We start from the raw sequence: 72,089 nt of genomic DNA on the forward strand, positions 1-72,089 counted from the left end.
TGGGCGCAGAGGGTCTGTCTCTCTCTCAGCAGCTCTGGATTTATCTGGGACTAAACCACTTCTTCGATACTCTTTAAGGCATTCCACACTGCTCTCTTCCTCCTGCGCAGTTCTGGCATCAAGTCATTCCTCATGTTGATTTCTGGACCCAGGTACACATAGCTGCTGCATTTGGAGATGTTCGTTCCATTGAGACCAAATGGAGCTTCAGGGACTAGTTCATTTTTCATGAACATCTTCTTGTTGATATTCAGCTGCAAACCAACCTTTCCACACTCGTGGTCGAAGTTGGTCAGCATTTGTGCCGCTTGGTGTTATGAGAACGATGTCATCAGCGAAGTGGAGGTGGTATAATTGCCGACCATCTATCTTCACTCCCATTCCTTCCCATTCCAGTTGTCGCATGATGTTCTCAAGGGCGACACTGAAGAGTTTCGGTGAAATGGTACCACCCTGCTGCACCCCTCTCTTTACATCAATGATCACTTCCTTGTAGAATGGTGAGATCCCGGTGGTGAATCCACAATGCAGCTCGCGGATGATTTGGATATACTAAGTTTGAATGTCCTGTTTGACCAGGGCTTCCATGACCGCCTCAGTCTCAACAGAATCGAAGGCCTTCCTTAAGTTCATGAATGTTAGGCAGAGCAGCATCAGAATGAAGAGATATGTAGCCCCACTGCTCCAAGTACATAACTCTTTTTGTACTGCTCCAAGTACATAACTCTAGGGAAGCTGGGCAACCATTTATAAAAAAAAAAAAAATTGAAGAACTCTTGCGAAACTTCAATGATTTTGGTGTTTGTGTGGATATGATCTATCATGCTGAATTCCCTTCGGAACCGGGCTTGCTCGCATGGTTGTCCTTCGTCTAGTGTTCTGCCTATTCTATTCAGGATGACACGAGTGAACAACTTATAGATGACAGATAGCAGGCAGATTGGGTGATAGTTGCCAATGTCGTGGATGTCTCCCTTCTTGTACAACAGAATGGTCCTACTGGTTTTCCACTGAGACAGAACCTTGCATTCAGACAGGTAGCGTGTGAAGAGTCGAGCCAGTGTATTGATGAGTACTGGCGACAGATTCTTCATGTGTTCAGGTCTGACCTTGTCAAGACCAGGTGCTGTACGGGTCTTTACCAACGAAATTGCGTGTTGGATTTCAGAAGGGAGAATGTTGGGAACGACATAACCATCCTGCAGAATTTGGTATGAGGGGAGGGGGACATGGCTGTCAAAGAGATCTGAGTAGAAGTCGTGAATAATCCTCTCCATTGTCTTTCTGGAAGATGTGATAGATCCATAGGGACGTCAAAGGGCAGTCATCTTGGTCTTGTAGTTGGCGAAGGACAGCTAAGCATTGCGAATACTTTTCCCGGCTTCTGCTGCACTTGCCAACACTGTTGCTCTTCTTTCTTTGAGGTCTTCCTTTATCGCATCTCTGCACAGCTTTGTGAGCTCGGACGTTAGCTTGTGGTTGCCTGAGTCTTGCGCCAAACCACGCTGACGAATGAGCTCGAGAGTTTCTGAAGACAAGTGTCTGTTTGTGGCTTTCTCACTCTCGGCATTCTTCACACAGACATGGAGGTGCTGAACCAGTCAATCATATTCCTCGTTGATGTTGAGGTATATGAGGTATAGAGCTACTTCAATTTTTTTTTTTTATAAATGGTTGCCCAGCTTCCCTAGTACCATTTGTTTAGGCTTTCCATACTCCACTTCCTTGTCCGAATTCTCTCTCTCTTTTTTTTAAAAAAAAATTTTATTGAATTACTGTGAGATAGTTACAAGTTTTCATGTTTGGGTTACAATAACACAATGATCAAACACCCATCCCTCCACCAGTGCACATTCCCCACCGCCAATATCCCCAGTATACTCCCCCTTTCCCACCCTCCCCCTGCCTCCATGGCAGACAATATTACCCATACTCTCTCTCTACTTTTGGGCATTATGGCTTGCAACACAGACATTGAGAGATCATCATATTTGGTCCATTATCTACTTTCGGCACACATCTCCCATCCTGACTGATCCCTGCAGCCATCATTTTCTTAGTGTCTCCTTCTCTATTCCATTTGCCATCTCACCTCCGTTCATGAAGCAGGCTTCCAACTATGGGGCAATCCTTCTGGCCCTTGTATCTACTTGGGTGTCAGCCTCATGTGATATTATTCTATAATCTACAAATGAGTGCAGTCCTTCTATGTCTGTCCTTCTCTTTCTGACTTATTTCACTTAGCATGATACTCTCCATGTCTATCCATTTATAAGCAAAAAAGCACAGTAGAAATGACATCTATACCTATATGTTCATTGCAGCACTGTTAACAATAGCCAAAATCTGGAAACAACCCAAGTGCCCTAGAACAGATGATTGGTTAAAGAAATTTTGCTACATCTACCCAATTCTCTTTTAAGACTAATTGTATATCTGGGAATTTGTAAGTAGGGTCTCAATTTGACCCATTAATCTTTCATCCTATCCTTATTCCAGTTGTAGGCAGTTTTATTGCTATAACTATACAATATAGCTTAACGTCAGGGAATATGATACCTATCTCATTTTCATTTTGTGGGATAGCTTTGTCTAGTCAGGGTTTTCTTTTGCTTCCTTGATAATTTTAGTATTAGTACTGTAGCACTGTCATCCCATTGTTCATCAATTTGCTCGAGCTGCTCCATTAATGTCTCCATTATGAGACTTGTTGTCACTGTTTTTGGCATATCATATACGCCACACATAGCTTGCCAGGCTCTGCAGCACGGGTGGGATACTCTCGGTAGCTTGCTGGATTGTCCGAGAGAGACAGAGGAATCAAACCCATGTTGGCCGTGTGCAAGGCATACACCCTACCCGCTGTACTCATAATAATTCTTGAAAAATGTCATGATTTTGATGGGAATTTTATTAAATATATATATAGTGCTTTAGGTAGAATAGTTTGACAATATTTGTTCTTCCAATAATGATCATAGAATAATTTCCATTTCCTGAGTTCCTTTTCTATTTCATTAATAAGTGAGTTATAGTTTTCATAGCATAGGCCTTTCATTCATTCTTGTTCTTTTGTGTTTTGGGACACTTTTAAGTGGAGTAAACATTTTCATCTCCCTCTTTTGTAATTTTTTGTATATAGATAAGCAGTCAATTTTTGTATGCTCCTTTGTAATCGTTATTTTGTGATTGCTTCTAAGTGCAATTGCTTTGTTTTTTCTAAGATGTTTAGTGGATTTTTATGTTCTTCTATGTGTATCAACATGTTAGTGGATTTTCTTTTACTGGATTTTTATGGCCTTTGTGTTGTCTCCAACAATGACATTTTCCATTCTTTTCTTCCATATTGGATCACTTCTATTTATTTTTCTTGTTTAATTGCTCCGGTAAGGACTTTCATGTTGATATTAAGTAGTTGTAGTGAAAGCGGACATCTTTGCCTTCTACATAATCTTCAGTTTTTAACCATTTATTATACTGCTGCATGTGAGTTTGCTGTAAATGGCCATTGCTATTATCTATGCTAGTTATTGTTGGGGGTATTTATAATAAATAAATGTTGATTATATTAAAAAGTAAAAGTTTTTTCATGTCAATCGATAGTGTAATATTTTATTATCCTTTTTGGTAATATAAAGCAAAACTCCTGTAAGAGAGCAACACAGAATCTCTTGTCCCCAAGCCTGGCGGTCTTCACCATGCCCCTCAAAGGGGGGAGAGTTGAGTTTCCCTCCCTGCCCCAAGCAAAGCCCCTGCAGCAGAAGACCTCCGGAACCCAGCCACAGCCATGCTCAAGGCCGCTCTCCACACATTCAGATGAGCCTCACACATGAAGGAACTAGCAGAGGAACCCATGTGTGCAGGACCTGGGGCTGATATCTCCAGGCCTGCTCAGATCGGGACTGAGCCTTCTCCACCCAGACCCCCCACTCCATTTTCAGTACTTGGCAGCTACACCCACAAACTACCCCTGTAGATGTGTAATCCCATCAAAAACAAGATCCAGAGACTAAAACAATATAACAGCTCCCGGATCTCTTATAGCCTAGTTCTCCCTCTCAGAAGAACCTGGCAAGGTACCAAGGGCATCCTGTCTGCACAGCAAAGCTTGTCAAGCTCTCTGTGGCATATTCAATATGCCTAATACAATAATAAGGATGGGTATCATTACCCCTAACCCTGAAAGAGCATCCAATGCGGCACTGCTGGGAAGAACAAGTAAGGAGAGGCTGCTAAAATCTCAGGGCGATGACGAATGGAGAAGTTACTGGCACCTGCTCAGCAAATTGATGATCAACGGGGGATGACAGTAATACAGTGATTTTGTTAATACAGTACATTATAGTTATTTATTTTTATCGGAGAGTCTGGCAAGCTACCTACAGTATCTCGTCCACATGGCAGAACCTAGCAAGCTACCTGTGGCGTATACGGTATGCCAAAAACACGAACAAGTCTCACAATGGAGATGTTATTGGTGCCCGCTTGAGCAAATCAGCAAATCGATGAGCAACGGGGTGACAGTGATACAGTGATGTTTATTGTACTATACTTGCATTTATGAGATGAATTGCACTTTATCATGCTCCTTTTGATGTGCTGCTGTATTCAATTCACAAAGATTTTGTTGAGGAATTTTTTCATCAATGTTCATTGGGGATATCATCTGTGGTTTTCTTTTTCAGCAATACTTCTACTTACTTTTTGTACTAGGATTATGCTGGCTTCATAGAATCTATTGGGAATCATTACTGCTTCTTCAATATTTTGAAGACCTTGGGAAGTAGATAGTATGTTTTCTTTGAAAGTTTAGTAGGATTCAGTAGTGAACCCATCTGGACTCAGGCGTTTGTTCTTGGAATTATTTTCGATTACTATTTCATTTTTCTTGCTTCAGAGTGAGTATATTTGTTATTGAAAATATTCAGTATTCTATTTCCTCCTGATTCAGTCTGGGAAGGTTATGTTTCTAAGAATTCATCCATTTCATCTAGCTTCCCTGCTCAGTAGTGTAGAGTTTTTCATAATAACATCTTATAGTGTTTTATATTTCTGAAATGTCTGCTGTGATTTCTTCCCTTTAAGCATTGGTCTGATTTGTTTTCATATTCTCTCTTTTATCCTCATAAGCTTTGTTGAGTAACTGTCAATCTTGCTTTTCTTTTTAAAGAACTGTCTCTAGGTTTCATTGACCTTTTTATTGCTTTCTTGAATTCTATGTCATTAGTTCCTACTTTAATTTTTAAGATTTCCTTTCTCATACTGACTGTAGAATTCCTTTTAGTTTGTTATTTAAGTTTTCCAACTGTATGATTCGATCATTTATTTTGAAGTTTTACTTTTTTCTTATTGTGAGCCTAATTTTCTATGAAATTCCCTATTAGTATGTAATTGCTATGTCCCATAGGATCTGATGGCTTGTGTCTTCATTCACATTCCCTTTAAGGAATATTTTTTACATTTTTAAAACACTTATTATATTTAATGTCTTGCATGCAGCTGACCCGATTTCAATTCTTCCATCCCTCTCGGAGAGCCTGGCAAGCTACCGAGAGTAATCTGCCCACACAGCGGAACTTGGCATGCTACCTGTGGAGTACTCAAAAACAGTAAAAACAAGTCTCCCAGTGGAGATGTTACTGGTGCCTGCTCAAGCAAATCAATGAACAACAGGTAGACAGTACTAGAGTGCTACAGTATTGGATCAATGACCGTTAGACATAGCAGCATCTTGAATTCTCACAAAACTTCAATGAGCTTGGTCACCGTGTGGATATGGTCGATTGTGCTGAATCCTTTTTGGAATCCAGCTTGCTCACATGGTTGTCCTTCTTTTAATATTCTGCCAATCCTATTTAGTATGACTCAAATGAATAACGTGTAGACAACGACCAATAGACAGATCAGGTGATAGATGCCAATGTCGTGAACATCTCCCTTTTTGTTCAACAGAACAGTCCTGTTGGTTTTCCATAGGGACAGAACTTGCATTCAGCCAGGTAGCTGGTGAAGAGCCGATCCAGTATATTTATGGGTACTGGTGGCAGATTTCTCAGGTGTTTGGGTCTGACCTTGTCTGGAACGGGTGGTGTACGCTTCTTTACTGACAAAGTGGTGTGTCGGCGAAGGATAGGCGGGCATTGCAAATACTTTTCCTAGCTTCTGCCCAATTGGCCAATACTGCTGCTCTTCTCTCTTTGAGGTCTTCCTTTATGGCTTCTCTGCACAGCTTTGCGAGCTCGGACATTAGCTTGGGATGGCCTGAGGTTCGAGCCAAACCACTGCAAACCACGTTGGCGAATGAGCTCTAGAGTTTCTGAAGACAGGCATCTTTTTGTGGCTTTCTCTTTCAGTGTTCCTCTCACAATAATAAAGTTGCTGAATCAGTTGATCATATTACTGGTCGATGTTGTCAATGACGGCATCTTTCCACGTTGCCACAATAGTGCCAAAGAACTCCTAGTTGGTGGTCGTTCTGGGAGTTCTCTTCCTAAACTTTGCAGCCTTTTCTCTCCTCTCCATGAAGTGGAATTTTGGAAGAAGGAAATGGTGGTCTGATTCCATTTGTAATTTTGGGACAACAGCGACATCAGTCAGGCAAAATCTTCTATTGAATATGATATGGTCAATTTCTTTGTGGAACTGTCTACCGGGAGACTCCCATGTCCAACATTTAGATTCTGCCTTCTGGAACTGTGATTTACCATGGATGCTCTTGTTCAACATGATGAACTCAGAAAGTCTCTCACTCTCTTCATTCCATTCTAGGTTGTGGGTCCCACCGTTCTTCCAGCGACCTTGGTCCTATCTTGGCATTAAAATCAACAACAATGACCTTGTAGATGGTGTGGCCTTCTTTATAGAACTTCTCCAGCTCCATGTAGAAATTCTCACTTTCTTCTTCATCATAGCTGGTTGTTGGTGGATAGATGACAAAGAAAGATAGAAACTGCCAGCAATGAGCCACATCTATTCAAACATACGCGTCTGATTTGGGTTGTTAGGCATTTGAATGAATCAATGCTCATGGGCAAGTTCATGCTGACGAGGACACTGACAATACTGACACCACCGACACCTCTGCTTTCAAATTTTCCAAAGAACAGTTCTCCAGTGTTGAAAACGGCGTGCTGTGATTGATACCTTCTCATCTTGGTCAGCCCAATGATGTCATACTTGATCTTCTCTGCTTGCACCATCAGGTCCTCAATGGATGCTTCTGATGCCAATGTATGTGCATTAAAAGTACAGACAGTCATTTTACTCCTTCTTTGTTTTAGCAACCTAATTCTGCCTTGAGATTTTATCAGCCTCTCCTTCCTCATCCTTCTCAATACTGCCATGCTTGGGGATCTTCAAGGGTCAGGGGAATGAGGCACATTTTTGTTACTGTTTCTGGCATATTGAATACCCCACTGGTAGCTTGCCAGGCTCTGCCATGAGGGTGGCACGTTGTAATCATCTGCAAATGACAAACACACTACACACCTTATGCATGTATGTGCTACTAATATACAGAAAGTACCGGCCAGATCAACACAGTCAATGCAAGGAGTCCTGCCCTGCACCTGCCTTCATCTCTGTGGCAAAACCTGTTGGTTCACACTTCATTGGTTGGCACTGTTGCCACACCCTTGCCACAATGAGGCATTCATTGATTTAATGAAGGCCTTTTATTCTGTTGTGACTGAGGTGGTCATTGAAGCCCTCGCCAAACAGGGCATTCAAACTCAGTACATCAAGATCCTCTGTGAGCTGTATTACGGATTCACCACTAGGATCTCACCATTCTACAGGGAAATGATCATCGACATAAAGAGAAGGGTTCAGCAGGCCAATAGCATTTCACCAAAACTCTTCAGAGACACCCTTGAGAACATCATGCTATGACTAGAATGGGAAAGAATGGGAGTAAAGATAGACAGTTGGCAACTACACCACCACCGCTTTGCTGATGACATTGTTCTAATAGTACCAAACATTAGCCAAGTGGCATGAATGTTGGTTGACTTTGACTGTGAGTGTGGAAAGGTCGGACTGCAGCTTAATTTCACAAAGACAATGTCCATGAGAAACAGACTTGATCCTGACATTCCATTTGCTCTCAACGGAACGAACATCTCTGAATGCAGCAGTTATGTGTATCTAGGTCGAGAACTCAACATGAGGAACGACCTGGCACCTGAGCTGCACAGGAAGAAGAGAGCAGCATGGAACGCCTTCAAGAGCATCAAAGAAGTTGTTAAGAGGATGAAGAATCTCTGGCTCTGGGCACATCTTTTCGACTCCACCATTCTTCCTGCACAAACATATGCCTCAGAGACCTGGGCCCTATGAAAACAGGATGAGAACGCTATCCAGGTCTCCCAAAGAGGAATCAAAAGAGCTATGCTTGGAATATTACGCTTCACTCAAGTGACAGAAGGAATCCAGAGTTCCGACATCCATCGACAATCAAGAATCAGAGACTCTGTTTCATTTGTCAAGGTGTTGAAAACCAGATGGACTGGACACGTAATGCGATTTGGAGATGACTGCTGGACTAGAGCTGTTACCAACTGGATTCCATGGGATGTCAAAAGAACACCTAGATGCCCAATTGTGAGATGGTCAGAGTTCTTCGTCAGGACCCTGAATGAACAGTTTGAGGCTCTTCATGTTCCTGGAGTGAGCAGACGCCATTGGCTACACTAGCACATGACAGGGATGAATGGAGACATTACTGGCCCCTGCTCCAGCAAATCCTGAGCAACGGGATGACAAGTAATACAAGTGATTTATTGAATCACAGGTAAGATACAGCTACAAAACTTTCATGATTGAGTTTTATTCATACAGTGATTGATCACCTGTCCTTCCACCACTGTACATTTTCTACCACCAGTGTCCCCAGTTTCCCTCCCACCACCCTCGGTGCAACCCAACCCCTGCCTCTATGGCAGACAATTTTGTTCTTTCTCTCTCTACTTTGGGGCATTATGGTTTTAAATACAGATACTGAGAGGCCATGATGTTTGGTACTTATCTACTTTCAACACACATCTCTCATATCAAGCGATCCCTCCCATCATCATTGACTTTGTTATCCCTTCTCTATCATAGCTGCCTTCTCCCTCAGTTTGTGAGTCAGGCTTCCAACCACGAAGCAATCTTCCTGGCCCTTGTCTCTACTGTTCTTAGCTGTTAGTCTCATACTATGTTATTTTATATTCCACAAATTAGTGCAGTCATTCTATGTCTATCTCATTTCACTTACCATGATACTCTCCATGTTCATCCATTTATAAGCAAATTTCATGACTTTATCTTCAAGAAATCACTTTATATCATCTTTGATTTTTTTCTTTGATCCAGTATATATTTAGCATTTTTCACTATTCACTTGTAAATTGTTAGGGTCTTCCCCCACTGTTATTTTTAATAATGTATTTCTACCTTCACAACATTACTGTCCAAGAAGATACTTGATACAATTTCCATTTTTTAATCTTTATTGATACTTACACTGTGTCCCAGCCTATTGTCTATCTTCGAGAATGGTCCATGAGAACTAATGAAGAATGTGTGTTCAGCAGTTTGAAGATGTAGTGTTCAATATATGGCAATTAACCCAAGTTCTTTCAATTATTTCCTTAAGTCACTTGCTTTCTTACTGATTGTATGTATGCTTATCTATTTAATGAGAGTGGGGTAGTAAAGATTACCACCATGATTGTGTTGCCATAGTAGGTTTGTTAAATGTGTTAGTTTTTGCTTTATAAACTTGTTTACCCTTAATTTTACACATATACATTAAGGAGTGTCAAGTCTTCTTGCTTTATTGAACCCTTAACCAATATGCAGTAATTGTCCCTATTTCATCACTCTCTTTACTTCAAACACCTTTTGGTCTGATACAAGATGGTTGTCCTTCTCCTTCTTCTCTTGTCTACTGTGAGATTTTTATGATTATTTTCTAGACTTTCAGTCTAAGTACTTGTTTATCATGTGGTTTCAAGTGTGTTTTTTATCATTTTTTGTTGGATTTTATTTTCTTATCCATCCAGCCACTGTGCCTTCTAATAGGAGTGTTCAGCATATTAACATCAAGTGGGATTGTTTATGCAAATGAGTTTGAAACCATATTTTTATGAGGCATTATGCCCTTTTAGCATATGCCTCGTACAATTATTTTTTTAAAAAATTAGACCATCTAGGTTTTATAGGACTTGTGTTCAGCTGCTACTTGTCTGAGAACTTTTTTAATTTCTACCTCAAATGTAAATCATTTTACAGGGAAGAGAACTCTTGGTTGAAAGTTCCATTCATGGATGCTGTGAATGTCACCCTAGTGCCTTCTTGCTTGTATAGTTTCACATGTAAATCCTGTGTGAGTCATTCCACTTGGCATGATACTTTCCATGTTGATCCACTTATATGCAAACGTCATGACCTCATTTTTTCTAACAGCTGCATAGTATTCCATTGTATAGATGTACCAGAGTTTCTTCAACCAGTCATCTGTTCTAGGGCACTTGGGTTTTTTCCAGATTCTGGCTATTGTAAACAGTGCTGCGGTGAACATATAAGTGCATATGTCACTACGTGAAATGAGTCAGAAAGAGAGACAGACATAGAAAGATTGCACTCATCTGTGGAATATAGAATAATAGACTATAAGACTAACGCCCAAGAGTAGTAGAAATAAGTACCAGGAGGTTGTCTCCATGGCTTGGAGGCTGGTCTCTCATTCTCGGTAACTCAGGGAAGGGACCACCAAGTAAAATGTGATCGGAGGTCATGTGGGGGAAGGGTGATGCGGGCCGAATACAGACTAGAGACTGAACACAATGGCCACTCAACACCTTTATTGCAAACCACAACACCTAATCAGAGAGAGAGAACAAAAGGGAATACCCTGCCATATTGGCAGGGTGGGGTCGGGGGAGACGGGACTTGGGAGGGGGCGAGGGATGTTAGGTTTATTGGTGGTGGAGAATGGGCACTGGTGAAGGGATGGGTTATCGAACTTTGTATGGGGAAAACATGAGCACAAAGATGTATGGATCTGTTACTGTACCCTCACGATGACTCTCTAATTAAAAATAAACTAATAAAAAAAAACCTGTGTGAGTTTTACATTACGTTCCTAAAATTTCAGATTTTTCTACACTCTGGTTCCCTTTAGTAATCTGTCTCTCTCCTTGGTACTTGCCATTTTGACTACAATGCTAACTCTAATGGCACTTATTTTATTTGGAAATCATTGGGAATCCTGGATCTGCACACAAATTTCCCTTGCAACGCTGGGGAAGTTTGCAGCTAATATCTTTTCAAACAGTCTTTCTACCTGTTCCTTTCTTCCATCTCTTTCTGCTATGCTAATTATTCTGATGTTGTTTCTATTGCCATTGTCCCTTAAATACCTTTAGTTTTTTCAATGAAATATTCCCCCCATTGTTCCTTTGTTTGATATCTTGTGGTTTGTCTTTAAGATCACTGATATTTCGTTGAGCTTCTTTTATAGAGCTGCTATAATCTGCATTTCTGAACTCCCTCATTTCTATTTCTATGAATTCTTCATATTGTTCCCCCAATAATGTTCCTCAAAGCTGTTTGAATCTCTCACTTAATGCATTTTTCATATCATTTATCATGAAAAAGAATGCTGTTTTTGGGTCATCCTTGGGCAGCATTGAGAACTCCGGTAAATTTTGTTGACTTATCTACACTCTCCCCCACTTCTGTGAATGCAGCTGAATTCTTTCTTTTCTTCTTTCCATTTTCCTTGTGATTGCTGAGTACTAGAGTGTCTGCACTCTAATCAGACTTGCTGTAAATGATGTTGGACTTTTTCTTGTGTTGGTACTCTGTGCCACTGACTTTTTCTAATTACTCTTAGAAAGTAAGAGATAGACTCAGGTTTCATTTCTGTGGGTTCTCAGTGGGAATGTGTAACTTGGGTGAGAGGGTCTTTTTCCTAAAGTATATATAGTTTTAATTATTACTTTTCGTAATGTATTTTTGTTTGTTTTGGTTCTGTGGTCACATCTGGCAGTGTTCAGAGCTTACTCCAGGCTCTTTACTCAGGGGTCTCACCTGGCTGGCCTTGTGGGTCTAGATGAGGTCTGAGGATTGAACCCAGGTAGGCCATGAGCAAGGCAAGCACTCTGCTCACTGTTCTATCACAATGAATATATTACTTTGGGTATATAATTTGAAGTAAGTTTACAACTTAATTATTTTGCCAATGGATATTGTTTTCTCAACATCTCTTGGCATCCTTTGTCCAACATCATTTGATCATAGAGGTAGGAGTTTATTTTTGGGATATTTTCTAATTTCATTGGTTTATATTTGTGTGATTTATGTCAGTACCGCATTACATGGATTACTGTAGCACTGTCGTAATTTTTGAAATCATGAATGTTAAAACCTCTGTCTTGATTCCTTTTACTTTCAGATAGTTTTGACTATTTTTGGTTCCCTTGAGATCTCTTACAATATCAGAGTAGATTTTCATATTTAAGCAAAAGTGTTACTGGGATTTTAATAATGATTTTATTGAATATATTAGTAGTAGTATTGACAATTTAAAAATATTACATATTTGGGGGCTGGAGTGATAGCACAGCAGATAGGGCGTTTGCCTTGCATGCGGCCAACCCGGGTTCGATTCCCAGCATCTCATATGGTCCCTTGAGCACCTCCAGGAGTAATTCCTGAGTGCATGAGCCAGGAATGACCCCTGTGCATCGCCGGGTGTGACCCAAGAAGAAAAAAAAAATACATATTTGAATTACTGATCATAAGGTTAATTTCCATTTATTTCCTAAGATGCACAAATGCAAAGATGACTTCTTTGTATGCCAGTGGTATTAATTCCATAATTAATAATGGTATTAATAGACAGTGGTATTAATTCCTTAATGTAGAATTATTGTGAGGTTTTATAAATATTTTTAATTTATAAGTTAATTTTCTTAGGTGGAATCATCCCTGTATAATTTTTCAGAAATAAACTACAGGTTTATTCACCCAAGTATTCCAGCAGCGGACAGGCCATATTCCATCAGGTTTGATATAGGATAAGTCAAAAGAGAAACTAAACTGAGCATATAAAGAAATATTTCAATAGTCTAAAAGCATTTAGTGGAGAAAAACATAACTTTCTGGAGCTGTATCTTATAGGTTATAACTCTGTAACTTTATTTCATATGTGGTCTTAGAGGTTGAGAAGTTATGAAGTACAATTATTATGAGTCATTGGTGAGAAAAATATAAGAATAGATACATTATATATTTTCCATATAAGGATACCAAAGCTAAGCAGGTTTCTTGAGTGAATGCAGTGTGTTATAATTTCCCTGCATCCTCAGAAAATAGCTGAGTTGTTACCAAGTTCGAAAATAGGTTATATAGTTCAATGGAGTGGAATCACATAAACTCTTGAGTGGGTTATTAGCTGAATGGACTAAAGTCACTATATTAAAGGACCATTATAAATGAACATATGTACACAGATGCACACTTTACTTTTTCAACAAAATGTGTATGACTCATGAGTGGATTTTGAATAGGCTATACATGATATATTAAAGCTCTTGAGAGGAATTTATTGTGGCATGTTTGAAAATATTTAGTTCTCTTTCAAGTATATTTTGTCAGTTTCAACTGTATGAAAAATTAAATCTCTCTATTGAAGTTGTTCAGTATTTAGAAGAGTATCTATTCATAATTATGTTCGAATGGTAATTTTTTGTGTATTTTTAGTCAACTTATTCTGAAATAATTATTTTCAGCTTAATCATAAGCCTCATAATTCTGTCTTGAGACTTTATATGGATTAATTTTGATTTTATCAATTGCATATATATTAGAAAACTGACTTCCTTTCAGTGTTAAATTTTACACTTGATCTTAGGCAGAAACTAAAATGTTATCAGTGTAAATTTTCAAGTGTCTGCAATTATAATTTTGGACCAAAGAGATATGCATATAAATATATATATATAAATGTATATTTAAGTATATATATAAAATATTCAATGGTTAGCTGGAGTTCTTAAGACATATTTGTTATATTTAACATTTAAAAGATTGCATTTTTATGCTTATGCTGTAATTATGATCAACTTTATATAACATATCGCAACATATTTAACAAATCACAACAAAATTTGAGTTTATAATGTTTCTTAAAGCATTTAATTTCCATTTTTTGGACAAAAGAGCCTAATATAGTACCACAAGATAAAATATTCTTTGTAACAAAATTGAAACTAGTCTTTTCCCCATATTGGATATGGATCCAAATGTGAGGGCTGAAAACTGAGAAAATGTCATTGAATATGCCTTTCAATTAATTCCTCAGATGTCAGATGATATATATATATTCTTATATCATCAAAAATAATGCAGAATGTTTTATTTATATGATTCTAAATCCACCATTTTGCATAACTATTAATTATTCTCTTCGAATATTAGACTTTTTTGTCTAAGTTATAATAGGAAGAAAAATTAAAATGAATAAAATATATTTAATGCTGCTGTTATATAATAACTATTAAAAACTTAGAGAACATTTACATTCATTCTTTTGTAAGATAATGATTGTATAATGTTGTATATCACACACACACATATATAGAGAGAGACAGAGAGAGAAAGATTTTCTGTAGATAACATCATATAATTCCATATTTGAAGTCACAGAATCATAAAATCTTTACTAGAAGCAACATGATTTTCTATTTCGGAATATCATATAGTTAAAAAATTCTATTCTTGGAAAGACTTGCGTAAATTTTTGAAAAGAACTTTAGTGTAGTGTATCTATTCCTATAAATGAAAATACAGGTAAAGCATATGATCAAAATTATTTTGAAACTCTTGGAATTAACAAATGTTACATATAAATATAAATATAATGCTTTAGAGCACAGCATTGATCTCTCCCAAATAATTGGTGTTTGGCAAAGCTATATTCTCAAACTGTGGAAACTATTTCATTTAATTGATAGCATTATTTTAATGATTTCAAGCTGAGAACATCATAGCTATTGAATACTATGATCTCAGACAGGGCAAAGTAGAACCTGATGGAAATTTTAAAAAAAAACATAATATAAAAAGAGAAAAAAGAGAAAACTTTGGAAATAAATTTCACACATTTTGGGCAATCTAATAAGATTCACATATGAATCTTATGAACATGGCTATAATAGACCTATATATAAATGGTCCAAATAACTTACTTCTGGATATTTTTTATATTCTATACAAATGGAAAGTAATATTTAGGACTGTTGTAAAAACTGCCTAAAGTTTAGAAATTGTCTATCTTCCATATACCATGAAGATAGTAAATAATACAAAGGAGTTAAGGAAATAAAATTTTAAGTACAATTTAACTGTTTAAGAAAATATTCTCACAAATTCTTATTTGATTCTTATACAGAAAAGAAATGACTCCTGAGAAGCCTCTGCTTAAAAATTAAATATCACTGTATCACTGTCATCCAGTTGATCAATGATTTTCTTAAGCGGGCACCAGTAACATCTCCATTCGTCCTAGTCCTGAGATTTTAGCAGCCTCTCTTTACTGGTTCTTCCCAGTAGTGCATTGTAGGCTCTTTCAGGGTAAGGGGAATGAGACCCATCATCGATACTGTATTTGGCATATCGAATACGCCATGGAGAGTTTGCCAGGCTCTGTCGTGTTCTCTTGCCAGAACTCTTGCCAGGTTCTCTCGGAAGGAGAACTAGGCTATAAGAGGTCTCGCCAGCCGCAAATGTGGCTGTGCACTTCCGGGAGCATTGTTTTATAGCCTCTGGATCTTGGATGTTGATGAGATTACATGGTGCCGGGGGCAGTTTGTGGCTGTGCTGCCAAGCTACTGGAAAATGGGGTGTCTGGGTGGAGGAGGCCCAATCCTGATCTGAACAGGCTTGCAGATCTCAGCCCCGGGTCCTGCACACCTGAGTTCCTCTGCCGGTTCCTTCATGGATGAGGCTTGTTCGAATTTTTGAAAGGCGCTGAGTACAGGAGATGGAATAAAGACGATCAGTTCATCAAATGATGCTGGGAAACTCTGATAATGGTAAAAAAAAAAATGAAGCTGGGTCCATATCTCAGAACTTATACAAAAGAGGATCAAAGACCTTGAGATCAGACCTTGGGTTTCTTTTAGTTTTGCACGCAACTGCTATACCCATCGGAATGGGAGAAAGTATTTGCCCTCAATGGTGAGATAAAAGGATTAGTATCCAAGATATATAAAGCATTCTCAAAAATCCAGCAAAATGATATAAAAACCCTAAAAATAATTGGGAAGATTAATGAACAGACACAGATGAAGAAAGTGTGTGGATGAGCATTAGGCACCTAATAAAGTTCACATTGTAGTAATTATTAGGGAAATTGAAATCAAGATGACAATGACACATTAGTGAGAATAGCACTAATCAAAAAATCTTCAGCAATCTTTGTGGGAAACTTGTGAAAAGTGAACTCTACTGCTGCTGGGAACGTTGGCAGAAAGACTCTCTTGGCAGCAAGTCACATATGAGTGAGGCATTGAACATGGCTTGGTATCTGAAAGTTGTGTCATGCATTTATCTGTGGTTCCTAATATTTGTTACAGATAGGCATCTTGAATACAGTAATAGATTTTGTTTTTTATGCTTTGAGAAGAATACTTAAATAATATCACTGCATGCTTAGTATTAGGAATTTGCATTAAGTGGGAATTGGATGAGTTTGATATGTTGTTATGGTTTCTGAAAACAAAAATACCTGAAACATTTAAAGGTTTATTCTGGAGCCATGTCTCCAGACTGTGAACTAAGCTTTTGCCCCACACCGGCTGAGGAGGGGAAATATCCTTCTTCCTTGGTTTTTCTTCCCTCTGTGGGAAGAAGTGGCATGGCGTCCGCCATATTATGGGACTTTTAAACAGGTATGAACTTGGTGGCGTGGGGAAAAAAATGTGTTTTGAACTTGAAACGGTGGAACACTTGGGCAGTCTCAGGCTGGGGCCAATACCGGCTCGCGCAGGTTGAGATTAGACCCGGGTAGCCATGCCTTTGCACAGCTGCTTTGCTGCTGAACGACCAAGATCCAGAGCCAGCTACATTACTTCTGGTCCCAGCAAGTGCTTGCAGCCATGTCTCCAGACTGTGATCTAAGCTTTTGCTCCATGCTGCCCCAGGAAGGGAAATGATGCAATTTCCAGCATATATCTCCCTGGACTTAATTACTAAAATACAGAAATCCTAAACCACCCGGCCACTACTGCTGCAGCACGACTTTATATCTCTTCATTCTCATCAGTGGAAAACTAATTATCAAATGTTTCCTTGTCAGTAGGGCTGTATTTTTTGGGGAAAAATTCCAACAAGAATAGTGATTTCTGTATTGAAACGCCAACAACGATAGTGAGTTTTGTGTTGAAATATGGAATGTAATCAAGGTAAAGAGAAAATGAAGTGAAATTTATCAGTTATGCAGGGGGGGGTTGGGGGGTGGGGGCGGGGGGTGGGAAATATACTGGGATTTTTGGTGGTGGAATATGGGCACTGGTGAAAGGACAGGTGTTTGAGCATTGTATAACTGAGACATAAGCCTGAGAACTTTGTAACTTTCCACATGGTGATTCAATAAAATAAATTAAAAATAAATAAATAAATAAATAAAGGTGTATTCTGGTTCATATGATGTTCTTTTGTCTGATGTCTAATCTTTTCTTTGGTTTTTCCTTTATGACCTCACCTGAGGAAATTTTATTCTTGTTTCTTTGTTTTGGAGTCACACCTGGTTGTGCTCAAGGTATACTCTAGGCTCTAAGCTCAGGGAATATCCTTGGCAGTGCTCAGGGGATCATATAGGGTGACAGGTTCAAACCAAGGTCAAGGAAAGTATGTGCAAGACAAAAATAAAGTATAACTTTAAAAATTTAGTAATACACTACCAAGAATACTGAATCTAGTTAATGTTTCCACTGAAGTTTTTTACTTATACCTAGCTGTGGTGCTGAGGACTTACTCCTGGCTCAGTGCTCAGGAATCACTCTTACACTCAGGGATCACTCCTTGGGGTACCATATGGGATACCCAGGTTTGAACATAGTTGGCTAAGTACAAGGTAAGCACCTATCCTACCCACAGTACTATCTCTCTGTCCCCAATACAATTTCTAAGCCTATAGGCAAAAGTGAGAAAGTAAAAGAAAAGAAAAGGGACAAATCATCGACAATGAATTATTTCAGTGTAGAAAATTCTGATAGACTTATAATAACACATTGTTAAATATTTGTTAAAAAACACATTTTAATCAATAATCCAGAAAGAGTTGAAGAAACAGTAGAGTATGTCACATGAAGAGGGAAAATGTAGTCAATAGAGAAGCCCCGAATCCCATAGTTTGGAGTGAATCAAAAGTAATATATTAAATATTAAAACATTTTAGATAACAAAGTGGGATTATATATCAATAATTTAAGAAAACTGAACAAAGTGTTACCAAATAAAGAATATTAGCACAAAAGACATTATAAATTAAAATATAAACTTTCTTTATTTTGCTTTTTGGGTCACACCCAGCAATGCTCAGGGGTTGCTCCTGGCTCTGCATTTAGGAATCACTCCTGATTGTGCTTGGGGGACCACATAGAATGCTGGGGATCGAACCCAGGTTGGCCGACTGCAAGGCAAATGTACTATCCACTATACCATCACTCCAGCCCCCCAAAATATAAAAACATTCGAATGGGAATAAAACATAATTATTTAAGACTTGAAATGAATCTAAAGTAAATTGAGGGTAAAACCACAGTTTTGTGGAGAATAAGTTTCATGTTATTGAAAAATGGGCCAGCAAAGAAATAAAATAATGTATATATGTGCAATTAATTGAAATAAGATTGTTTACTTAGCCTCCATTCCTCAAACTCTTTGGTTTTGTATAGAAATCAAGGTGATTTATGGATGGTCATATTTTCATCCTGCTACTTTCCTGAATTCAGTAATTATATCTAGTTGGTTTTTTGATGGAAGTCTGGGAATTTCCATATATATATATATATATATATATTACTGTATCATCATCAAATAGTGATTGGTGTAGCATTTTTTCAATTTGTTTTCCTTTCATTCTTATATTTTACTTACCAGATTGCATTGAATAGTATGTTGAAAACTATTTTCAGTAGAAATAGTACAAGTGTGCATCACCTGCAACTTAGCAGTCACACCCATGAGTCACAGCCATCCCTGACTTGCGCCAGATAATCTCATCATCGGCCACCAGACAGTTTACATGTTCTTCTCTACCAGAAGGGAACAACATGATGCTCACCATAACTATGCCGCTGGACCCTATGACAGGCTGTTTCACTCGGGGCACCCCAGAGTGGGCGGGTGAGAACTCTCCCCGCCAAAGGGACCCAGCCCCATCAGCCAAAAACCTACAGAACTCAGCTGCTGACTTGATAACGACCACTCACCACATGCTCGGGCCGAGCCTCACCCATGAGTCAACCTTTTCCTGGACACTTCATAGGACACATCCTACCAAAATTCCAAGGGTATCTCATCACTGTTGATGGGAGTCAAAGTAGGAGGCAACCAACCTTAGAGAAAAATATTATATTAATTCGGTTCTGCTCTGGGGCAGAGATTGGTGTTCAGATTGGAAACACCCGAATTATAGTGGTGGGAAGGTGTAATGGTGGTGAAATTGGTGCTTGAATATTAAATGTAATCAAGTATTGTGAACTACTTTACAAAATGAAAAAAAATTAAAAATGTGTGCATCATGTTAACAGATTATTCAATAAAATCTTTCATTTTTCACCATTGAATATGTTACTAGCTGTGTCTGTTACATATATATACACACACACACATAAGGCTATTTTATGTTGAAGCATGATATTCCTAGTCTGAGTTTATTATTATATTTATCATAGAGTTTTTTTTAATTTTTTTTATTGAATCACCAAGTGGAGGGTTACATAGTTCTCAGGATTATGTCAGTTATACAATACTCAAACACCCTTCCCTTCACCAGTGCCCATCTTTCATCATCAACCCCCCCAGTATATCTGCCGCCCCCTCCCACCTCCCCAGTCCCCACCCTTGTACGTGATAAGTTTCACTTCGTTTACACTTTATCTCGATTATATTCCATGTTTCAACACACAACTCACTACCGTTGCTGGGGTTTCCCCCCAAAAAGAAAAAGACAGTCCTATTGCCAAGGAAGCATTTGATAGTTCTCCATTGCTAAGAATATAGAGATATTAAGTCCCGCTGTTTGTTACATAACTTTTCTTTTTCCCCCTTGCCCCCCGCCACCGAGTTCACGCCTGTTTAGTAATCGCCACCCTGTCTGACAAAGGGAAAAAAAAAAACGAAGAGGATGGTTATTTCCCGTCATCAGCTGGCGTGGGCTCTGGCTTAGTTGATAGTCTAGTAGAATGTCTGCAAGCAGTTTCCGGAACCAAAGGTCTTGCGCTGGTATCGGCTCCGGCTCGAGATTCCACCAGCGTCCCGCTGTTCCATTTACATAATTTTTCCCCTTATATCCCATTCCCACGCCACCAGGTCTGTTTGCTTAATGGACATCACACTATGTTTGACACCACGCCGCGTTTCTTCCCGAGAAAGAAGGATATTTCTTCTCAGCCGGCGTGGGGATATAGCTTAGTTCAGTCTAGAGAGATGGCTACCACTTTGATTGCCTTCAATATTTCAGCAAAAGACTTACTATTCTTGTTAGGATCTCCCACAAAAGTCCGACCCATTAAGAAGGAACCATTACATATTGCTGATACTAAGATGGCATTAGGTCATAGAGACATATGGACATAGAGACATATGGACATATGGTCATATGGTCATAGAGACATATGGACATAGAGACATTAGGACATAGAGAGATTTTGATTCTTGCCAGTCTTTTCCACTATGTAATCTTAAAACCATATGACCATATAATTTTATATTTCCTTTTTATTAATGTGTATATTAAATTACTTTCTCTGTATATGTTGAATCATCCTTAAATCTCTAGAATGAATTACACTTGGTCATGAAGAATTATTATCTTGATATATTACCTTGAATTACAAGAATTATTATCTTGTAGGAGTCTAATGCATTAACAGGACTGGAGTGATAGCATAGCAGTTAGGGCATTTGCCTTGTACGTGGCTGACCTGGTTCGATTCCTCCATCCCTCTCGGAGAGCCCGGCAAGCTACTGAGAGTGTCCCGCCCGCATGGCAGAACCTGGTGAGCTACCCGTGACATATTCAATATGCCAAAAACAGTAACAAGAAGTCTCACAATGGGGACGTTACTGCTGCCCGCTCGAGCAAATAGATGAACAATGGGATGACAGTACAACACAAAGTCCATTATCTTGCAAGATTATTTTGATATATTGCTTGGTAAGATACATTGAGACATATTTTGATGTATCTTAGTACAGTTTTGTTGAGGATTTTTGCATGTCTGCATATGAGATCCAGCTCAGTTGCTTTCTTTTTTATGCTATTCCTGTGTGGCTTGAGTATTAAAGTGATATTTTCCTCATAGAAATGTGTTTGGGAGTGTCCCCCACTTTGAATTTTGAGCAAAATTTGAGCAGGTTCTTGGGCCACACCTGGGGATGCTCAAGGGCTTAATCTTGGCTCTGCACTTAGAAATTATTCCTGGCTGTGCTTTGGGAATCTATAGGGATGCGGAGGATCAATCTTGGGTGGGTTGCTTGCAAGGCAAATTTCCTACTCACTGTGTGTGCTACAGCTTTGGCCTTTTGAACATTTCTTCTTAGGGAAACTTTTTATTACTCTTTTTATTTCTATATCTTGTGATTGGTTTTCTTAAGCTTTTTTTTTCTATTGCTGGTTCAATCTTCACAACTTGTAAGATTCTGAAATACTATTTCATGTTCCTAATTTATTTGTATATAGATATATAGTAGTCTCCAGTAATCCCTTAGAATTATGTATTATCAGTTATAACTTTACCCATATCTTTTCTGAGTATTTTAATCAGTTTTTCTTGGTGAACTCATCTTCGTGAGCTCATCTAGGTTTTGATAATTTTATTTTCTACTAAAAATACTTTACACAATTCACATTCTCATTGATTTTTGTCTCAACTATATTGGATTGAATTTCAGATTTTCTAATATATCTTTAGATTTTCTTAATGTTGAGATTTTTGTTTAGTTTGTCTCCCTTTTTTTAGATTTTTCAGGTATAAGTTTATAGTTTTATTTGAGACTTTCCTTATTTATTGATGTTGGCCTGTATAGCAGTGAACTTTTTACTCTTAGTACTGCTTTTGCTGTATATCATAGAGTTTCATAATGTCTCTTAGCTAGATATTGGTACTATACTAGCTATAGGGCACTGATAACTGAAAGTTCTAGAATCAGCCAGGTGCACACAACTCAGGGTCACTGGTACCAGCTAGCTAGATAGTAAAATCATAAATCTCTATCATTACTCTAGCCAACTCAGACTTGGATCACCACTCTTATTATAACCTCATGTAACACTAGATACAATGTAAAAAATGGAAGAATTTGCCTTTGACAAATAGACTCCAAAATCTAGGAAGATCTTCAAGCACTCCAGAACTTTCTACACTGCCCAAAGAAGACTTCAAAGCAACAATGACTTCAAAATTGTCAATGTTTTAATCATTGACAAATTCAGTGGAAAATATTATCATTAAGCTCAATGATTAATAGAAATAATAGAAAAACACCTAAACAGAAATAAAGGAGCTAACAGATGTAGTTAACTGAAGCAGGAATGGAATGAAAGAATCTGAAACTAGATTCAGTGAAACCAAAGAGAAGTTACATGGCACTATCAATAGAGAAAAGAAAAAGAGTTTTTTTTTTTAATGAAGGGAACTCAAAAGACACATAACATTAAAATTAAAAACCTCTGTCCAATAGGAATACCAGAAGGAGAAGAAAGAGGATAAAATACTAGTGATGAATAGTCATGAACTACCCTAATCTGACACATGAAACATAAATGCAAATTCAGAGAGTCCAAAGAGTTAACAAAATAAAAAACTCCAAAAGTAGACCACCGAAACACTATCTGCAATCAAAATGGCAGAGAAGAGAGAGAGAAAAAAGAGAGAGATTGATTCAAAAAAAGCAGAAAAAGAGTAGCAAATATGAATGTTCAAAAAGCAAAGATGCACCAGAGACACAAATTTCTAAAAGAAAAACCTTATTTTACAAAAAGAAAATAAAATAGTATTCCAAGAGTATTGTATGGAAAAAAAACTTCAACTAAAAGTTCCCTATCCTGGCAGAAAATAGATGAAAATAATGTTTATAGATACAGATAGAAATAAGTGAAGAGACAATGAGTATTAACCATCTTAATTTATGTGTGACATTGAGATGATGAATATCAGGATGATAAAAAGAAATTTTACGTTTTATTTGCTTAATTGTTTTTTTGAACCTAATCAAGTTAAATTCACATGTAAGTTCGTAGAGATATTTTAATATCTTTATATGAAACAAGATTTAAAACTTGATGCTTTTTATTTTTAATCTTTATCACTTTATTTATTCACTTGTAATTTTTAGCTAGTCACCATGATATACAATGTTCTTCACAGTAGAGTTTTGGAAATGCAATGCTCCCTGATACTATTTTAATAATAATATTCTGAGTAGAGTAAACATTTTTTATTTTGCTATGGACTGGACCCATAGTACAGCAGATAGGGCATTTACCTTGCACGTGGCTGACCTGGATTCCATCTCTGGCATACCATATGCTCCCCTGAGCACTGTCAGGAATGATTCTGCATGTAGAAGCAGGAGTTGCTCTGAGAATTGCTGTGTGTGACTCAAAAAGCCAAAAGAAAGAAAGATCCTATGAGAATCAGCTAAAGAGATAAGTGTTCAGAGGGAAAAATAATGTCAAAAAAGGAAATACACATAGACACATATAGACACATACATATATATCCACACATACATATATAAACATATATATATATATATCAGATATACTTTGGGTGGTTGTGTGCTCAACAGTCTCAAGGTTTGCTCTTCAAGCCTGTGTTCTTCCTTGAACATGATTTTTTTATTGAATCAACATCAGAAACAGTTACAATGATTTCATGTTTGAGGTTCAGTCATACCATGATCGAACACCAATCCCTTCTGTCAGAAAAAGAGGGACAGACAGAATGAATGCATTCATTTGAACATAAATCTTCCTTCTCTCTGTCTCTTTGCATGGGATTTCCCATCTGAAGACCGTGTTCTCTCTTGAACATGTACTCCCTCTTTCCTCCTCTCACATCTTTCTAAGCAAGTTTCATTCAATACAAACTATCTTGCTTCACAAAAAAAGTTTGAAGTGGCAGTTATAATATCATCCATTATATTGAGAAGAAATTCAATCACTTAATAGAGGAATTAATTGAATGATTATTAGAATCCCTCTGACTTCAATTGGCTTGGTAACATTTTTTAAAATAATACAAATTTTGTTCAGAAAATCTAATCAAACCACTTTGAAATGCATATTTATAGTCAGTAAAAAAACCTCCCCTCTTGTTCTCATCACTAGTTATATCACCAAAGTAGCAAATTAACCACACACTGGTATAGTCAGACAAAATCAGTTCCCTACAGTTCTTTGATAGAGAAAAATTAGTTTATTAATACTGGAATGTTCACCCTTCATGTCAAGGTTTTGTTCTGTGATACAGTGATTAATTGTCTGGCTGTTTTATGTTGCATTAGTCTGGACATTGCATTTATTAAGACAATAAATTATATTTTAATGATTGTATTTCTTTTCATTGGAATGAAGACATGTTTGTATGCTGATAATAAATGAGGGACAAACAGAATTTTGCTTAACAGATGAACTGGAAACAGAAAGAGTAATTGTGAATTCAATAATTATAAATCATTATTTTGTGCCACTGAGGATTTATTTTCTTTTATAAAAGACAATTTTATTGAATGACTGAATTGCAAAGCTACAAAAGTATTTGTGATTGAGTTTCAGGCTACAATGTTCCAATACCAATCATTTCACCAGTGTCCATCAATGTCTCCAGTTCCTGACCCACCCATTGTAGCAGACACATTTCCACTGTGCAATTGTCCTAGTATTTCTTTCCCTAACTTATCCTTATTCCCACATCCCATCCAGTGTCAGGTTTCCTACTGAATACCAGTTCTACTCTTCCTTTATATTGCCTTTGGGCATTTGATATGCCCCTAGTAGTTTTTAGGTTCAGTTGATTTTTTAAAAATAAAAAAAAATTGTAATTTTGCAACAGATGCTGTCATAATTTAATTAGTAGATAGCTTAATCGTACAGAAACCATAAGATTAATGTCAATTAATGAATAATATTGCTTATGTTGATACCAGCTTCCCCTCTCGGAGAGCCCGGTAAGCTACCGAGAGCATCGAGCCTGCGCGACAGAGCCTGGCAAGCTACCCATGCGTATTGGATATGCCAAAAACAGTAACAATAAGTCTCTTTTTTAAATAATTTATTTATTTTTAATTAGAGAATCACCGTGAGGGTACAGTTACAGATTTATACACTTTTGTGCTTATACTTCCCTCATACAAAGTTCGGGAACCCATCCCTTCACCAGTGCCCATTCTCCACCACCCGTAAACCCAGTGTCCCTCCCACCCTCCCCAATCCCATCTCCCCCCCACCCCACCCTGCCACTGTGGCAAGGCATTCCCTTCTGTTCTCTCTCTCTAATTAGCTGTTGTGGTTTGCAATAAAGGTGTTGAGTGGCCGCTGTGCTCAGTCTCTAGCCCTCATTCAGCCCGCAACTCCCTTCCCCCACATGGCCTTCGACTACAATGTAGTTGGTGATCGCTTCTCTGAGTTGACCTTTCCCCGGAACGTGAGGCCAGCCTCGAAGCCATGGAGTCAACCTCCTGGTACTTATTTCTACAGTTCTTGGGTGTTAGTCTCCCACTCTGATATTCTATATACCATAGATGAGTGCAATCTTTCTATGTCTGTCTCTCTCTTTCTGACTCATTTCACTCAGCATGAAACTTTTCATGCCCATCCACTTAACTACAAAATTCTTGACCTCCTTTTTTCTAACAGCTGCATAGTATTCCATTGTATAGATGTACCAAAGTTTCCTCAACCAGTCATCCGTTCTGGGGCATTCGGGTTTTTTCCAGATTCTGGCTATTGTAAACAGTGCTGCGATGAACATACATGTGCAGATGTTGTTTCGATTGTACTTTTTTGCCTCTCTGGGATATATTCCCAGCAGTGGTATTGCTGGGTCAAATGGGAATTCAATATCTAATTTTTTGAGAATCGTCCAAATTGTTTTCCAGAAGGGCTGAACCAGTCGGCATTCCCACCAGCAGTGAAGAAGGGTCCCTTTCTCCCCACATCCTCTCCAACAGCGGTTGCTTTTGTTCTTTTGGATGTGTGCTACTCTCTGTGGTGTGAGGTGGTATCTCATGGTTGTTTTGATCTGCATCTCTCTGATGATTAGTGATGCAGAGCACTTTTTCATGTGCCTTTTGGCCATTCGTATTTCTTCCTTGGTAAAGTTTCTGTTCATTTCTTCGCCCCATTTTTTGATGGGGTTGGATGTTTTCTTCTTGTAGAGTTCAACCAGTGCTTTATATACCATTGATATCAACCCCTTATCTGATGGGTATTGTGTAAATATCCTTTCCCATTCTGTGGATAGTCTTTGTATTCTGGTCACTGTATCTCTTGCGGTGCAGAAGCTTTTTAGTTTAATGTAGTCCCATTTGTTGATCTCTGTTTTTACTAGATTGCTTAGTTCCGTGTCACCTTTGAAGATACGTTTATCTTCAATATCGTGGAGGGTTTTGCCGACCTTGTCTTCAATGTACCTTATGGTTTGTGGTCTAATGTTGAGGTCTTTAATCCATTTTGATCTGACTTTTGTGCAAAACAATAAGTCTCTTAATGAGAGACGTTACTGGTGTCCGCTCGAACAAATCGATAAGCAACGGGGTGACAGTGATACTAGCTGAATATTGCATTTCACTGATGACTGATAAGTAACATATTACGAAATAGTGTCTTAAAATCTGTGTGTTATAGATATTTAGAAAATCAGTACAAGACACAGGAAAAAGAAGCTGCAGGGATTCCCACCAGATTAATAATAATTCATATCAACTATACTATTAAAAGTTCTTTCGCTACTCACTAAGGTGAGCACAGACCTTTGTAAAGGATATAGGACATTATGTCCTACTGTTGCACACATTATTTTTTTTTGTTCCCCCACCCCGCACACATTATTTTTTTGAGTTTTTTATTAATTAATTTATTTTTAATTAGTGAATCACTGTGAGGGTACAGTTACAGATTTATACATTTTTGTGTTCATGTTTCCCTCATACAAAGTTCGAGAACCCATCCCTTCACCAGTGCCCATTCTCCACCACAAATAAACCCAGCATCCCTCCAACCCTCCCCAATCCCATCTCTCACCCCCCACCCCACCCTGCCACTATGGCAGAGTATTCCCTTTTGTTCCCTCTCTCTAATTAGGTGTTGTGGTTTTCAATAAAGGTGTTGAGTGGCCATTGTGTTCAGTCTCTAGTCTACATTCAGCACGCATCACCCTTCCCCCACATGGCCTCCAACCACATTTTACTTGGTGCTCCCTTCTCTATCTGAGTTGCCCTCTCCCCAGAATGTGAGGCCAGCTTCCAAGCCATGGAGTCAACCTCCTAAGCCAGACTGCTTTTGGTATTTGAATTTTATGGTCTCACTGAAGCTTTTAGGATGGATTCCCATTTCCTTGATACTTCTGAAGATACTGTTCAGTATCTTCAAGTATTCAAAGAATACTTGAAGTATTCTTTGAAGGTTTGCTATAACTCATTAGTGAAGCAGTCTCAACCTAAAATTTTTCTTCTTGGGGATATTTTTTATTACCATTTCTATTTTTCTACTGGTTAGTAGTCTATTCCAGTTGCATAATTACTGCTGATTCAGTATTGGGAGGTTAAATGGTTCTACAAATTCATCTGCTTCTTCTAGATTTTCCAGTTCAGTGTGTACTGTTGGTCGTAGAAATCTCTTACAAATAGGCTGTATTTCTGGGACATTTGTTGTATTTTCTTTCTTTCCATCTCTAATCAATTTCATTAATGATAAAAACAACAAACAATTTGGAAGGGAGTTACTTCTTATATACATGAATCTCACATCCACCAACATTGAAAAACTGAAAGTCTTCCCTCTGAGATCAGGCACAAGCCAAGGCTTTCCACTTTCTCCATTATTATTAAATATTGTTTTTGGAAGTTCTTGCCATAGGAGTGAGGTAATCAAAGAAATCAAAGGCAGTCAACATTGGAAAAGATGTTAACCTAACAGTATTTATAGATGGCATGATAAAAGCTCCACTAAAAAAAAATCTTGAAAACAATAAACCAATATAGCAAAGTAGTAGACCACAAAGATAAAACACTGAAATCAGTTTCATTTCTTTATGCAGACTACAAGAAGAAAGTAAAATCTAAAGAAGAATTTTACTGACTACTGTACAGTAACCCATGGTCAGGAGAAAAACCTGGCTTGAATGCTACAAGACCTTCTGGCCTGCCTAGATGACTTGAGCTACAATTCCCAGAAAGTTACCTGTCTTAGCAAATGGTATCTCATTTAAAAAAAAGACACCTTTTAGGTAAACATCCTGGAGAATTCTACATATGTCATCCTTGTGTAATAGTGAAGACTTTCAGCCACTGCCGAGATGTGATCCCGGGGGCCACACGTGTGTGCAGCCCCTTCGCAGTTGCACTAGAGTGAATCCAGACCCAGCTAAACCACTTTTGACATGGGCAGCTACTTGCAGAATGTCTCCAGCCTGCCCAGGAGGGGAAAGGTATTTCTCTCTCTCGCTTGTTCCCTCCCGGGGATGAAGGGCTTGGGGACCGCCATATTATGACGACCACAGATGGGGTTTACAAGTTTGCAGTGATCCAATATCCAGAAGAAATCTCCCTGGACTTAGTTGTTAAAGTACAGAAATCCAAAGTACAGACCTCATTTCTCTTCACAACAGGTCTGACTCTAGTGGGATGCTCCTAACAATAATGGTGAGGTTTGTGTTGAAATATTGAATGTAACCAAAGTAAATAGAAAGTAAAGTGAAATTTATCAGTTACAAGGCGGGGTGGGGGTGCGGGGGTGGGCGGGATGAGAGGTGTACTGTGTTTTTTTTTTTTGGTGGTGGAATATGGGCACTGGTGAAGGGATGGTTATTTCAGCATTGTATGACTAAGACTTAAGCCTGAAAGCATTGTAATTTTCCACATGGTAATTCAATAAAATAAAATTCTTATTAAAAAAATAGTGAAGACTTTCATTCATCCACTTTGAATTTGTGTATGGTGTGAATTTATTCAATGTATTTTCAATGTATTTTGTTTTTCATATTGTTATCCAATTTTTTGAGCACGTTTGTTGAAGAGGTTTTCCTTGCTCCACTAAATTCACTCTAATCCTTTGGTATAGATTAACTATCCACAGATCTGAAGGTTTATCTCTTGGCTCTCAATTCTAATCCATTCTACTTTTATTTCAGTGCCATCCAGTTTCAGTATAATTTGAAAATAGGAAACACAGTACTTACAAACAAATTTTATTTTAGAATTGCTCTGACAGTTAGGAATGTTTTGTGGTTCCATATACTTTTACTTCGGGACTTCGGAGGGCAGTCATCTTGGTCTTGTAGTTGGAGAAGGACAGGCGAGCGTTGCGAATACTTTTCCTGGCTTCTGCTGCACTGGCCAACACTGCTGCTCTTCTCTCTTTGAGGTCTTCCTTTATCACATCTCTGCACAGCTTTGTGAGCTCGGACGTTAGCTTGTGGTTGCCTGAGGCTCGTGCCAAACCACGTTGATGAATGAGCTCGAGAGTTTCTGAAGACAGGCGTCTGTTTGTGTCTTTCTCACTCTCGGCATTCTTCATAAAGACATGGAGGTGCTGAACCAGTCGATCGTATTCCTCGTCGATGTAGTCAAGGACGGCATCTTCCCAAGTTGCTGCAATAGTGCCAAAGAGCTCCCAGTTGGTTGTCATTCTGGGAGCTGTCTTCTTAGACTTAAATTTTGTAGACTTTTCTCCCCGCTGTGTGAAGTAGAATTTCTCACGAAGGAGACGGTGGTCTGATCCTGTTTGGAATTTTGGGACAACAGCGACATCAGTCAGGCAAAACCATCGATTGAATATGATGTGGTCAATTTCATTGTGGAACTTTCCACCAGGAGACTCCCATATCCAGCGTTTAGATTCGGCCTTCTGGAACTGTGAGCTACCATGGATGGTCTTGGTTGACATGATGAATTCAGACAGTCTCTCACCGTGATCATTCCATTTTAGGCCATGGGTCCCAATGTGGAGTTCTTCGGGCGACCTTCTCGAACCTATCTTGGCATTAAAATCACCAACAATGGTCTTGTAGAAGGTGTGGTCTTCTTTATAGAACTTCTCCAGTTCCATGTAGAACCTCTCAATTTCTTCTTCATCGTAGTTTGAAGTTGGTGTGTAGGCGATGAAGATAGAAACTGCAGGCAGTGAACCACATCTATTCAAGCGCAATCATCCAAATCGGGTTGATAGGCATTCGAATGAATTGATGCTCATGGCCAAGTTTGTGTTGACAAGGATACCAATGCCACCAATGCCTTTGTTGTCACATGTTCCGAGGAAAAATTCTTCTCCGGTGTCGAACATGGCATGATTTGATTGATGTTTCCTCGTTTCGGTCAGACCAATGATATTGTATTTGATCTTCTGCGCTTGCACCATCAGGTCCTCGATGGATGCTACTGATGCCACTGTCCCTGCATTGAAAGTACAGACAATCATTTTAGTCTTTCTTCGTTTTGGCAGTCTAGTTTGTCCCCGAGATTTTTTCAGCCTCTCTTTGTTCATCTTTCTTAATGCTGCCGTATTGGGGGCTCTTTTGGTGACAGGTGAATAAGGCCAATTTTTGCCCTCCAACGTCCTGGTGGATGTACCATATCCTCCAGAAAGGCAATGGAGAAAATTATTCACTACTTTTACTCAGATCTCTTTGACAGCCATGTCCACCTGCCCACATTCCAAATACAGCAGGATGGATATGTCATTCCCAACGTTCTCCCTTCTGAAATCCGACACACCATTTCGCTGGTAAAGATGCCAACAGCAGCTGTTCTGGGCAAACCCCAAACACCTGAAGAATCTGCCGCCAGTACTCATTAATGCACTGGCCCGACTCTTCACACGCTACCTTTCTGAATGCAAGGTTCCGTCTGAGTGAAAAAACAGTAGGACCATTCTGTTGTACAAGAAGGGAGACATCCACGACATTGGCAACTATCGCCCAATCTGCCTGCTGTCTGTCGTCTACAAGTTGTTCACTCGTGTCATCCTGAATAGAATAGGCAGAACAGTAGACGAAGGACAACCATGCGAGCAAGCCAGGTTCTGAAGAGGATTCAGCACGATAGACCATATCCATACAGTGACTTAACTCATTGAAGTTTCGAGAGAGTTCAAGATGCCGCTCTGTCTAATGTTCATCAACTTAAAGAAGGCCTTCGACTCTGTTGAGACTGAGGCGGTCATCAAAGCCCTGGCCAAACAGGGTGTTCAAACTCAGTATATCAAAATCCTCCAGGAGCTGTATTGTGGATTCACCACCAGGATCTCACCATTCTACAAGGAAGTGATCATTGATGTAAAGAGAGGGGTGCAGCAGGGTGATACCATTTCACAGAAACTCTTTAGTGCCACCCTTGAGAACATCATGAGACGACTGGAATGGGAAGGAATGGGAGTGAAGAGAGAAGGTCGGCAATTATACCACCTCCACTTCGCTGATGACATCATTCTCATAACACCAAACATTAGCCAAGCGGCACAAATGCTGACCGACTTTGACCACGAGTGTGGAAAGGTTGGTTTGCAGCTGAATCTCAACAAGACAATGTTCATGAAAAACGAATTGGTCCTTGAAGCTCCATTTGCTCTCAATAGAACGAACATCACCAAGTGCAGCAGTTATTTGTACCTGGGTTGAGAAATCAACATGAGGAATGACTTGGTGCCAGAACTGCACAGGAGGAAGAGAGCAGAGTGGAATGCATTCAAGAGCATCGACGAGGTGTTTAAGAGAACAAAGAAACTCCAACTCCGGGCACATCTTTTCGATTCGACCATTCTTCCTGCACTAACATATGCCTCAGAGAACTGGGCCCTACGCAAACAGGATGAGAATGCTATTAGTGTATCCCAAAGAGGAACCAAAAGAGCTATGCTGGGAATATCATGTCTCACTCAAGTGAGAGAAGGCGGACCTCCATCGATGGTCAAAAATCAGGGATGCTGTCTCGTTTGTCAAGGCATCAAAAATCATATGGGCGGTTCATATAATGCGATTCAAAGAGGACTGTTGGACTAGAGCTATTACCGACTGAATTCCACGGGACATCAGAAGACCTCGTGGCCGCCCAACAACTAGATAGTCAGATTTCTTCGTCAAATCTCTGAGTGAATGATTTGAGGCTCTTCCTGTTCCTGGAGAGAGCAGGTATCATTGGGCTGCACTAGCTCACAACAGGGACAAATGGAGACGTTACTGGCGCCCGCTCGAGCAAATTGAAGATCAACGGGACTACAAGTGATACAAGTGAAGTGATATACTTTTACTAATGTTCATTCTAAACCTTTAAGTAATCACATACATATTTTTGATGGGGATTGCAGTGAATATTCATAATACTTTGGATAGAATGGTCATCTTGACATGTTAATGCTTTCAGTACATACATATGGAATATTTTTTTCTATTTATTGGTTTTGTACAATTTCTCTCCTAAGAGATTAATAATTTGGGAGTGAGTAGGTAATTTGCCTTGTACACGGCAGACTGGGGCTTAATCCACTCTACCCCGTATTGTCCCCGAGCCAACCAGGACTGATACCTGATAATAGAGCCAGGAGTAAACTCCAAGAACCACTGGATGTGACCCCAAAACAGAAGAGAGAGAGACAGATAGGTAAGAGAGAGAGAAAGAGAGGGAAAGAAAGAGAGAGAAAGAGAAAAGTATTAATACTTTTCAAAGTTTAGGTGCTTCAAATATTTTGTTAAATTGTTTCTAGGAATTTTATGTTTAATGAAACTATGCTAATTTGTCTGACATTTTGGTCTCTCTCACTTCTAATATTTGTACATAGAAATTCAGCCAATTTTTTATATTAATTTTGTAGCCTGCTATTTTGCTGTACTGGTTTATTATTACTATTTTTTCCTGTAGAATGCTTGTGGTCTTCTATATATATCATTGTGTCTTCTGCAAATAGTGATAGGAATGTTGTCTGGTTTAACTTGTATGAAGACTGTGGATATTTTTAACTGTCTAAGAATAGAGCTTCCTTGTGATCAATTATTCTACTTTTGGGCATCTGCCTCCAAAATATGAAAGTATTAATTTAAAAAGACACATGTATACTTATGTTCATTGCAGCATTTAATAAAATACTTGGCCTTGGATTACAAGACTTATAATTCCAGAAGGAAAAATAATTATTGGAATGTGGAGGTGCGCTGACAATAACATAAGGTCATTGGTCAAGTGTCTTGGACATTTTAATAATTTAGAGGTAAGGGAACTATAGAGATTAGGCATTGAAACCATAAGAATCACCATTATTGTAAATATGTGACCAAAACTATATAATCAATTTTTAAATGGGTTTGCTAGTGAGGAAGGTGGATAGAGACAACCTCTAGTCATTGGGTTGAAGGATGTTGTCAATGGTGATTTTGTTTGGTGTTTCGATACTGAATGTCAAAACCCTGTTACTAAAAGCTTTGAAATTCATAATGCCTAACCTTAAGAGAAATCCTTAAGGAATAAAAGTCCAGAGCCAGATTAGGAATCACTAATGAGTTTTCTCAGACCTTCAAACAGGACCTTCTATCAGTCCCCTCATGCTATTCCATAAAGTGGTATAGACAAAAATCCTCCCAAGTAGATTCAACGAAAAAAAGCATTACCTTGATATAATAAGTTAACAGAGACATTAATAAATTTTTGATAAACATATCAGGTGAACATAGATGAAATTATATTCAATGCAATTCTTGTGAACTGAATACAACAATATACTAAATGCCCTATATCTCATAACCAAGTGGAATTCTGACAGGATTTTTAAAAATTGCCCATTATGCACAAATCAGTTTATGTGATAACATCAAGAAAATGAAACAGGAAGACCATACGAACATCTCTACAGAGGCAGAGAAAGAAAGTCTTTTATGAGATCCACCTCACATTGAAACAAAATGAGAGTTTAAGAAACTCATCAATAACATAAAGACTAAGTACAATAAACCTGTAGCTAGTTTCATCGTTAATAACGAAAAATTAAGTCTTTTCTCTACAGCTTGGCTGAAGACAAGATCTCCACTTTTACCCTTATTGTTCAACATGAATTAGATTTACTTGCGATAGCAAGTAGTCAATATCGATTAATCAAAGAATTCATATTGATAAAGATGATGTCAAATTTGCAGATGGCTTGATATTGTGCACATAAATCTCAAAAGACTCCATTGCAAAACTCCTAGAAGCAAAATTAAAAATCTTATACAATGAAGTCCCAAATTCTTTTTTTTTCTTTTTGGGTCACACCTGGCAATGCACAGGGGTTACTCCTGGCTCTGCACTCAGGAATCATACCTGGCAGTGCTCAGAGGACCATATGGGATGCTGGGAATCTAACGCAGGTCGACGGCTTGCAAGGCAAATACCTTACTAGCCGTACTATTGCTCCAACCCCAAAGTCCCAAATTCTAAGCTCGCTAATGAAACCCATGTTTTCCCTTGAACATGTACTTAGTTGCTTTTCTCTGTCTCTTTGCTTGTTTTTCTACTCTGGAGAAGCCCATGTTCTCTCTTAAAAGCATACTTCCTCTCTTTCTCTCCCCTCATATCTAAGTAAGTTTAAGTAAAAATTATCTTGCTTCGAAAGAAATGTAACAAGCTACAAAAGAAATACACAGAAATATGATGCCTTATTATATACTAACAATGATGTAAAAGAGAAAAAAATGCTGCCCTATTTAAAATTTTGTTAAAATAATCCAATATCTGTGATTCAGAAAACAAGGGAGGTAAAAGATATTTTAGTGAAAACTATAATTGTAAAATTTATAAAAATTATAAAGTAGAGAAAAAAGAGACAAGAAAACATAAAAAGAAATACACAAAAATATGTGTTATTTTATGCTAACAATTATGTAGACAAGAAATATATTTTTAAAACTATTGTATTCACAATTTTGTTAAAATAACCAAATTATAATTAAATGTGTCCTGTATAATAGATTGTAAGAAACAGCACAATAGAAACGACTATTTTTTCCAAAATACTTTAAAGATAAAAATGCAATTCCCATAAGAATTCTTAAGGCATTTTTTGAGTATCTAACTCGAAAAGATACATTTTTTATGTAACTAACAAATCAATTAAAAATTGTAAGAAGCCATTAAAACCATTAAAAATGTATGGAACCATTATTTTAAAGAATTAAAGTAATCCTTTAAAATAAAGGAGTGGGGGAGTAGTCATTGAATTTTTCAGATTTAATCTTTACTTAAAATGGGTAGTAATTGTGGTACTGGAACCAATATAGACTTTTGATCAATGGCACAGAATTGAGAGCTTCAAATATATGGGAGTTTGTTTACAACAAAGGATAACCTCTTCAACAAATGGTACTAAGAAAACTGTATGATCACATGCAAAAATATAAATTTGATCCTGACATCACACTATAAACAAAGTTAAATTCAAAATGGAATAAAGACCTTGATATCAAACTTGTTTCTCTAAAGTTTATTGAGAAAAATCTAGGCAGGAATATACAAATTAAGAGGGGTCCCTGGAATGTTGGTGGAAGGAAATGGGCTCACTGATGGGAGGTGTGGTACTGGGAATGTTACATATACAAAACTATCTGGGTCTATATTGTAAGCCATGGTTTATCAATAAAAAGGGGGAAAACTTTTGCTCTAAAGAATATAATTAATGATATATAACCTAAAATAAAATTCAGAGTAGAGTCAATATGACAGAAGAAAAAATATCAGAAATTGAAGATAAAATAAATTAATTGCTCAAATATAAGGAGAGAGATAAATGACTTTGAAAAAAATAAAGAAAAATTGTGAGAAGTAACAGATTACATTAGAATAATATCAGGATAACAAAAATTCCAGAGAAGGAATGAAGACAAGGAACAGGCTTATTCTTTAAGCCCATGTTTTCCCTTGAACATGTATCTCACTTGTTTGTCTCTATGTTTCTTTGCTTACCCATTTTCACTCTGGAGAAACCTGTGTTCTCTCTAGAACACACACTTCGAACTTTATCTCCCTTCACATCTTCCAAATTAAGTTTCATTAGAAACTATATTGCTTCACTAAAAAAGAAACACACACACAACATGAAGCAGAGGCCTAATTCAATAAATTAATTATCCAGATGTCTCAAACATAAGATTAAGAAAATATAGGCATCCAGGAAGCAGATGCTATATTCAAATTTATGAATTCAGAATTTCTTCGAGCCACATCATTGTTATATTATCCAAAATCAATAATAAGATATGCTCAATGATGCTGGCAATAGAAAAGCATTCTCTTAAGCTTTCATCAGATTTCTCAATAGAAACTCTAAAGATTGCAAGAGTAGAATGCCATGTTCACAATTATAGAGAGAGAGGGGCAGAGAAAGAGAGTTCTTTGGATCAAAGCAGCTTGACAAACATCCTGCCTGGAACATATCCAAAGAATCAGTTTAAACCAGGTAAAGTCAGCATGCCAGACTATGATGCCCACTGAGTGAACATTTGCTCATGATATCCAAAGTATCAAAATATCAACACTACAATTTTAAAGAATTTTTACTCTCAGAATCTCCAAGTTTTTCTATAAAAGAGTAGAAAAGAGGTGATAAACCAATTTCAGGAAAGGGTTGAGATTTCTAACAAAAGACTACCTGTACTCTCCATGCCATAAATATGCTTTAAATATTTTGCTCTTCTGGTACTTAAAAGGAATAAAAGTCTGAAACTTAAAATCCCCCGGACAGTCTGATTGACTTTACAGCAGTCTGTTCCCAGCATGTGGTAACTACTTTTATTTTCTCTTCAAGAAATGTTCATGGTGTTCTAGAGACTACTCTAGTGCTTGGGGAATATATCCATTAGCAACAATATGCTTTTCGTGTCTGCAGGAAATCCCTACAACTCTTAGGTTTCTGTCCATTGACATAAAAGAATTAGGCAACAGAGATCTCACTTAAAAGCTGGCTTAGTTCTCCAAGTCAAGTCAAGGGAAACCGGACTATTCAAGTCGCAACTGTAGGTTCCTAAGATAGGAATCCTACACTGGGATTTTATAGTTTTTCTTGCTCTAAGTTCTGGTCTGGGTTGTGATGTGGTGTCTTGAGGTTAGGTTTCTAAAAGTCTTCAGAGGAATGAAAAAGCTTAATGGGACGTGTTAAGAGTTGGAAATGCTCTATTAATTCCCACCCTGGTGTCTGGCTGATAGAAATCAACACTGTAAGAGCAGCAGCAACTATTGCCTATTAAAAATGATCTCTGCAATTGAACTTTTCTCTCATAGATGATCATCTGACCTGTTCATCTCATTTCATCATCACAAATGTGCCAAGAACCCCGTGAATAATCATTGATCACCTCAAAGTGACACAGGGTGTTAAAAAACATGAAACATGGGCACCCTATCCATGTTTGATAGTTCTGTAAATTAACGTGACAGTTTCTCTCTGTTGCAGCAACACTGAAAGACAAAAGCAGTCATCTAAGGGTACTTTGTCAGGAGAATTAGGTCAAGTTAGCTAAATAGAGAGAACCACTTTTTTCTCCTTGATCAAAGCAAAATATCCATCCAAATTTGTATTATTCATGGAATCTTACTTTAGGTATATGGAAAGATGGCTCAGAGTGAAAAATGGAGGCATAATGATACAGAGCACACAAAAGAATCTCCGAACCGAGCAGCTCACTGCAGAGATACCTCCAGACTTTAAGCCAGGCTGACTTCAGCAGAGTGCCTCAGAGAGGGGCAGGCACCTGCCCCCTAAAAACTCCTGTGGCCACCAACCTCTAGAACCAAATGAGAAGTGCAGGTATGGAGGTTGACAGCAAACTTCAAGCCTCAAGGAATAAGGGATGGGCTGGTCCTTCTCATACCCCAGTCCCCATGGGAACCTGGAAGTGATGCCCACAAACTGCCTCCAGCTGCTGCTTGAGCTCCTTAATGGCCATGATCCACAGACACAAAGAAATCTCTGAACCGAGCAGCTCGCTGCAGAGATTTCTCCAGACTCTAATTATCTGAAATTTTGGAGTCCCAGGAGCACACAGCTGCAAGAGCAGCCATGCAACATCTTATGCTATTCATAATAAGCAATACAAAATAGAGTATGGGGGAGATTGTCTGCCGTAGAGGCAGGGGGAAGGGTGGGATGGGGGTTAATGGGGTTCTTGGTGGTGGAAGCTGTGCACTGGTGGAGTCTTGGGTGACGGATCGTTATTTGACTGAAACTCAAACCAGAAAACTTTGTAACTATCTCATGGTTATTAAAAATTAATAATAATAAAATAGTAAAATAAAATTAACATTCTGAATAAAAAAATAATGTGGAGTTCAAGCTCAATTCCATCAGCTTAATCAATGACTGAAAAAATAGCAGTAGTGCTACAATAAAAAAATGGGAGCATAATTGGAGGGAAGTTGATACTGATGAAGCGACTGTTGTTGGGAACTTGTATGCTGAAATACAATAATAAACTTTGAAACAAACAAAAAGGACCAAGTGAAGCATTTTGATGGATTGTATTCAGGGTCACCCTCACCACAGGAGAAACCCCACTTTAGAATAAAAAGCTACAACTCCAGAGAACTCTCTAATGTGGAGAAATTTAAGGCCCTAGTAAACACACGAAGAACAATATTGGGGCAACAAGATGCACTTGGGAAGAGATGTATATCCCACCTCTACTCTGGGAGATAGGTAAGGTTAAGTAAGACCTTCAGCACCCCAAGCTAATATCCTGTTCTTATCATCACGGAACAGATCTTAAGAGACTACCAGATATATACAGAACTCAAAAGCAGTTAGAATCAGCAGCAGCAGACTATACTTCAGTGTCTTCTTATAATATTGTTGGCATACACTGTTTCCAATGTAATTTTTTAAGAAACATATCCTGAGGACAAATCTCTGATATCAGTTCCATGCATGATAATAGTTGAGTTATCTGGTCTTGATGTAGGCAGGTAGGCAGATAGAGAAGTTCCCATCCCAAGGCTCGTAGCACTGTCATAGCACTGTCATCTCGTTGTTTATTGATTTGCTCGAGTGGGCACCAGTAACATCTACATTGTGAGACTTGTTACTGTTTTTGGCATATAGAATATGCCACAGGTAGTGTGTCAAGCTCTGCCGTGCAGGCAGGATACTCTCGATAGCTTGCCAGGCTCTCCGAGAGGGACAAAGGAATAGAACCCTGGTAGGCCGCATGCAAGGCAAATGCCTTACCTGCTGTGCTATCACTCCAGTCCAAGGCTATGTCAGTAAATTTCCTGGAAAGTAATAACCCTGAAGTTGCATAATCAACCTTGAAGAAAACAGGAACTAAGACCTGATAAGACCCTCACCTGGCTCCAGGAACAGACCCAGAGAAGCTCCAGCAGACACAAAAAGCCAGGAAAGGAATTTCAAAGAAGACCAGCACCACTCCCAACCCTACCTCACTTGGCAAACTCCTTAGCAACGGATTTTTGCCTAGGTAGAAGCCCCACATGAGGGTCACTATCACTGGCACTGTCATCCCGTTGCTCATCGATTTGTTCGAGCGGGCACCAGTAACGTCTCTCATTGAGAGACTTATTGTTACTCTTTTGGGCATATCCAATACGCACAGGTAGCTTGCCAGGCTCTGCCATGCGGGCTCCATACTCTTAGTAGCTTGCCGGGCTCTCTGAGAGGGGCAGAGGAATCGAACACGGGTCGGCCGCATAAAAGGCAAAAGCCCAACCGCTGTGCTATTGCTCCACATGAGGGTAGGTTGGAAAAATCCTATAAAGGCCATCTTAAACAAAGGAATAGCGTGCACATGCTGCCTGAGCCCATGTGCTGCTTGCACCCACGTGGCCAAGCACATGTGATGCCTGAGCATATGTTTTGCCCACACCTCCCATCTTGAGATGTGTACTTTCATGTCTAATGCTGGGATGTGTGTAGAGGCTCTCATCACTCTTGGAAAAGCCCACTCTCCCTCTTGAGCACGTTACTCTACTCTACCACTTTCTCTCCCTCCTTCCCTTCAAAACTTCCAAATAAAATCTGTTTTACTTCACTACTTGTCTACTACTGAAATTCTTTTCTTTGAGGCGAGACAAGAACCCAGTAACTCTGGATTCCAGGTGGCAGAGGAGGATGCGGAGAAAGTGACCATCTTTCTCCTCTCCACTTCACATAAGCCATCAGTGGGCCCACTGACATCAGTCTGAATGAGAGAAATTATGGTTATCCGAAAAGACTCAGCTTCTTCAAGTCCAGGGATGACTGCTAGAAAGCAGGCTGTATACCTAGAGCCAGGTCTCTCTCAAAGCATAGGTACTAATCAAGGGGACACCCATTGTCAGGCGTGCTCTGTGCAGCCTAAAAGAAAGTGCTCTCTGACTGATACTCAAAACTCCTCTTTAGCCTGAACAGATCATGCACTAGGTCTGTGTGACCTCAGCAGGGGGATTTCAGGCATTAGTAATGTTTCATTCTTGGTTACAACTCAAAACTTCTCAATATTAATGCACAGGAGACCAAAAGCACTTTGGATCTGGAAACTCAATCTGTCCCTCCAGTCTGTATTAAGATGAAACACAGTGATCATTGAGCACTCAAGAAAAGATGTGGGATCTCTGTTGCTCAAGCGATTGGAACATAATAAGTATCCACACACATTTGTGACCCAAAGTTCCTGATCTCTGTCAGGCAGCACTTTGAACTTGACAGGTACTCCTGGACACTAGCTGGAAGTTTATATCGTTTCACCTTTACAAACTGGGCAGAAAGGGCTAGAGTGCTAGTATAGAGGGTTGGGTTTTTGCCTTGCACACAGATAACTTGAGTTAGATTCCTGACTATCCGTATGCTCCCTGCAGCACTGTCAGAAGTAATTTTTTGAGCACAGTACCCTGATCATTGTCAAGCGTAAACCTCCCCCCCCCAAAAAAAAAACAAGAAAAAAATTAATATGGTGTAGAATTGCCATTGAAATCTTATTGAAATCTTGTGACTTTGATTGCTGTTCACCTTTTAAAGTTGCTCCAACATGGCAGAACTGTTCAAACTTGGTGCCATAAGTCATCAAAAATACAATATTGCATGAAAGGATGCCACAAGTTCTACTCCATCTTAGTATTACTGTTGCCTCTTTGTGTTTGCAAACATAAACCACCAGTTGATATACATGGCCTATGAATGATCATGAATGATCGGTGTTTGGGACATAAAACCCTGGTTGATGCCAAGGCCCAAGGGGATTTGATAGCACAACCACTACCAGGGACCAGAAACTTAATACTGAGTCACACTTCAGTTAGAATACACACTGATGCTTTAGTCACCATAGGGCAATGTGAGCTCAGGTCCAAGGTTTTTCATTAAAATAAATGCAAATTGACACTTTAATGACAACATCTACAATAATTGGATGAAACGCAGAGTCCTGTCCTGAACCTAAGGGATAAGACACAGAGCAATTGAGAAGTGTTCGCCAAGGAAATAACAAGCAGCAGCCAAGAATCAAAGGTTTGTAACCTCACTAGGTTAAGCAGAAGAGGGGAGTAGCAACCGTCATAAGCAATCTCCAGTTGCTAAGGTTTATAAACTTTACCTGTTATTTTTGGGAGGATACTCCCAGCTGTGGACTCAGGAATTACTCCTGGTGGTGCTCAGGGAACCATATGGGATGCTGGGAATAGAACCCGGGTCAGCTGCGTGCAAGGCAAATGCCCTACCTGCTGTGCTATTGCTCCTGCCCCAAAACTTCACCTTTTATTTATTTATATTTATTTATTTATTTTTTTTTTATTGAATCACCGTGACAAAAGTTACAAAGCTTTCAGGTTTAAGTCTAAGTCATATAATGATCAAACACCCATCCCTTCACCAGTGCACCTGTTCCCCCACCAAGAACCCCAATATACTCCACTCCCACCCCACCCCCCACACCTAAGTGTCCAATGATCTTCACTTTATTCTCTCTATACTTTGGATACATTCAATATTTCAACAGAGAACTGATAATTTTTATTTGGAATTTTTCCCCAACAATCAAACCTGCTGAAAAGGCTTCATTTGATAGTTTGTTTTCCATTGCTGAGAATGAAGATTATAGGTTTTGGATTTCTGTTGTTTTAGTTCAGCTCACAGTCTAGATGCATTTCTATAAGTCTCTGGGTGCCAAAATGGGTTAGTAGACCTCCTGGATCATAGGGAGGGAGGGAGGGAGGAAGAAAGGAAGGAAGGAAGGAAGGAAGGAAGGAAGGAAGGAAGGAAGGAAGGAAGGAAGGAAGGAAGGAAGGAAGGAAGGAAGGAAGGAAGGAAGGAAGGAAGGAAGGAAGGGAGGGAGGGAGGGAGGGAGGGAGGGAGGGAGGGAGGGAGGGAGGGAGGGAGGGAGGGAGAAAGGAAGGAAGGGAGGGAGGGAGAAAGGAAGGAAGGAAGGAAGGAAGGAAGGAAGGAAGGAAGGAAGGAAGGAAGGAAGGAAGGAAGGAAGGAAGGAAGGAAGGAAGGAAGGAAGGAAGGAAGGATTAAAATAAAATGCAAATTGACACTTTAATGACAATAAAAGGAGAAGTATAGCTTACTTTTCCTCCTGGGAGAACCTGGCAAACTACTGGGAGTTTCCTGCCCACATAGGAGAGCCGGGTAAGTTCCCCATGGTGTATTAATATGCCAAAACCAGTAGCAAGCTGGGTTTCATCCCCGAAAGAGCCTCCAGTATGGCATCGTTGGAAGGATGAGTAGAGAGGGGCTTCTAAAATTTCAGGGCTTGGACGAATGGAGATGTTACTGAGACCGCTCGAGAAATTCTACAATCAACGATTGTAGAATAGAGCAGGGCAATTAAGATGGCATCTTTGTGTCATCACCAAGATGAGAAGTTACATAAGATATTGCAAAATAAAGCATATGGTACATAGCAAATGTGTAAGTGATACACATATAAGATGTCATATCTTATAGATTTCAGATTAAATCAGGTAAAAAGATGAGACTGTATATTGGGAACTACAAAAGAAGCAAAACATTTGGTGTCATGATTTAAATGAGGGACACTGTTGTTCTGGATTAGATAGTAGTATGGCTGTGAATAAAAACCTAAATAATAGTTTAACATGTAGGAAGATCTAAAAGAATATTGAAGCAGATGTTGAAAATAAGTTTCTATATATTGAAATTAGTCATCGTTGTGTTGCTTATTGCAGAGATTTAGAATGATGCCAACAAAAATAGATTGTTGAAATTAAAACATGGATATCTTTATAATAATGGTTAGAATTTCATACACCTTCTGTAAATGTAGAATATAGGTTGGGATATGCAGTAAAGATAATGAGGAAGAAATATGTGCTTATCATTATTTTTAGGTAAAAAGATTGTGAAAACAAGGAAATAACAGAGTTAAAATGCCTCCTTTCCATTAGTCAGCATAACAATTCGATTCCTCTATTCAATTCTTCTGTGAGCCCGGCAAGCTACTGTGAATATCCTGCCTGCACAGCAGGGCCTTGCAAGCTCCCCGTGGCGTATTCAACATGCCAAAAACAGTAACGACAGGTCTCACAATATAGATGTTACTGGTGCCTGCTCGAGAAAATTGATGAACAATAGGATGACAGTGCTACAGTGCTATACTGATAGAGATCTAATAGAGCCAATAAACATTGGAGGTCTAAGATAGGATCTTTGAAGATGTGTATGCACTAACCTTTAAAATTAGAAAATACTTGTAGTTAGTTCCAACCATTGACCAGTCCTCCTAATCCCTGTTTTCCCTGGCCATGGATATTGTTCTTCTACTTTATATTTTTTATATATCACATATGAATGCAGCCAGAGGGTAGGTAAAATAGAGAAAGAGACCAGTATGACGATAATAGTTGGGAATGATCACACTGGACAAGATCTGAGAGTTAAAAGTAAGTGAAGAGATATTTTTGATAACTTCACAATGGCCAAAGGAGAGATAAGGGGAGAGAGAGAGAGAGAGAGAGAGAGAGAGAGAGAGAGAGAGAGAGAGAGAGAGAGAGAGAGAGAGAGAGAGAGAAGAAATGCTCCTTTCATAGATGCAGGCAGTGGGTGGAGGGATGGGAGGGAGCCTGGGCATAATGGTACTTTAAAATTACACTGGTGAAGGAATGGGTGTTGGAATACTGTAAAACTAATATCCAATCATGAACAGCTTTTTAAGGGTCTATCTCACAGTGATTCAATACAAAAATTAAAAATAAAATAAAATAAAATTGGAAAATATATTAATTCCATTTCAACAAAGAAAGAAATAATTGTTGGTTTGCTCAGCTTCATAATCTGACGTTTAAGCAGCTTCTATGTGTTGTATTCTATTGTTCAATAAAGAATATACACTGACTGTATGATGACAGCTAGAAAAGGTGTGTTATGGCAGTTGGTATTTAAACAAAGCGAGATAGAATGGCAGGATGGCAAAAAGAATGTGTGAAAATGTCATTAGTGAGCTTGTAGAAATTTATTAGCATAAAAAAGTTCAAAGTGAGTCACACAAAGATTAAAATGGGTCCATTATGAGCTTTAAGAGTATGTGCTAGTTTCTTATGGATGCCTTAAGAAATCACCTTATGGAGTGACTCTGGAGTAACACTATATTGGGTAGGGTGTTTGCCTTGCACTCAGCTGAGCCCACATTCAATATTTAGTCCCCTGATGCCCTGTCAGAAATTATCCCTCAATGCAAAGCCAGGAGTAAACCTTGAGTACTACTGCTAGCGACCTGCAAACAAACAAATAAGAAATTACCACAGATAATTTCTAAAAAAATATACATTTATCTTCTAATGTTCTGGACATTACATACCAGAAACTCTCAAGATATCCGAAGGTCCACACTCTCTTTGAAGGCTCAAGAATAACCTTTGCTTTTTCTTAGTTTATGGTACCATCACATGTTCTGTGTTCTGTGGTTACAGTGGATTCTGGTTAGTTGTTGTATCCCTGGGGTCTGTGTGTAAAATCATCATCTGGACCCCAATATGTTATTTATCTCACAGCCCTTTATTTAATAGCTTGAGGGGTTGCCCTTCTGCCATGGGCTGTAGCCACTGTAGTCAGGTCTTGTGGCATTCAGATTTCATGCTGCTCCCATCTCACACTTCTCTGAAGTCTGTGCTCATTGTGCTGCTCTTATCTCATGCTGCTAAGGTCTAACATTGCTCTGCCATACACATGCAGTTCTCACACTAGCCAGTCTACAATGTCCACTTTACAGTGCCCAAATCTCATGCTGTTCAGTGCATGACACTCGGCGTTCAGTAGTCAGCTGCTCTGCCGCTGATGCTCTATGATAAGTCCCTTTTTGCATGGTGGCCAACACCCTGCTGATTTTTTTCCCTTTGTTTCCATCTGTTTCTGTGTGTAAGAGTTGTTTTGTTTCTTTCTGTCTGTCTGCCTGTGTGAGGGGAACAAGAAAGAGAACAAGTGCTGGGGAGAGTCGATATATTCTCTCTTACTTATTCCTGTCCGTAGCTATTTCTGCTCACTGGCTGCACCTCACGCATGCAGCACTTCAAATGACCTGTTGATTCTCTAGATTCTCTGCCCAGATTCTTCACCCACACCTCAACACTATGACAATGCCAGCACAATCGCTGCCCTGCTCTTTATATTGCTTTCTCCTCTCCTCTTGTCTTCTTTTCTACCTCTCACAAATTGCCCAGTGTCTTTGTAGAATATTTGACACAGGTGTTACCTGTCACTTGAGGAAAGAAAGTACATGATGTAAACTGAAATCAGAGACCTATTTTCTTAACTAATAGACAGCAAGGGCAAATTCCTGAAGAGTGTGCCACTCACCTCTAGAAAAAAGCTCTGATAGGTGAGGGAAGAGAGATAATTATCAAGACTAATAACTCCATGAAGACAAATAGAGTCAGCCCCTACCAGGTTTCACTTGATTTCCACAAAACAGTCAACAGCCTTATAACAAGTACACCACACTCCTCCCAAATCAGAGTGTGAAGTCAATGAGTAGCCACTAAGCAAAAAGAATCCAATATATGTTGTGTTCCCTTTTGCCTTAGGTCCAGTCAAATTCTTTTGTACAAGTCACAGAGTAGTCACTCAGTTAATAGCTGAGACTGAGGCCCTTGTTTCTGTTATTACAGACCCTGTACAGATTGCCAAATCAGATGACCCATGACACATTAGTGGCTTCCCGGAAACCCTGATTGTGAATTATCATGTAAATTCCAGTTTGCTTGATTAAAATTTAATAGCTAAAAATAGTACTTGTGATCATATATTTTAGCCAATACCAAAGTCCATTAAAAATCTAGTGGATTTTTAATGACAATAAATCTATTGTCAAAATGGCAATTCTCCCCAAAGCATTGTACAAATTCAATGTGATCCCTATAGGGATACCCTTGACATTCTTCAAAGAAATGGAACAAGCGCTCCTGAAATTCATATGGAACAATAAGTCCCCATGAATAGCTAAAGCAATTCTTGGGAAAAAGAAAATGGGAGGAATCAACCTCCCCAATTTCCAACTCTACTACAAAGCGGTAGTCATTAAAACAGCATGGTACTGGAACAAAGGCAGAGAAACAGACCAATGGAACAGGGTTGAATACTCTGACACACCCCCCCAGATATATGACCATCTAATCTTTGATAAGGGAGCAAGAAATGTGAACTGGAGCAAGGAAAGCATGTTTAACAAATTTTGCTGGCAAAACTGGACAGCTACATGCAAAAAAATGGGCTTAGACCTCCATCTATCACCATGTACAAAAGTCAGATTAAAATGGATTAAAGACCTCTACATCAGATCAGAATCCCTAAGGTACATTGAAGACAATGTCGGCAAAACTCTCCATGACATTGAAGCCAAAGGTATCTTCAAAGCTGACACGCCACTGGCCAAGCAAGTGAAAACAGAGACAAATAAATGGGACTATCTCAAACTAAGAAGCTTCTGCACCTCAAAAGAAACAGTGACCAAAATACAAAGACAATCAACAGAATGGGAAAGGATATTTATGCAGTACCCATCTGATAAAGGGTTGATAACAAGGATATACAATGCACTGGTTGAACTCCACAAGAAGAAAACTGCCAACCCGATCAAAAAACGGGGTGATGAAATGAACAGAAACTTTCCCAAAGAAGAAATCCAAATGGCTGAGAGGCACATGAGAAAATGAACGTTCAACATCACTAATCATCAGGGAGATGCAGATCAAAACAACAATGAGATATCATCTCACACCACAGAGACTGGCCCACATCCCAAAAAACAAAAGCAACCGGTGTTGGCGTGGATGTGGGGAGAAAGGGACTCTCCTTCACTGCTGGTGGGAATGCCGACTGGTTCAGCCGTTTTGGAAAACAATATGGACGATTCTCAAAAAGTTAGAAATTGAGCTTCCATTTGACCCAGCAATACCACTCATGGGAATATATCCCGGAGAGGCAAAAAGGTATAGTAGAGATGACATCTGCATTTGTATGTTCATTGCAGCACTGTTTACAATAGCCAAAATCTGGAAGAAAACAGAGTGCCCAAAAACAGATGACTGGCTAAAGAAACTCTGGTATACCTACACAATGGAATACTATGTAGCTGTCAGAAAACATGAAGTCATGAAATTTGCATATAAGTGGATCAACATGGAAAGTATCATGTTGAGTGAAATGAGTCAGAAAGAAAGAGACAGACATAGAAAGATTGCACTCATATGTGGAATATAAAGTAGCTGAGAGGTACGAGCTTACAATGTTGCAATTTTTGGCAGATGTTTCTCTGGACCTAGTTACTAAAATACTAAAACACAGAAATCCAAAACTGTGCAGCTGCTAGTGCGGCCTCTCGACCTCATATCTCTTCATTCTCAGCAATGGAAAACAAATTATCAAATGCTTTCTTTTCGGCAGGTCGACTTTAGGGGGGAGAAACTCCAAATCAATAATAGTGAGTTTTTTGTTAAAATATTGAATGTAATCAAAGTAAAGTGAAAGTAAACTGAAATTTACCAGTTACACATGCGAGGTGGGGGACTGGGGATGTGGAGGGAGTGGGAAGGTATACTGTGATTCTTGGTGGTGGAACATGTGCACTGGTGAAGGGATGGGTGTTCGAGCATTGTATAACTGAGACTTATACCTGAAAGCTTTGTAACTTTCCACATGGTGATTCAATAAAAGAATAAATTAATTAAAAAAATTTTTTAAATGGAATAAAATAAAAAATCTAATGGACCTTGGTATTGGCTAAAAATTTGGCTAAGCAATCTCAACTGTGAATCCCCAGTGGTTACCTGATCCTGTTCAAAATCTGCATGAGATACTAGTAGGTGGCAGATACCCACAGCTACAAATTTCAGGTCTCTAGAGAAATAGTCTAATTTTGATCTCTAACCAGGACCAGGGACCTATGACTATGAAGTCCTCATTTGTTCCTCAGAATCACTTGACCACAGGTTCCAACTGCTACCCAGACCCTTCATGAAGCACCGTACTGATCAATTGGAGAATTTCACATGAACTGATATATCAACACAATAGCCTGGAAATTATTCATAATAAAACAGATATATAAGCAGTCTGAATACTTTAGTATCCTAAACTATGTTATATGATGTAAGGACATCAATAAAAGAAAACTTCAGTAAAGCCAAAATATGAGAGGTCCAATCAGAAAACTTAAACCCAAGAAATAGGGCTGCTGAACTAATTATACATATACATAGAATTATATAAAATATTATATCTCTGTATGATATATGATACATATATGATATTTGTATTAGATTCGGCCTTCCAGAACTGTAAGTTACCATGGATGGTCTTGGTCAACATGATGAACTCAAACAGTCTCTCACCCTGTTCGTTCCACTTTAGGCCGTAGTTCCCAATGTGCAATTCTTCGGGTGACCTTCTCGGTCCTATCTTGGCATTAAAATCACCAACAATGACCTTATAGAGGTGTGGTCATCTTCATAGAACTTCTCCAGCTCCACGTAGAACTTCTCAGTTTCTTCTTCTTCGTATTGGATCTTGGTGCGTAGACGACTGTAGGATAACATCATCATCATCATCATCATCATCATCATCATCATCATCATCATCGTCATCATCATCATCGTCGTCATCATCATCATCATCATCATCATCATCATCATCCCGTTGATCATCAAATTTCTCGAGCGGTCTCAGTAACGTCTCCATTCGTCCAAACCCTGTGATTTTAGAAGCCTCTCTACTCGTCCTTCCATGGATGCTGTATTGGAGGCTCTTAGGATAACATAGGATAACATAGCCTCAGGTAGTTTAGGTTTATTGGGAACTTTCCTCTGTTTTTATTTGAACTTCTTTCTTTGTGTTCTGTTAACTTGTAAATATTGTTTTTCTCTTCTCCTTGAGTCCTTTGCATAGTTTATTCAGAGCCATGTCCTTTTGTATGGACACAGGAAGACTAGCAAATGCTATGCTTTTGTAACCTGGGAGTCATTTGACTCTACACAATATTTTCCTCCTAGGCCTCTGTTCTCTTGACCTAAGCCTCGGGTGCTCTTACTTCTTAGCACCCCAAAATCAGGGTTCTGATGAAGGACAGGATGGAACCAGGGCAAGCAGAGAGTTTTGTGCTATCCTTGTGTCAAGATGGACCTGGCCAAAGTGCCTTGCTTAACTCTAAGTTAAGAGCTTGGTCATGGACAAATGCTGTCATGATCCAAAAATTAATAACTAGATTCATACCCTGCTAGTGTTAGGAATGATTAATCTGACCTGAGCACTGTAGTCTGAATCTGTGGTAAGATGTTGCCAGGACAGCCCTACAAACCTTAATGTAGCTCTTACTGTGTCCATACAGGGATGGGTGTTCAAGCATTGTATAACTGAGACTTAAACCTGAAAGCTTTGTAACTTTTCACATGGTGATTCAATAAAAGAATAAATTAAAAAAAATAACTAGTATTAAGATCTTGATGAGTTTTTGGACTGAGGAAAAGAGAAAAACACCTTAAGAGGTATTTTGCCTGCTGGCAGTCAGGAAGGGCTTTGGAATGCCCCTAGGTGGTGTTTCCTTTGAACCTGGTAGGCCCTCAGGAAGGGCTTTCTTATGCTGATTTTGCTACCAGACTGTGTGTAGCCTAGAGGGCAAGGTGGAGAGAGACAAGTAGGGGGAGAGACTAGGAAGAAAGAGAATCCAGAGATCTGGGAATGGAGGAATGAGGAGCTAGGAGAGACAGAAGGAGATGGCATTGAGGAGCAGTGTGTGACTAGAATGGGGGGCTCGGAGAGACTGGAATAGGCTCTTGGAGAGGATGGAATAAATGGCAACTAATCAATCAACCCAACTGGCTTGGCCCTCATTTCCTCTTTTGTCTACCCCGTGGCCCCAGGTCGCTCCAGCTGGGCAAGTGGCCTGGGACCAACCCCCTGAACCGGGGGCAGCTGACAGGGAGAGCTGCCTGGGCTCTACCCCGGCCACGCCCCTGGTGATTTTTTTTACAGATGATTTTTACAGAGGACGAATATAGAAACTGCTGGCAATGAGTCACATCTATTCAAACATAAGCATCTGATTCGGGTTTTTAGGCTTTTGAACAAATCAATGCTCATGGCCATAGAAATAATATACCTCAATCAAGTAAACATACTAAGTAACAAGCCCACTCTTTATATCATTTATATCATGCTAAATGTTGAGAAACTAAAAGCCTTTCCTGTAAGATTGGGTACTAAACAAGAGTGAAAAACTTATTATCCATTTTCAACATGGTATTAAAATACACACACAGAGTAGATAAGCAAAGAAAAATTAGTAGGGTACTAAAACTGAAAATGATTAGACTACCACTATTTGTAAATGGCATGCAAATAATGTAAATATGCTTAGCAAATTCTTAAGACTCCACTAAAAAGTATTATATGTAATTTATCAATACCATAAGATAGAAGCTTTGAAATCAATAGGCACAAATTTGCTGCATTTATCAAATGGAAGTTCAAACTGGAAGAGAGAAAAAATTTTAAATCTATCTACAATCACATAAAATTAAGTACTTAGTGATACATTATAATAGCACTTAAAATTTTGTACATCAAAATTTGTAATTTGCTTTTACAAGAAATTGAATCATTCAAGATGATGGAAAGATGTTCCATGCATATGGTTAGGAAGAGTAAGCCATATTATTAAACTATACAAATTCAAGCCGTCCTTTTTGAGAGTCCAGTTCAAGGAAATAAATGTGACTAAAATAGATAGAGAATTATGAAAGACCAAGAAGAGACAAAGCAGTCTTCTTGTAACAAAATAAGAATGATGGCAAGTTCCCCAATTTCAAACTATATAACAGAGTTATAGTAAAGAAAGCAGTGTTGAATCAGTATCAAATTTGACACAGATCACTGAAATACAACAGCACATAACTAAATATTTCTACATGTTGAGAGTTAATTTTGTCTTATCTTTTGCTTGCTGCCTCATTCCAAATGAGGTTTCCCTCTGACTGATATCACTGAACCTATTCCAATGGGGCCAGTGCTCCAGTTGAATAACGAGACCCCCCTTCTGAGTGGATCTGAAAAGCCTGCATAACATTATGGGTTCACACCACAGCTCCTTCTTGACTTTCTGCTTGCTGCTCCACCATCCCAGGTGAACCCAGGGCTCACGTCCAATAGAGAACAATCACTGGGCATGTTCTGAGCTGGAGGCACAGCATTAATGAAAGAAGAGCACTTTCCTCCTGTGAGTCCCAGCAGAATCTACATGTGATCTGCATTATTTTAAAAACCCATGTCACAGCTTACAAATTATCTGCTGTTCACAGTTATTTCTTCCTGTCATTTTTTGAGGACAGACAGATTAGACAAAGAGCAACCTCTAGCTAGTCCCTCAGCACCTCCCTGGGGGTTAACTATAAAAATTCAACCCCATCACAACAAGAATACTAGCAATTAATGGGGGTAAGCACCAAGCTCAGTGAGTGCAAGTATCACTGTAAAGATTAAAAAACACCAATAAGCCCTCAGACAATGCCTTTAATGACACTGATGAGGCTATTTAATTAATTCAGAGAAGTGATATCACAGGTAATCATCAAAGCACAAGAAAGCATGAGTATTGAAATGTAAAATAAAAACTATTACAGTTAGAAATTATGAAGAATGTGGTTGGTGATAAAAAAAAATTAACAGAAGCTCTGAACAGCAGAATAACAAAAGTTGGTCAAAATATTGAGGAGCTCCAAGATGAAAAGGAGGAAACCACTAGGAAACAGCAGAAGGTAAAAGAGTCTGCAAAGACCTGACAGTATACTAGAGAACTATGAGATGAATTCAAGAAGAACAATATAAGAAACAATGGAGTCACTGAAGAATAGGAAGGCAAATGTGAGGAAACAATGTTAAAAAAATCATTGATAAGTATGTATTCAAAATATAAAATACAAAAGGGGCCACACAGCTGCTCTCTCAGCTGCCCGTGTTTGGTGGTCTCACACTGCTTCCCCCACCCACCCTGAGGTGGCCGGTAGCGAAGGGAGGATGAAGGAGGGAGCAAGAGCCAGGTTGGTCCGTATCAATTGCAGTTTATTCAATCTCTTCTCCTTTCTCCTCTGATTCTCCTCCTGCTTCTTTCTCTCTGGATGCCCCTGTCCACTCTTACAGCCTTGTTGAATCCCAAAGCATGAGGGGTTGGGTCTTACACATATGTGTGGTCATACAATCAACAGAAGTAAAGTCCTTTGCTCAGGGGAAGTTTCTTCTAAGACAGATTCTCATCCAGCAGGATGACCCATCCAAGATCGGAATCCCATGAGTGTGTTTCTCCTCTCCTTCTCCAACAAGCATACAAAAATTTATAATATTAATCATTTTGTATGGACACAGTAAGAGGTACATTAAGCTTATAGGATTGCTCTCCTGGGGCCATCTCGCTACAGATATCAGACTATAGCGCTCAGGCCAGATTAGTTTTCCCTAAACCGAGCAGGGTCCAAATCTCGTCATTACTTTTGGATCTTGACAGCATTTGTCCATGACCATGCTCTTAACTTATTGTTAAGTATTATGGTGCTTTGGCCTGGCCCATTTCGATGCCATGGTAGCTCACAGCTTGCACTGGGTCCATTCAGTCCCTTGTCGGGACCCTGCTTTTGGGGTGCTAGAACTAAGGGCAACTGAGGCTTAAGTCAAGAAAGGAGATGTCCAGGAGTGAAAAATATTATTCAAAGTCAATTAACTTCCAAGTTACAAAATCATAATGTTAACTGTCTTCCTGTACGTATACAAAAAAGACATTGCTTTAAATTAAACTATGCAAAAGACATAAGGAGAGGGGAAAGGCAATGTTTCACTCATGAATACAAGTCAAATGTCCTTAGAAGGATCTGACCTTACAAGTTAATAGAGTCTTATTAGGAGGGAAAGGTGACATAGTCTTATTAGGAGGTTAAGGAAGTGAGAACAGAGAAAAGTTTACAGATAAGCACAGAGGAATGGGAATACTTTGGGAGCACTGTGATAAACCCGATAAACCTAAGCTCCCTATGGCAAGGGAGAAAGGACAAACCAATGTTATGCTACATATAAGCAGTTCTCAAACTTTAGGATTACAGAAACCAAGATCCAAGAGGCCTGAAAAGTCTCAGTGAGAATAGACCTAATTAGGAAACCTCCAAGACACATTATACTCAAAATGACAAAATCTAAAGATAGTGACAGAATTCGGAAAGCAGAACTATAAAAAAGGAACCTTACATAAAAAGGAAGGCCCATGAGACATATAGCATACCTATCAAATGAGACCACAAGCCAGAAGAACATTGAAAGATCACTAAATCACTGTGTCACTGTCATCAAATTGTTCATTGATTTACTCGAGCGGGCACCAGTAAAGTCTTTATTCCTTCCAGCCCTGAGATTTTAGCAGTCTCTCCTTACTCATATTTCCCAGTGATTAGAGGCTCTTCCAGTGTCAGGGAAATGAGACTTATTGTTACTGCTTTTGACATATTGGATAGGCCACGGGTAGCTTGCCTGGCTCTCTCCGTTCGGGTAAGATACTCTCGGTAGCTTGCCGGGCATATTACTCTCTATGATTTGTTGCCTACTGTCTGAACTCCATCAAATATGGTGTGGTAATTACGGAAAATGGATAGAAAGTATCTTATAAGTGGCCACACAGTCAGGAAAGTGGCCTGCAGCATAACGGCAGTTGGGTAGTGGAGGTCGGCTAACAAGGCTGGGTCCCTTGGGGCAGGGACGGTTCTCACCTGTCCCCCTCTGGGGTGCCCCAAGTGAAAACGTTCTGGCGTGGAGTCCCACGGAAAGATGCAGTACAAAAAAAAATCAATGAATTGAACACCTCATGAAGAATATGCTTATTCAGCTAGATAATCATTCAGATTTGGAATAACTATACAGAGCTTCATGGATAGCCAATGGCTCAGGGAATTCATAGTCTTGAAACTAATTTTGCAAGGAACATTAAAACAGCTCCTTTAAAGGACAGGAGAAATTTCCCATTGAACATGGCACTCACTGATGGTGTTTATGATTTTCCTCTAGTAGAATAAGGAAGGTTAAAACTATAGCAATTAATCAGCACAAATTGACTTTTATTGATTTATTTTCTAATAATTCTATTTGCCCTTCTTTTATGATTTTTATACCAAGTAATATGAAATAACTGTGTTATATACCTGCAAAGGTGGGGAAAGAAGCCTCAATTATAACAGGGAAGATATGTTGACTACCACAAAAAAGTTCAAGTAAAAATTAAAATTCAATGCAATATGTTTTAAATGCAGAAGTTTGTGATCTTGGACTCTGGGCTCAACAGGACCTAGGAACAAAGATCCTCTGCTTCCCCTAGTCTTCGGCGACACGGTGGTCACACCCATAAACCACCTCCTACTGGCACCAGATAATCTCCTCTTCAGCCACCCTGCAGAACTCACAGCTGTTTCTCCCGGAAGGGAGCATAAAATAAGGTCCCTATAACCATGCCATCGGACTCTGCACCAGGCTGTTTTCACTCGGGGTGCCCCACAGAGGGGTGGGTGAGAGCCCTCCCCACCTCAAGGGACCCAACCTTGGCAGCCGACCACCACTACCCAACTGCTGCCACACACATGGCCGCTTTCCACATGCTCAGGCCAAGCCTTACACATGAGTGAAGTCCCACGGAACCCAGGTAATGAGGAACTTTGTGATCTTGGACTCTGGGCTCAATAGAACCCAGGAGCACAGATCCTCTGCCTGCTTCCCCCAGTCTACAGTGTTCTAGGGGCCACACCCATAAACCACCTCATCAGCCACCCTCCAGAACTCATGGCTACTTTTCCTGGAAGGGAGCATAAAATGATGTCCCCCATAACCATGCCACTGGACTCTGTGCAAGGCTCTTTTCACTCAGGGTGCCCCAGATAGGGGCTGATGAGAGCCCTATCCACCCCAAGGGACCCAGCCCCTGCAGCCAACCCCCACTACCTAACCACTGCCATACTCTAGGTCGCTTTCCACACACTTGGGCCGAGAGTCACACATGAATGAACATATTCCTGGACCGCTTTGCAGCCACGTGACACATCATCATAGAGGGAAATAAGTATATATGCCATTTGGAGAGCTCAGCAAGCTACTGAGAGCATCCTGCCCACACAGCAGAGACTGGCATGCTTCACATGGCATATTCAATATGCCAAAAACAGTAACAATAACAGGTCTCATTCCCCTGATCCTCAAAGAAGCCTCCAATCATTGGGAAAGAAGAGTAAGGAAAAGCTGCTAAATCTCAGGGCTGGGATGAATGGAGACGTTAGTGGCACCCACTCAAATAAATAGATGAACAATGGGATGACAGTGATACAGTGATACAGTGTTTTTAATACCACAGTTTAAAACTTAGTTATGTAAATGAGAATGTGCATACTACATTTTATTAAATTATTTGAATTAACTTATATACACTGTTTAAAATCATGTAGCAATTCATACTACAAACTCATGCTTGTGTGAACAGAAATATGCTATACAAATTTAATTCTTGTTTATACAGGCTATGATAAATTTGTTTTAATGATCACAGTTTAAAAAAACAACAATAATGACAATGCACCAAGCATTAATTAATCAGAAATGTTAATTTAAATTGTATAGAACAAATATTCACTTCAGATTACAACTACTAAAAAATTAAAAGTAGATAACTCCAGGCTGATGAGTATGAAAACCAATCTGACTTCCTCTATAGACTTATTTGGTACAATAATTTGGTGCATTTCCTTTGAGAAAGTTTTTGCAATAGATATTATACCTGATAATATGTAAACTCAATAGCCCATGGATTTTAACTTATCCCAGTGTGCATTTCAACTGTTGTACAGCTGCATTGTTTGAGTATACTAAAGACACGTATCTATTCTACTCTATGTATATAAATATATAATGGAGAGCAATTTGTGATGCCAAATTCAAGAAAGTAGTCATATTTGGATAAATTTGTTTCAATGGTATTGACTAGATTAGATTATTTCTTGGTCAGAATGGTGGTAGTGCATATGTCCACTTTGTGAATTTATTTTACTGCAAACTTATGATTTATGAATCAATTAAGTGTTATGTATGCAGTTTGAACTTTAAATGTAAAAGAAAAATTGAATGGAAAAATAAAGCATAGCTTTCATAATAAAAGTTCATGTTTTCCTTCTTCTGTTCATCTTACATATATACATATAAATGCGTTTATTTTAGATTTATTTAATTTGATATTTTTCTAGATTAATACTTTACCGAGGCCTATGAACTACATCTGCTGCCATGAGAGCTTATCGGCTAGCATTGCTCAAGAGACTCAGAAATAAATCTTGAAATAGATTAACTAGCCACAAATATTATTCTGGCACCCATTCCTTGCTGAGACACCAGGGGCACTCTGAAGGAGCACTCAGTGCCTGACCAAACAAAGCCACTGCAGGCACTAGCTGCCCACTGTAAAGTCGCTGCCATGCTTCCAGCCAGTCTCCATCATCACAGGACTGTCTCACAGAAAAATTAATCTGCCAAAAACTCAGGTATACAGGACCCTTTGACTGAAATCTTGGGACTTTTTGAGAGTTGGATGGGCTACCTCTCCCTACTTCCCTGTACTTCTGGAAATCCCAGCAGCCCCAGTTAAAAATTTTACTACAGTTGTACCTCCCAGTTAAAAATTCTAGATTTCCTGGAGCACTCTTCTGCATTCATAGCTTTGTGACATCTCAAAACTCTACAACACTGATAATCCAGTAGTAGCACAACAGACTGGATGACATATGCCACCAAAGTCAACCTTGACTAACAAAAACATTAATGCAGAAGGCTTTACTTGTAACAATATTTTAGCAATTCCTCATACAAGGACTTAATATCTACATGGTGAGATACCAATAATTTACACTAATTTTCTTCTAAGGAAATATTTTTGATCATCCTGTTAGCAATTTATTGGTAAAAAGCAGTATAAAATAAGTTATTGTGGGCCGGCTATGCGTACATACTTGAGGGGTGGTTGGGAAAATTAGAGACAATGGTGGAGGGGAGATGATAATGGTGGTGTTGGAATATTGAATGCTTGTAACAAAGCTGAACAAGTTTGTAAAACAGTGTTTAAGTAAAATTTAGGGAAAAAATACTTTAGGACTTGCTGTACTGTTTCTTAAGGCAGAAAATCCTTATCACATACTATTTCTGAGCATTTTGTTTTGTTTGGGAACTATACTCCCAGTGGTGCTCAAAGCTTACTTCTGGCTCAGTGCTCATAGATTACTTTTGGCAGTGCCTGGGGGATCCTCTGTGGTCCTAGTAATTGAAGGTTCACTGCATGCAATGCAAGTGTCCTACCCATTGTACTATTGCTCCAGTCATGTGAGAACAAATATATAACACTATAAAATTTACCCAGGAAGGATAACTGGTAAATGATACATATGCAAATACTTATGGAAGTTTTTGATGAAGCATAAGATTTTAAAAGTAGGTATGTAGAATTATCCCACAAAATCTGATCAAACCTATCAGTTATCTCCCTGAGAACAATTCCTTGTTTAGTAAGACTATTTATTGGATTAGACTCAAGAAATGATTAATTTAAATTTCATTTTCATTCACTTACACTTTTATTTTGCTAGGCCAACAAGTATGATAGCAAATCAAAGAAAGATTATTATAGTATCTTCTACTACTATTGTAAGAACTGACATGTTATTAAATAAGTTTAAAATGTCCAAATTATATAAAATTAACAAAATCTTTTTTGTGTGCATTCAATGCAATTTTGATCAGAGCATAAAATGCAATTTAATGACTTGTTTGTGATAGAATAATGAGAACATAATATATAGATAGAGCTGACAAAGAGCTACCCATGACTGATCTTCATGAATTGAGTGGTGAGAACAAAAGACATCTTTTACATGAAAAAATAAACCTTAATTTCTTGTAACACAAATTTTACGTAGCAGTTTTAAGATAAAGTCAATAAGTAAGATATACATATTTCCATCTAGCAACTATTCTCACTCACAGAGAAAATTATACATAGTATACAAAAGAAGGTGGAAGGAAATAATGAATGAAAGAAATGAAATAAAGATGCCATTTAACTGTTATATCTTTTCCAACGATTCTGTCAATATTTGAATTTTAAGTTTGTCACAAAGTTATCACTCTGTTATTGCATATATGTGGTCTACTGTCATGGCAGAATCATTTTCACATTTTGGCCATTTGATTGTAGAGTCAATTTAGATTCTGCCAGAGAGATGCACTAGTAAAGAAAGTGAAAGGGGATCATGAGGCAGCCCTGTGTTGGAGTAGAAATTCTGGTGGAAGTGTGGTACTGGGGCATTTTATACCAGAAACACAATTATTAACAATCATTATAAGTAATGGATCTTCAACTTCAAAAAATATCTTCAGGGGCTGGAGTGATAGCACAGCGGGTAGGGCGTTTGCCTTGCACGCGGCCGACCCGGGTTCGAATCCCAGCATCCCATATGGTCCCCTGAGCACCGCCAGGGGTGATTCCTGAGTGCATGAGCCAGGAGTGACCCCTGTGCATCGCCAGGTGTGACCCAAAAAGAAAAAAAAAATATCTTCAATAAAGTTAGAAAGCAGTAAGATCATGTAATTTATTTTTACTACAGTAGGCAATAGTTGACACTAATTTCAACAAACATTTATATGTGTTTGTGTGTGTGTGTGTGTGTGCTGCAGGGAATGTGTGGTATTTACAGTTGTTTCCTAAAGTGTTCTTACTACAAGTGCAATAGTGAACGTGAAAGCTGGGAGTTTGGCATGGTGGACTTATTTTCAATATGTTTAAATATATTCTCACAACCATCTTTCCTAATTTTCAATCGTGTTTTCCATGTAAATGAGACATTAATTCATTATTGAAAATGCATAAAATCCCCCAGTAGGCTCGGGGTAAACATTCCTTTCTTAATCTAGTAGTTAGCAACCATATGTACCATTAATGAGTTCAACACTCAATGACATATGTTGTGAAGTTTGTCCTGACCTTTAAAGAAGCTCTTTGAATGCTTCTTGAAATACTGGTGATTGTAAGTAAAATGTGATTGGAAATCCCAAGCGGGGAGGGAGATGCATGCTGAAAGTAGACTAGAGACTGTACATGATGGCCACTCAATACTCCTATTGCAAACCACAACACCCAAAAGGAGAGAGAGAGAACAAATTGGAATGCTCTGCCAGAGAGGTGGAGTGGGGTTGGGGGGTGGGATAGGGGGATGGAAGGGATACTGTGTTCATAAGTGGTGGAGGATGGACACTGGTGGAGGGATGGGCTCTCGAACATTGCATGAGGGAAAAACAAGCACGAAAATGTGTGAATCTGTAACTGTACCCTCACTGTGACTCACTAATTAAAAAATCAATAAATTATAAAAAAAAGAACTATCAAAAAAAAGATAAGCTTTTGGAACTTTTACCTCCTTTTAAACCAGAGGTATATGACCAGGCACAATATAAAGTCACATTAAATTCTTTTTTTTTTTTTTTTTTGCTTTTTTGGGTCACACCTGGCATTGCACAGGAGTGAATCCTGGCTCTGCATTCACGAATTACTCCTGGTGGTGCTCAGGGGACCATATGGGATGCTGGAAATCAAACCTGGGTCGGCCTTGTGCAAGGCAAATGCCCGACCCGCTGTACTATTACTCCAGCCCCCCCACCATTAATTTCTTGTATAAGAAAAATGTAAGAAATGGGGGTTAGAGTGAAGGCTGTAAAGGACTCAGCACAAGTGTCACCTGCAGGACACCCAGATTCAGACTACAGGACCCTGGGGCCACCAGGAGCCAGGAGGGTCCCCCACACACTGCAAAATAATGCCCTGGCCCAAAATAACAACAAAACAAGGGTAAGAAGTTGACAGCAAGTTTATGACCTACAAATGTCCTAAATTTTTTCACTTGAAGGCAAAATCTAAGAGCAGTAACTAGAAAACCGAACATGCCCGTTACAGCTACCACTTCTGTCGCTCTACTTTCTTTCTTTCTTTTTATTTATTTATTTTTTGGCTTTTTGGGTCATACCTAGCAATGCTCAGGGGTTATTCCTACTTCTGGCTCTGCACTCAGTAATTACTCTTGGCAGTTCTCAGGGACCGTATGTAATGCTGGAGACCGAACCCTTGGTCACGTGCAAGGCAAATGCCCTACCCACTATACTATCGCTTTGGCCTCTGTACATTTTCCTAACCTCAAAATAAAATTTCTTACCCATTGAAAAAAAAAAGAAATCCTGGTGATTGTGAGTTCCTTAAGCGGTTGCCTGTCCAATAAACTCTGTATTGTCCTTTCAAATTTGAATGATAATCTAATTGGATAGAGGATTATTCTTGGCAAGGTGTTCATTTCATTAAATTTTTGTACTATATCCTTCCATTCTTTTCTGGCTTGTAGAGTCTCTTTTGAAAGGTCTGCTGTACATCATATAAGATTTTCATTGTATTTAAGTTTCTTTTTAAAAATTTGAGGCTTTCAATACTCTGTTGCTATCTTTGGATTTTGTAATTTTGAATATAATGTGTCTTGGAATTTTCCTAGTTGGATCTATTTTCACTGGTACCCTTCAAGCATCTTGAACTTTGTGACTATATTTCTCAACTTTGGAAAATATTTACCTATGATTTTTTAAAGTTTTTTATTTATCACATTTGCCTTCCTGTTCTTCTGAGTCTTTGATGATTCTTATATTGTTTCTCTTGAACCCTTAGTTCTCTGGTGTGCTGTTCATTTATTTTCAGTGATCTTCTGCTCAGCTGTTGTTAGTTTGGTATTTCCAAACTTTTATTTTTTGAATTTTTTAAAAAATATCACATCCCCTTCCCTTCATTTCTGTCATTTCAGATTCTAGAACTTTTCTTTTATACTCTCAAACTTTCTTGAGCTTTTCTGACTATCTGCACCATAGTTTCTTTGAGTTTGTTAACATCCTGATCATGGTGTCACTAAAGTCATTGCCTGTGGGTTTACTGACTGGTGGGTGTTGTTTGTGTCTCCAGCGATAATTGTTTTTGCTCATTGAACTTGGCAGGCTCTAAATCGGTGTTTTAGTGCTCTTGCTGTGTTTTAGGTGAGTCTTTGTAGTTGTATTTCTAGATAGATGTTGAGAGAGTTGGCCGGAAATTGCTCTTTCTTCTCTGTTCTTCTGCACTTGAATCTCTGGTAGTATAATTGTGAGATGCATGTAATTTGCTGAGTAGATCCATCCTATGGCCACATATGTGGCTGTACCCTGAGCTTCAGGTGATATTTCATGGCCTGATTAGTAAGTATGGTGCATCTCAGGTATGGAATCTACTGGGATCAATCCCATAGGGTTTGTTCTTTCTTCTGCTCAGAGTAGGACCAGTAATGTTAGCAGGAATGGTGGAATGGTGGAACATTAAGAAGTTCAGGAAATTTGGCATGGTGGACTTATTTTCAATATGTTCAGACATTTAGTTTTGTTGTATCTCTTTTTTATATGAAAAAATAGATAATTATTTCTTGCACCCCTCATCATATTTTGATATAGTATTATTTCATGATATTTGAGGAAATGGCTACTTATATCATAAACATATTTTATCTAATTATATATTTTCAGGAGTGATTTAGAAATTACATATATTTAATTGTTTTGAAAGCTCATTTACCCTCAAACTGAATGAAAAGACATGAATTATTACATTAGCTTATGGAGGGAATATTTCAATTGTTTTCAATTATTCATTGACTATATTTTCTGAGCACTGTGCTATGTTCTGTATCATAAGAATGTTATATAACATGCATTATGTTTATGATCTCATTATACGAGAAATTGCACTACTCAGTATCTGGCAACTAAGACTTTTGTAATAAATACGTGTCATTCTAGGAAAATGTTCTCTTATGTTATTCCATGCCAAAGTTTGTCAAAATGAGAACTGCATCAAAACCTCATTGTTTGCTTAACAATTTCTATTTATATACCATAATCTATATTTATTTGCATAATTGCAAATATAAAGCACATAATTGTCAATTTCATAGTGGACACATACAATAGTGGTGAGTGTGGGTACAAGCTCTAAGTTTTGACACACTATATTATGATATATTTAACAAATAAATGTAAACAAAATGCTATGATATGGCAGAAAAAGGGTTTTAGATCTCCATTAAGGAATTAACAAAACCTTGAGATAGGAAGATAAATGTTGTCTATTCCTATTGAGATGGATCAAGGATATAGGGAAAAAATGACATTTTAGACAGAGTTCCTAGAAAATAACATAAATAAAATGAAAACAGCTATTAGGTAACTAAAAATGTTTCACTAGATTGTGATATAAATTATATGCTACAGGAAATAAAATTTGTTTTCTAGTCATCAATGAGCTAAAATATTTGACTTATTAGTGATCATATCAATAAGGATGGTTTTAGAGAGAATTCCAGAGGAAATGGGAATTATGGAATTGAAGGAATAATAATAGGTTTTCTGATATAAATTCAAGTACAATAACTAGTTAAATTAGATTGCTGTTGCTAAGACTTCTAATACAATGTAGAATAAGAGTGGATACAGTGGACATACTTTCCTTGTACCTGACATCAGCAGATATGCTTTCAGTTTTTCACATTTAAGAATATTGTCTGTGGGGTCATCAGAGATAGATGCTACCATTTTGAGGAAGGTTCTTTTCACCCTTATTTTGTTGAGCGTTTTAATCATGAATGGATATTGGATCTTGTCAAAATCTTTCTCTGCATTGACTAATATTACCAAATTATCATTTTTATCTTTCTTTTGCTATCAGTATTATGGTAATTGAATTTTTCTTTTTTTATTTCTTTTTTATTGATTCACCATAAGATACAACGTTTTCATGATTGAGCTTCAGTCATACAATGATTGAACATCCATTGCTTTACCAATGTACCTTTTCCATTACCAATGTCCCCAATACCCCTCCCCACTACCCCCATCCCACCCACTACCCCCTGTCTCTATGGCAAGCACTTTCCTTCTTACTCTCTCTCCTTTTGGACATTATGCTTTGCAATACAGATACTGAGAGACCACCGTGTTTGGTCCTTTGTCTACTTTCAGCAGTAGTTGATTTTTTTGTGGAAAGATCCTTGTATCACTGGGACAAATCCCACTTGGTCAGGGTGCACTTTTTATTTTTTTCAGGTACATGTCAACAATATTCACTCTCTCCAATCTTATTCAACATTGTATTAGAAGTCCTAGTGAAATCAGTCGGGGAAAAAATAAATCAAAAAGAATCAAATTATAAAAGAAGTCAAATTATCACTATTCGCAGATGACATGATTATAGATATACCTCTCTCTACATATGTAGATATGTATGTACATATATATGACCATATGTATATATGACCATAAATACTCCATAAAAACTCTTGTAGAAATAATGAGTCAATATAACAAGATAGTTGGCTACAAAGACAATACACAAAAATCAGTCACATTTCTGTATAAAAATTAATCAGAGGAGGTAGAGATCAAAGAACAAATCCCGTTCAAAAGAATGCACAAATGAATTAAGTATCTAGCAATCAATGTAACAAAGGTAGTGCAAGATCCAATGCATGAAAACTTTAAAACATTTAAAGAATAGAAAAAGACCTTAGAGAATTGAAAAATTTTCTATGCTCATAAATTCAATGACTGCATATTGAAAAGATAACCATTCTTTATAAACTACTATAGATATATAGATGGATTGATTCAACTCAATCCTCATCCACATTACAACGACATTCTTCAAGGAAATAGAACAGTCAATAACTAATTTTTATGGAATTATAAAAGACTTTGAATAGTAAAAACTGTACCAAAAATTAAGAATCTGGGAGGCATCTCATTACCTAACTTAAACCAATACTATACAGCTAAAGTGATCAAAACAACATGGTCCTGGAATTAGGAGAGACACTCTGATAGATTTAATAGTTTAGAATCCAATATGCAAGGACAAAGTTCCACATATAAAGTCAGCTAATTTTTTGACAGAGGAGCAGAGAGAATAAAATGGAGTAAACCCAGCCAGTTCAAAAAATGGTGCTTGAAAAACCATGTGTAAAAGACAATTGTGCCTTCTCCAATTTCTTTCTTATTATTAGTTTTTTTATGCATGTTCTATCATAAAACATAATTTGGGGGTTTATAGGACAGAAATATTTAAGTAAAAATATATTTTTTAATTAGGCTCAGAGTCTGAGGTGCTTTTTGTTTGTCTTTGAGCCACCCCAGGAGGAGTTCAGGGCTTACTCCTGGCTCTGTGCAGGGGACCATATGTGGTGCTTGAGATCAAACTCAGGTGGCCAGATGAAAGGCAATCACCCTATTATACTATCTCTCTGACTCTCAGAATTGAGATTTTAATGAAAATATCTGAGGCCACAATATGTTTTGATTTGCTATTGAAGATCACACCTTATTGGGTCATGTGCATTTCTGTCATGCTTACACAAAAAGTAATTATTTGATGATTGTGGTCTTGTAATAATTATACAATATGATGATATTTTCATCATCCATTTCCTGGTATTCTATTACCAGTCATAGCATAGTAAGGTAATAATATAATTTTTCATTAGTTCTGAGTGTGCTTAATACTGTACCTTTGAACTAAGGAATATTTTTAGAATCTGTCTCCTTTATTTTGAAAAGAAGGGAAACAGGCATAAGGAATTATTTTTAAAGTTTTTCTTCCTCCAATTACCTTTGGATTGACTAGGGAGTTAATAAAACATGTTCTTGATTCACTGGGATTTAATTCACAAAGTAATCTCCAGAGAACTGCAGTTTCTACCTCTAGAGAGACTCTTTTGCTTGTTATTCTTAATTAAGAACAACAGTTCAAGTCACACACCAGTAAAAAAGACCACGGGTAAAACGTCACATACAAATGAATTAAGACAGATGCCTTTATTTGCGATTTTGGTGTTTCTGTCAGGACTTTACCAATCTTGTTCTCACACATAGATGAATTGTTTATTTATGTTTGATTTTTCATACTGCAATGTATACACCAAAAATTAGAACAGCTGCCTGCAAAAATTAAATAAATTAGTCTAAGATACAGTCAGAACTGAAACCAGTTCAACTGTAATCATATATGTAACTAAAACTGTGACTATACAAGGAAAAATAAGATAATTATTCAGCTTTATTATAAATATTGCACATAAAATTAGTATGAAATAATTATTTCTATGAAGTATGTTGGTACAGTTAATAATTTGTCTTCTCTAACTATGTATTTCTGTTTATTTTGTCTATTATATTTAAATAGATTGCACAAATAGTAATACAGTAGTTTAAGTTTAGAATAATTTTTAAAATACTTCCCAAAATGTTAATTACTGTAGCGTTCACTGGGAAACTAAAATTTCAACATCAGAAGAGGCACTAAATAACAACATATCAAATCAAAACACTTTTATAGTTAGAAGAATATTTAATTTTATTTATGCAAAGCACAGCGGGTAGCGCGTTTACCTTGCACGTGGCCCACCCAGGTTTGATCCCTCCGTCCCTCTCGGAGAGCCTGGCAAGCTACCGAGAGTACCTTACCCGCACGGGCAGAGCCTGGCAAGCTACCCATGATATATTCGGTATGCCACGTCACTGTCACTGTCATCCTGTTGCTCATCGATTTGCTTGAGTGGAAATGAGTAAGGTCTCCATTGTGAGACTTGTTGTTACTGTTTTTGGCATATTGAATACACCACGGGTAGCTTGTCAGGCTCTGCCATGTGGGCGAGATGCTCTTGGTAGCTTGCCGGGCTCTCCGAGAGGGGCGGAGAAATTGAACCCGGGTTGGCCACATGCAAGGCAAACGCTCTTCCACTGTGCTATAGCTCCAGCCTTTGATATGCCAAACACCGTAATAACAAGTCTCACAATGGAGATGTTTACTGGTGTCCGCTAAAGCAAATCAATGAGCAATGGGACGACAGTGCTACAGTGTTAGGCAAAGCATCACAATATAGTGAAATAATTAACCAGGATTTAAGAAAGCATGTAGTATGCTATGGACAGACTTAAAAGAATTGGAAGAATTATAGTATATATACCATAACTGTAACCAAAAAACTTGGATAAAAATTTATCCAAGAACAAAGAAGGTCAATAGAATAAAGAATAAATACAAGCAAAATAAATTTTATTCTATTATTATTTCTTCATCTATATTTTTAAACTCTTCCTTCGTAATAGATATTAGTTTTACTAATTATATTGACTTAAAAATGTTGCTGAGTTTGATTTTATATATATATGGTATGAGAGTTATTTTTTATTGGAAACAATTATTTTTACCAATATTTCCCCTTCATATGTCAGCATGATATAAATACAACCTGTTGAAAGGTGAAAATTGAAAAATTCATCCAACTGTGTCCCTGAGTCCACACATTTTCTATCGATGAGCAGAATTAACTGAAATATTTTATGACTTAGAGAAATAAATGCATTGAATTGAAAATAAAATATATCAAATTGTAACTGTAAGATCACTTAGAAATGTCAAAAGTTTTAGAAATCAGATAATAGGTTTCTACCTACTTGAGTATAAGGAAGTTAAGTAATCAAAATGCTTTTAAATATTTATGTTGTATGTTGGTACAGATATACAATCTCAAAATATTGCCTATGTTAATTTAGAAACAAAAAATGAATCCAGACAATAATTAACAATGCAAAACACCAGAATTATCTACCACAACGTGGAGGTCATTGTCTTCATATGCATGTGACTTTATGTTAAACTTCAGAGAAGAGGCAAAAATAGACACAAAGAGACATTATTTTCAAAAGAAATGTTCATCATAGTGTTTTCTGTAGTTTTAGAGACTTCCTCCTTGAACTTGTATAAACATGTCTGACCTCATAAAAATCTCTCAGTTAGAGTAGTCAGATTTACAGCAAATTCACTCAACAATTTGTAGTTCACCTAGAGTTAAGGCAAAGAAAAAAGAAAAAGATGATCTGTATACTATAAAAATCTCATCACTACTAACAGTTTCTATCACATAAGAAAGGAAAAAGATTTGTATGAAAAAATTTCCATAAAACTGAAGAAATTGCTTTAAACTAGAACCAACATAATCTTAGTAAAATATGAATAAGTGGAGTACAGGAATAATAATAATAACAATAATAATAATAATAAGTGGAATACAATAATTGTAAAATATTTTTCAGTTATGAAGCATGCATGTATTAATATTCATTTTAGTAGCTACTATGATTAATTTAAATTTTACTAAGGCATTTGCCTTGCACGCAGCCGACCTGGCTTCAATTCCTCCATCTCTCCCAGTGAGCCTGGCCAGGCACTGAGAGTATTCCGCCCACATGACAGAGCCTGGCAAGCTACCCATAGTGTATTTGATATGCCAAAAACAGTAACCAGTAACGTAAGAAGTCTCACAATGGAGATGTTACTAGTGGCAGCTCGAGCAAATCGATGAACAACGGGAAGACAGTGCTTCAGTGCTACATATAAATTAATAAAAGTATCTTTACACAGTTTTATTTTCAACAGGAGTATGTTGATTATTTAGCAAACTAGTCTTATTTAGAAAAATATAAGGAAAGTCAGAGAGATAAAGGGAGAGAGAGAGAAAGAGAGAGAGCACATTGCACATACAGACAACAGAGAACGAGCCTGCTTTTCTTTATTTTTTTTATTTATTTATTTATTTATTTATTTATTTATTTATTTATTTATTTGCTTTTTGGGTCACACTTGACGGTGCACAGGGGTTACTCCTGGCTTTGCACTCAGGAATTACTCTTGGCAGTGCTCAGGGGACCATATGGAATACTGGGAATCGAACCCGGGTCGGCCATGTGCAAGGCAAACGCCCTACCCACTGTGCCCTCTTTCTTTTCTTTTTTTTTTTTTTTGAAGTAAACAGATTTTATTTAGAGGATTTTGAGGGAAGGAGGAAGGGATAAGTGGAAGAAAGAATAGTAAGAGTAACGTGCTCAAGAGAGAACGTGGGCTTCTCCAAGGGTGGAGAGAGCCCCTACACACATCCTAGAACTAGACAGGAAAGCATGAAAGTACACATTTCAAGAGATGCGGGCAACACATGTGCTTGGCCACATAAGCGCAAGCTGCACATGGGCTCAGGCAGCATATGCACCTCTTTCTTTTACTTTTTAACAGAAGATCAAGTGGAATTTATTCCAGCATCATAAATATAGTCCAACATGTGAAATTAACTGATAAACCACAAATGGAAGGAATCAATCATATGATGATCTCAGCAGATGCAAAATAAAGCGTTTTGTAAGAATTGGTTCTCTTTTATGATAAAGGTCCTCAGAAAAATGAGTACAGAAGAAACAGAACATTTAAAAATGTGAAAAGGCCATGACCAACATGACACTTGATGGCAGAAAATGGCAAGAAATTTTTGCTAACGAACAAGACAAGGATGTCCATTTTACCACTATTATGGAATATTATTTTAGAAATTCTTAAAAGAGCAATTATAACAGGAAAAATAGGCAAAAGCAATTGAAATGGAAAAAACTGAAGAAAAACTGTATTTCTATTCGCATGTGACATGATAATATAACTGGAAAATCTCAAGGTCTCCAGTTAAAGGCTTTCATAGAGCAGAAGAAATCATATTGTGGGTGTACCAGCTGTACTGTTGCTCTGTCCCTTCAGTTTATTTTTTAAAATAATATATATGCTATTCTTTGAATTTCCCAAGCAGGTTTTAAAATATGGGCAGCACATCATCTTTAAAGGTTTGGAGAATACACGAATGAAACTATGTATGTAGTTGGAATTTTCCTTTTGAGGAAGACTTCTGACCACTGTTTACATTGTTCTGTTCAGGTTTCCTGCTTCCTCCTGATTTCAGACTTATAAGATTGTAGGATTCTAAATAACTTATCTATATTTTTCTAGTTCTTCAGTTATGTGGAATAATTTGGTCATAATAACTTCACATGTTCTTTAATATTTCTGTAGTATTTGCAGAAATTGCAGAAGCTGTGAGTTCTGCAGTATCTGTAATATTTATGTATGTGTAACTTTGCCCCTTTCATTTCTGATCCAATTTGTTAGGGTTTTATAACTTTTTCCATTGTGTAGCTATCTAAGTATTTGCAAATCCTTTCTAGTCTTTAATTGACCTTTTTTAAAAATATCTGTATCATTGGATTCCACTGTAATTTTAATTATTTCTTTCCTTCTACTTACTTTCGGCTCTATTTTTTGCTTTAATTTCTTGCTCTTTTTCTAGATTGATTTTTCCCTAGACATGGGGATTCTTACTATGTGAAGCTTAATTCTCATCAACATGTATGCACTTAACGAAGGGCAGAAAAGTTAACAAAGAAATTATTAATAGATCTGAAGATTTACATCAATGGTAGCACAATCGTAGTTAGAACTTTAGCATCCCACTCTCAACTATGGTCAGATCATCTACACACAACATCAAGAAAGAAGCAAGAGCCCTAAATTAAGTACTGAAAGAACTGGGTCAAAAGACATAAGTAGGAAAATCTACTCCAATAAAAACGAATATTCATCTCCAGTTCACATAAGACATTCTTCAGAACATATCACATACTGTAACACAAAAATGTAAATAATGGCAGGTATCTTCTCAGAACACAAAGCCTCATGAACAAAACCCAATTAATAGAACAATTTGGGGATAAAATTAAATATTTGGAAATTGAACAAAACCTTAAAAAGTTATTGAGTAATATGCCTAATAAACATTGATGCCAAGACACTCAACAATATCTCAGTGAACCAATTCCACCAATATATAAAAAGGTATATATACATACTATCAATGAGTTTCATACTAAGGATCATGCAATATATGGAAATCAATTAATTTAATGTGCTAATTCAACCAAAAGGTTAATAAAGAACATATGGGTAATTCAATTGACACAGAGAAGGTTTTTGACAAATATAGTGTTTGTTAACATTTAAAAATTCCAAAAGTAGGGACGAAGTAATATCTCAATTTAGTAATGACCATCTACAACAAACCCACAGCCAAAAACCCTCCCTGGTAAAGAAATCAAAGCCTTTTCCTGGAGATTGATCACTTTCAAGGCAAGGATTTCCACTTTCACTGCTATCATTCAACAGTGTTTAGGAAGTACTCATCATATTAATTAGACAAGAAAAAGACGTCAAATAATTCTAAAATTGACAAGAAGTAAATTATCACTATCTGCAGAAAATATGATATTATACATTGAAATCTCTAAAGACTATCAAAAGCAACTCATAGCAGCAATAAAGCAATAGAGTAAGGTAGCAGGTTTCGAAATTAATACTTGAAAATCTGGCATTTCTATATGAAAATAATGAACAAGAAGAAAACATTAGATAGTCCATTTCAAAATAACATTCAAAACATTAATTACATAGAATCATCAAAAGAGGCAGAACATTTATATGGTGAAAACTGTAAATCACTGCCAAAAGAAGTAGAAGGGACTAGTGGGAAACAGAATTATATTTATTATTCATGGATTAGAAGAATTAATGTAGTCAAAAAGACCTTCCTATTTAAACTATTATACATATTCAATAAAATACCCATTAACATTCCAGTGGAATTTTAAAGACTTGGAAAAACCGTACAAAATTGCATGGAACCATAATGCTCCTTGAAGAGACAAAACTATTCTAGGAAAAATTTATTTTAAAAAGTTGAGATAGGGGCTGGAGCGATAGCACAGCGGGTAGGGAGTTTGCCTTGCATGCGGCCAACCCTGGTTCGATCCCCAGCATCCCATATGGTCCCCTGAGCACCGCCAGGAGTAATTCCTGAGTGCAGAGCCAGGAGTAACCCCTGAGCATCACCAGGTGTGACCCAAAAAGCAAAAAAAAAAAGTTGAGATAGAATGTATTGCCTTCCCCAAATTTGAATTTTACTACAAACCTGTAATTATAAAGACCAAATTATATTGGAATATAGACCACAGACCAATGGAACAGATCCAAGAGTCCTGACTTAAACTCCCAGATTTATGGACAGTTAATCTACAACAAATGAGCTAATTGCATGGAATGCAACTTTAAATATTATATTTT

Source organism: Sorex araneus, chromosome X (genome assembly GCF_027595985.1).
Source record: "Sorex araneus isolate mSorAra2 chromosome X, mSorAra2.pri, whole genome shotgun sequence".
Classification (NCBI taxonomy): Eukaryota; Metazoa; Chordata; class Mammalia; order Eulipotyphla; family Soricidae; genus Sorex; species Sorex araneus.